Below are 72,089 nucleotides of genomic sequence, written 5' to 3'. Positions count from 1 at the left end.
CTTTATTTGAGTTTCTTCCAATATTTCAATGATATATTCATTTATCAGAAAAAATAATTTCATGTTTATAAAAATTAATTGGTCAAATATATAACATTTGTATGTATATCTTCATTTCAAAAATAAGCAAAGTCATCTTAATAATTTATTGCTAGGATTCATTTCATTTGTGTCGTGTCCTCAGCAAACGCATGATGTGTGATTACTGCTAGCATGCTAAATTGCTAACTAAATAGGTGTGAATAAGAGTTGGTTATGCTGGTGTGATACCGGCTAGCATGCTAACTAAATGGGTGCGAAGAGTTGATGCATCTAATAGTCAATGTTCGTAAAAAGCTTTCCAGCATAGATTTTTTCTTATGTGATATATTTTTAATTTTAAAATTTTACTTTTTGAAATTTTTTAAAATATAATTATTACTTAATTTTGTTTTTTGGATGGAAAAACAAACTCACACACACAGGAGGCTCGAACCCAGGACGTCTCCTGTGGGTTTGACCTTTACTTTTATTACTTTACTTAATAAAATAATTAAATATAATAAGGGACATGCCCTAAGTCACACAGAACGGGAGCGAAAGTGTGAAAGTCTAAAATTTTTGAAAGCGGGAGTGTCCTGAGAGCGTCTCTATATTAGGTTTAAATAAAATTATATCAGGTCATGACATATATATTTTATATATTTTTATTTAGAGAAATGATACTTTGTCTGATCAAATAGGCCTACTCCTAGTCTGAATCCTTCATGTAATTGTCACATAATTACCTAAATCGTTAATATTTTTTTGCACCCTAAAGATACCAAAAATAAATAAATAAAATAAAAATGGAAAGAAACTGAAGAGATTTGACGATCCCTCTTTGATTTCTCCATAGGGGTATCTTCGTTTTCATTCTCTCTCCCTGACTCACGGTTCTCTTTTCCACTTTACAAAATTGAAGGAAAAACAAAGGATTGAGAAGTTTATATATAAACGTACATGTTTGGTTGAAGAGAAAAAAATAAATCTTTATAAGATTGAAGGTATGTATTCATGTTTTTTTTTTTTTTTTTTTTTTCAATATATATTCTGGCTTCTGTATATTGTATCAGTTTTGGGGATTTGATTAGAAAAAAAAAAAAAAAAATTATGAGATGTAAATAATTATCAAATGATTTTATTTTATGTAAATGTACTTTATTTTTAATGCTTTTGCAGGGTCTTACACATTTGAAAATTTCATGTTTTTTATTTTATCTAAAAGTACTTTTTAAATGCTTTTGTAGGGTCTTACACATTTGAAAATTTCATGTTTTTTTTTGGATTCTCTTCGAAGTTCTTCCTGTAGCATTGAGATACCTCCACCAGTTGTTGTTTCTTCCTCCAATAGTTATTGTTTCTCTCTTCCTTTTTACTGTTATTTCTTCTTCGTTTTTTTCCCTTCCTTTTTTCTTTTGTACTAGTTTGTGGTGACAGATGTATTTTCTTAATCTTAAGTTAGTTATTTAAATCTTTTGAGACAGTTATAATATAACTGAGATTATGTCTATTTGAATTCTTGATCGGACATGATTGTGGCAACTGATGTACTTTCGTGATCTTAAAGTCCTTCGAAACTTTTGAGATACAAACTATAAATGATATTTTGTATTGAATTCGTGAGCTGAAAGCTTATTCATGGAGCCATTTGTGTGTCTCTTTTTTATACGTTTCCTTTCTTTTCCAATTGAATTCTTGTTGTTCTGTTTAGAGCCATGACATTAACTGTGTGACGGTCCTGAATTTCCAAACCCAGTGTGTCTTGTAATTACTCATAGATGGCTCATTAACAGATCCGAAATGCGAAAGTAAAAGATAAAACCAAGGTCTCTAGAGACGTACATTCATCCTTCAGACACAAAGGAGGCTTCTCGAGGACTCCCGAGACTTAACGGTAGCCAGAAGAAAACAAGGGTCTTGAAACCTTACAAGAAATGGACTAAGGGTAAAATAGTCATTTCATAGAGAAATGGATGCTACCAAGCATACCATTGGAAAGACAATGAAAAATTAACGAAGTTAGACTCAAGAATAGCCTGATTTGGAGTCCGGACAGAAAAGATACGAAAATAGGACAAAGTGGCATTCTTCGTTTAAAAGCTACCATGACCTTGTCTCACTAAAATTGTCATAATTCTTACTATGGTTGGATTTCTAGTATGTGGTTGGTACCATTGGAAAGCTAACTTTAAGCTCTTGAATTTAGACTCAAGAATTACCTGATTTGGATTTAAAACGAGTAAGATATGACCCTCTGAAGTTGGTATCAGAAAGTTGTCTAAGAAAAACTGAAAAGGGAAGGCTTCAGGGAGGATCAGCTAGCCGAAACTCAATCATCAGTCGGCTGATGGCAAGGATCAGCCGGCCAAAATGACCTTTTTCACTTGCAAATTAACTAGAATTGGTCTCGAGGAGCCATCAGCCGGCTGATATCTGCTGTCAGCCGACTGATGCACCTGATGGCAGTAGAAACTGCTGCTACAAGGTGTGGGGAAGGTGCTCAGTCCAACTCTAAGCTATACTTGTATCCTATATGCCCCAAAGCAAGTTTAAAAATATTCCCTAGCCTCGTACAAACATCTATAACATGCTAAATCAAAAGGAAACTTTAAATGATACCCCAATGCATGAATTTTGCATAAAAATTCATAAATCACCCAAAAATAGTTCCAAAGTCGAAACTTAAGGGCCCATCTGGTATGCGCTTTGTTTTAGGCATTTTGTTTTTGGCTAAAATAGAAACAGTGTTTTTGTTACAGGAGTGTTTTGGAAAAAAATCGAAAGCACGTTTGGGAACGATGTTCTACTGTGAAAATCTCATAAACAAAGACATACAAAACATGTTTGGTAGGTAATGCGTTTCAAGAATTTCAAAAACAAAACATGTTTGGTCACTCCAACTGAAATTGGTAGAGATAAAAATAGCCACAATTAAATAGGATTAGGTATGAGTAACTTTTATTTTCTCCACTATCCTTGGTTCTTCTTAGAGAACTCTTTTTCTTTGCTAATGTATTGATATTATTATGATTAGCAAATCCCAACATTTCTTTTGCTTTCTTTGGAGTACATAATCTTTCTGTGAACCTGTAGGCTATGTGCCATTGCCTACTGGTTTGACTTCATTGCTTCGAGATTTTTTAAAGAAAATTTTCAACCTATATAAGTTCTCTAAAAGAAAGAAAAAAAGAAAAAGAAAAAAGATAGCTAATTCAATTTAACTCAACAAAACCATCATTTCCATTGAAATACATTTGATAACACAATATACAACCTGTTGTGTATAATAATAAAAAATTCAACAATTTTGGAAAAAAAAATAATAATAAAATAATTCTTACAACACTTCAAGTGCTTTCTGAAACTGCATTGACACCATGAAAAACAACCAAATATGGCAGAGTGATCCCTTTTAAGTCCAGCATTACTGAAGGAAGCAAAGTCTAGTAGGTTCCAAATTTTGCCAACAGCAACATGGTCACAATTGGAAGTCTTCTATATAAAAGCACAATTCCAGTCCACTCCAAACAGCAACAAAGAACCATTATAGCACCAAACACACAGAGCATTATCCAAATAATACTTGAATATTCCAGTCATCATCAACATGAATTCCCTTAAAAATTAGAAACAAAAAGGCACATTAGTATAATGCAGTAACAACAAGAAAATTTATCAAAAGTAATTGAGCAAAAAAATGACGTCTTCACTATTTTTTTAATACTCAACAACCATATAGCACCAACACCTAACAATATCTTCCACCCTAAATTCCTCATTTTCCAATGATCATCAACATTAATACCCACAAAAATTTAGAAACAAAGACCGAATAATTATAGCCACTTTTTTTTAGGTAATTAGACTTTCATTAACAAAGTAAAACAAGTATTCAAGAGGCATTCTCCAGCATAGAAAAAGCTCCATTGCCACCAATCCATAATGAGAAGAGAAAATAAAACTTTCCCAAATTTTAAAAAAGAAAAAGAAAAAACATATGACAAACAAATTAAAGTCTTTTTTTTTTCTTTTTTTTTTTCAAGAAGCAAGCTTGATTTTTATTCCTAAATCACAAACTATGAGTACAACATTCAAGGAGTACCTCCTCTCCACCAACAAAACAACACAAAAACAATCAAACCTATAGCTAACAAAGACAATACTCAAAAGGCAGAGAAAAAAAAAATTCATCACCAACAAAAATAAACTCTCACAATAAACCTAATATCAAAAAGCTTTTAAACCTCAAACAAAACCAACTTAAAACTCTGTGTCAGCACAACACCAACTATTGCAGGCCCTTTCGTTGAAATAAACAATCTTTCTCTCAACCTAACAACAAAATTATAACAGGCCAACTAATAATGAAACCACAAAGGAGTCCAGCAAATGGTCCAGAGCAAAACTACCAAACTAATCTTATACAATCTGCAGTACCTACCATGTTCTGATAAGTATCAAGGAACCGAAACAAATACCAACCTAGACACAAGTGTCGAACTGAGCATAACCACCACATTACTTTAACTTCTTACTTAAAACTGATTCGGGTAAATTCCATTCCCTATTAACCCCTTAAGAGAATAAAATTGAGTCTGACAACCTCAATAATTTCTCTTTGGAGAATAGACATAACCCTGAAGTCATTTTTCAATAATATATTGTTCCTCTCCTTCTACAAAGTGAAAGTGTATACTGCAGCAGCCAAAACTACCATGTTTAAAGTAACAATCAAAGTATTTCTTTTAAGAGTAATCAGTTAATGAGATGGACCCAATCTCTAATAGGCCAAGACAAGAGAGACATTTGGAAGCAACTTGATTCATTCATAAACAACAATAAGCATGGTTTTGAAGAAAAATGAACCAAATCGAGCCTCAGAAAACTGGCATTTGTGGTCGTTTATCAGAAAAAATGAAAAAAAAAGAAAAAGAAAAAAGGGTTTCAAATCAATGAACTTAAATGTTTAAGAAAACCCTAAAATCATACAATATTTGACGATTATTAACCACAAAAGTCGAAGAAAGAACTGAGAAACATGAAATATGTTCAACATAGTGTAATAAACAGGCAAAAATTGCTCAAACCTGCCTTGTTCTTCGACGAAGACAACAAAATGGTAAAGATCGGTGATTAGATTGAGCAAAAACACCACTGAAAGCAAGGATCGGTCATCATTTGTAGCCAAACAACTATAGAGTTGTCACAAAATCGCCTCCGCTCAAGCTCTCTAGAAAACCCTACAAATTGATATGGTTTATATACATGTTGCAAGTTTGGTTAAAGCTACTTTCTCTGCTACAGTGTTCGACATAACTTACTTCCTCCACTACAGTGCTTTTATTGGGCTAACAGTATTGAAACAACAAAAAACACCATTTTGGTGTTTCACTTTTGGGTCCAAATTTTAACAATGTTTTAGTACTGTTTAAAACAAAACAATAGCTACCAAACATGTTTTGAGCCTGAAATGAAGCCCTGCAACAAAAATACCAAAAGTAAAACAGCTACCAAACAGGCCCAAAGAGTTTTGTGAAATGTGAACAAGCACGCATACTTAAAATGATAAAGTAGACGCGCTACAGTGGCCTACGGCCTCATGGCATGTCATATGCAAAATATGACCCATCAACCCTAAAAATCTCATAAATTCCATAAACAAACTATGAAAATAAATTAGCATACATGTCACATAAATGTCTTTGACCCTTGGCCTCATTACATACATATCCAAAGAGTATCAAAAGGTGAACTTAAGTGTACATTACATAGTTTGAACAATAAATACATGTTTTGACATAATAAACCAAAATGAAGCATGATATGCTAACAAGTGCATATTCTAGTATAACAAAAATACTCCAAGTAGTTAAGCAAGCCTAGGGGTGTTGTGCTCCCACAATAATATTTCTTTACTTGAAAAATAGCCTGATAACTTTGGGTTGAGTAAACAAGTTACTCGTAGGGAATGAGCATGCATAGACCTATCTTTTTACAAACTTTGCAATTTAATGTAAATCAATCCATGCGGTACATGCCCCTAACGTCTACGTTCCAAATGAGTCTAAGGGATCATCCTAGGCAACATTAGAACAAAAAGATTATGAATCATTATGTCCATAATGTTTAACCATCATTGAAACATCCAACACAACGCAATAAGATATAAACACACAAAGTTAACAACTTGGAATTTAAAGTGCGAAATCAAACAAAAGTGGATACTCGAACATCACGCTGGTTCAGACCGACAACGTGGTTACTTTAGGGTTACTAGCCCACGAGTAACCTCCCTATGTGCGCATTAGACTTGTAGGGGGACAATCCCCCGTACCAGAACCATGCCCTAGCTGTATTCATAACAACAACATCACAAGTTTTCAAAATCAACAAATTATGCAATAACGTATATATATATATATATATATATATTATAATACCCCTAATTTCAAAAGGATAGTCCTGGTATTTATTTTGTTGGTTAAATTGCATTTGTTTATTTCTTTGGTGTGGTTTAATTGTTTTAAATTATTTTAGTGCATTTAATTATTTACTTGCTTTAATTTAATTATTTAATTGGTTTAATTGTTTTGGTACTTGAATGTAATTGATGGGTTTAATTGTTTCTTTTTGGTGTAATTACTTATTTGAATTCTTTCACTGAGTTAAATTAAATTAATTGCTTATTATTATGTCATTTGTTTGTTTTACCTTAATTGGTTAACAAGGTTATTTAGTTATTCACGGTGTAGTTATTTTAGTTATCAGAATTTAAGGTTTTATGTTCTAGTTCAGCCGACGTTCTATAGGCCAAGTTATTTATGGATTATGATTAATGTTTAAGTCTATAAATACATACACGTAATGGGGTTTAGGGTTTTAGACAAACATAAAGTTACGTCTGTAAAACAAGGGGCTGCTAAGAAACAGAGCATGAACTTGGGGAATTGGCAAAGCAGTTCAAGGGAGAATATAGAGACGGTGAATTACAATTTCAAAATCTGAAACTACAGGCAAGTCCCTGTACTTCTCTCTCCCATTAATTCGTGTTCTGTGCATGCCTAGTTAAGACTCCAGGGATTAATCAAAGATTAAAAATAGATGAAAAAAATGTTATGATTCATCTAATATGCATGTTTAAATCAGTTTTTAGTTCCATTGAATTAATCTGTTTTAGTGTTGCTAAAAAGTGCTAACTGAAATCTTGTGCGGATTGTTTTTAAATCTTGGGTTAAATTCTTGTTGTGAATATATATTTATGTTTGAGGATTGGTCTGAGACGTTAAACGAACCCTTGAATACGTAATTAGCACAGTATTAAATTTCACCAAATTAATCTGTTGAGGGTTGCTTAAAATTTCAGACTATGGTTTTGTGATCGTTGCTTCTAAACCTATATTCCATGCATGCTATCATTGAATATCAGTGGTTAAATATATACCTAGGACTAAGAGTGAACCTAGACTAAGAATTAAAACATATTACAGAATTGGAGAAGACGAAGCTAGAACGGATAACGCCTGCTAAGGGAAAAGAGAGCAGGCACTCAAATTCCTTAGAGCCGGCTCCCAAAAACTTGGAGCTGGCTCCAAGTGTCTTTGAGCCGGCTCTAAGTGGTTTAGAGCCAGCTCTAAGAGAAAAATAGAGCAGGCTCCAAATTTTAGAGCCTGCTCCATCTTAAAATGTACAGAATTGAAGTTTTAGGAACTTTTTGGCTGAAATTGGATTTTCTAAAATTATTTAAAGGCTACTGGATGTTGTAATTTAATGTTTAAGACTTATAAAAATGTTGGGAAGCATGATTACAAGTAGGAATTGAGGACAGGATTAACCTAAGATTAAACAGTGAACCCGTGGGTGGATGATTTGAAAATTAATTTCTATTGTCTACTATTTTTGGAATTTTATTTCTCTGCATGACTTGGATTTATAAATCATGTTTTGCAGCTGTGTTTTAAGCATACTATTGTATAGTTATATGTATGCTTAGTTGGGATCAACTGGTGTTAAAATCTGTTTTACATTGTATCAGTTATGGTACTGTTTGGAGAGGTAGATTGTGTAACTCTACTTTATAAATTTAACAGACTGTAATTGGGATTCTAAATCTTATATTGAATGCATAAGTTGATTATATACATGTTAAACTATATTTGTGCTAATTCTGGAGTATGGTTAATAAATACTTATTCCTGTTTTTGTCAACTTCGTTAACTGGAGGATTGTATGTACCGGTATGGGACGGTGACATACTAGGTATGAACTTGTTCAAACACTAAGTTCTACCTAACTTGGATTAAGGTATGGATTAATCATATAGGTTAAGTCCAACACCTACTTGTGTCATATCAATTGAGAATTGAATAACCTACTATGGTTTCAGGATGAATTTGTTATACATATATCAGACCACTACACAGATGGATGGTATTTTGTATTAAGAGGAGTACGGACTTTGTATATATATTATATAGTGCCGTGGTATGAGCTTAAGTCTCATAACCATGGTTAGGGCGCGTATATTGCCTAGGATGGATAACTGGACATAGGTGTTGTTCCCTGGTAGGTTTAGGTACTCATGCCCACCTTAGCGTGCATATTTACATGTTGCCTTCTATTCAGGCTGAGACAGACCTACTGGACTAGCGAGCGTCCTATAGTGTGTACTATATACATATATGGACTACTCTAGCTATTGTTGAGTCTTCCTTGGATGTATCTACATATCAGATTACTGTTTGGATTGTAGTAGATCAGGACTTGCATGTGGGCCTGACCCACTCCTTTATTTTTTAGGTGTTCATCAGATCCAGGGTTAGAGCTTGGACGTGCAGAGTAGATACAGATATTCATTCCTCCGATTATGTAGGAATCTTTTTTATATTAGCTTTAGATTTTATTTCTATTATTTCAGTTTCAATTTGAGAATCTTTAATAAGGGGTCCAATAGATGGATTCCCAAGTTGTAAACATATGGAGTTTAGATTTAACAGATTTCAATAATTATATTAGTTTAAGGATTTTCAATTAGCATTCTTTCAGCTTATTATTTTTATTTCTTATTTTATCTTGTATTCTGTGTTCGCATTACATATTAATTGTTCGATATCCCTCGGGTTTGTCCTGGGCCTGATCAACCCGTGTCTCGGATCCGAGGGGTATCACAGTTGATATCAGAGCAGTCCAGGTTCAAGTGTCTCTAGAATTCTATCGTATAAGACTTCCGTGTAGCGTTTTCTCTTTATTAGAGCTTAAGTACTAAGATTCATTGTATTCTTTACGGTTCGGTTTAGTCGTACTGATGTCTATCTTTCTATGTTAACAGATGGCTAACGTAAGAGCCAGACGAAACAATCGGCAACGAGGGGATGCAGCCCGTAGGCAGCATCAGGAGGATGAAGTCAATTCTATGAGGAGTAGGAGGAAGTTCAAAAGACTCGAGATCAGGGAGGTGATCCAGAGTTTCCTCCTCACCTCAATGACCTTATTGCTCAGGCTATAAAAGCAGGGGTAATGGCTGCACTTCGGAATCAGTCTCAAGTACAGCCGGCATCGTTACCAGCACCGGTACCAGCACTAGTTGTTCAGACTGATACTTAGGAGAAGGCAATGAGTTCTTTCACAAAGGGGAGCCCACTTGAGTTCACAGGCTCCACCGATGCTAGAGCAGTTCACCAGTGGAAACAGGACATCGAGCGACATCTTCGCTTAGTTCAGTGCACAGAGGTTCAGAAGCAAATGCTTGCTACCTTCAAGCTAGTTGGGGATACACTACAGTGGTGGGAGTCATTTACCACCTTAGAGGAGAGGATGGCTTTGACTTATGACGAGCTCAGTGCACGCTTTGAAGAAAAGTATTTTCCTTAAGCAGTCAGGGCAGCCATGAAGATTGAGTTTCTCAATTTTCAACAGGGAAACATAACAATGGCAGAGTATAAGCAGCAGTTCACACGGTTGTCTCTCTTTGCACCGGAGGAAGTGGATACAGAGGAGAAGAAGCGCAATAGTTTCGTCAAGGGACTGATGTGGTCTATCAAGAGAGCTATTACAGGTAGTCCAGCCTATACTACCTATGCTCAGGTGGTAGATGCCGCTCTACAGCAGTACTAGTTGACTGTGGATATCAAACAGGCCAAGGGTGAGAAGTGGAATGACAGAGACTCTGCTAACCAGTCAGCTGAGAAGGGGAATGGGAATGGACATCGACAGAATGATAAGGGCAAATTCCAGGGACAGCAGCCTTGGAAAAAGCACAAGGGTGGTTTGAATGCTCCCAGGGATGTGGCACCTATTCAGCAACAACAGAATGGAGGACCACAGGCAGGACAGGGTCAGCCATAGGCTAACAGATAGAGGAGGCCATTTGGTACTTTCCAGGGTAATTGTTACACTTGTGGAGAGTATGGTCACACTTCCAGGCAGTGTCCTACAGCCAGACAGGGACAGAGACAGGGACAAGGACAGCATATGTAAAAGGGGCAGAGGGCGCCAGTGCCTTTACCAGCTCCACTGGTTCCTCGGATTCAGGGACAACCTTAGTCGTCTTTACCAGCACCGCCGCAGTCTCAGGGACAGGCACCGCAGCAGTTACATTATGGCAGGGTGTACAACCCCAAGCCACAGGATATGTAGGCACCTCAGGCTGTTGTGGGTAAGTTTCCTATACATGATTTTCATGGATGTGTTTTATTTGATACGGGTGCTACACACTCATTTGTAGCTAGAACTTTTGCTGTTTTATCTGGGATGAGGACGAGGGTATGCACTAGACCTCAGGGTATTTCTACACCATTAGGCGATACAGCTATTATACATGAGAGTGATGGGTCTGTGACACTAGATATTGGCAGACTCAGATTTCTAGCCAACCTATTGGTCCTGGACATGCACACTTATGATGTGATACTTGGGATGGATTGGTTGTCTCACTACCATGCCTAAGTTAATTGCTTTGATAGGTCAATTGTGTTTACCATACCTGGTCTGGACATGTATGTCGTCGCTATGCCACGTTCTAGCGGGGTCGGTAGCACCTATTTGTTCCATATGGAGGAGGAAACAGAGGAGGGGACTACTGTATCATTGGATAGCATATCGATTGTACAGTATTTCCCAGATGTATTTCAGGAGATTCCAGGGTTGCCACCTAGTCGCGAGATCGACTTTGTTATTGACTTGGCTCCAGGAACTACGCCTATTGCTAGGGCACTGTATAAGATGGCGCCAGTGAAGATAAGAGAGCTGAGGGATCAGATTCAGCAGTTACTCAGCCAGGGTTTTATTCGTAGGAGTACGTCACCCTAGGAAGCACCAGTTCTGTTTGTAAAAAAGAAGGATGGTTCACTTCACCTGTGTATCGATTACAGGGAATTCAACAAGGTTACTATTCGTAACAAGTATCCGCTACACAGGATCGATGATTTGTTTGGTCAGTTACGGAGAGCCACATACTTCTCCAAGATTGATCTACGTTCTGGGTATCATCAACTGAGGGTTAAGGAGCAGGATGTTCCTTAGACAGCATTTCTCATGAGATATGGTTCTTATAAGTTTCGTGTCATGCCATTCGGGACGACTAATGCACCTGCAGTGTTCATGGATTTAATGAACAGAGTCTTTCGGGCTTATTTGGATGAGTTTGTCATTGTCTTTATTGATAATATCTTGATCTATTCTAGGTCTGAGGATGACCATGCTAGACATCTTCGCACAGTCTTGCAGATGCTTCGTGAGCACCAGTTATATGCCAAGTTCGAGAAGTGTGAATTTTGGCAGCGGGAAGTGAAGTTTCTGGGTCACGTGGTGTCAGAAAAAGGAATAGAGGTGGATCCAGCCAAGGTTTCCGCAGTGGTTGAGTGGGGATAGCCTACATCACCTATCGAGATTCGGAGTTTTCTTGGTCTGGCAGGGTATTACAAGAGGTTCATCTAGGGGTTCTAAAAGATAGTAGGACCACTCACTCATCTGACCAAAAAAGGTGTACAGTTCGTGTGGGATGTGCACTGTCAACGAGCTTTTGATGAGCTCAAAAGGAAGTTGACTTCTGCACTAGTTTGGCTACTCCTCAGAGCGGGATCGAGTATCTTGTTTACATGGATGCTTCATTGCAGGGTCTTGGATATGTTTTGATGCAGGAGGAGCGACCGATTTCTTATGGATCTCGGAAGTTTAAGCCTCATGAGCTTAATTATCCAACACATGATTTGGAGTTGGCAGTTGTGGTCTTTGCTTTACGTACATGGAGGCATTATCTGTTGGGTGAGTCCTTCAGATTATTCAGCGATCACAAGAGTTTGCAGTACTTGTTCACTCAGCGGGAGCTGAATATGAGACAGCGCAGGTGGTTGGAGTTTGTAAAAGACTATCATTTTTCTATACAGTACCATCCAGGGAAAGCGAATGTGGTAGCGGATGCACTCAGTCGCCGACCTGTTGGTAGTCTTTCTGCCTTATTCACCACTGAATAGAATGCTTTGAAGAATGTAGATGAGTTGTCGGATGCTTTTATGGCTTGCATGGTGGTTACACCTTCCATCATTTGCAAGGTTTTACAAACACAACTCACCGATCAATAGTGTATCAACAAAGTTGTAGAGATAGCTTCTAGGGAGGTTCCATTTTATTATGTTGGGACTGACGGAGGTTTAAGGTACAAGGGACGTTAGGTGGTACCTTTTGCTGATGATTTGAGAAAGGATGTGATGACTGAGACTCACCATATCGAGTTCTCTGTTCATCCAGGCGGAGACAAGATGTACCAGGATATAAAGTGACAGTTTTGGTGGGCAGGTATGAAGAGGGACATTGCTCTATTTGTTTTTTAGTGTAGTACTTGTCAGATGGTTAAGATTGATCATCAGAGGCCGCCAGGAGCTCTGCAACCACTACCGATACCGGAGTGAAAATGGGAGAACATTTCTATAGACTTTGTGGAGGGATTGCCTACTTCTTTCAAGGGTCACAATTCCATTTGGGTCATCATCGATAGGTTGACCAAATTAGCTCATTTCCAACCTATTCACACTGACTTCACTTCGGAGCAGTTGGCAAGGCTTTACATTGCAGAGATTGTAAAGCTACATGGTATTCCGTTGTCTATTATATTGGACTGGGATTCGAGCTTTGTGTCTGGACTCTGGAAGAGTTTTCAGCAAGCCTTGGGTACAGAGTGGCACCTTAGTACTGTTTATTATCCTCAGACTGATGAACAGACTGAGCGGGTGAACCAGATTATGGAGGATATGCTTCGGTCGTGTGTTTTTTATTTCAATGGCCACTGGGAGGATTACTTATCGCTTGTGGCATTTGCTTATAACAATAGTTTTCAGAAGACTATTGGGATGGCACCATTTAAGGCGTTATATGGCCAACCGTGTCGATCACCTGTTTGTTGGATGGAGGTTGGCGAGAGTCGATTCTTGGGTCCTGAGTTCATTAAGGATACTTCTGAGAATATAGCTCTTATTAAGGATCGCATGCGTACTGCTCAGAGTAGGCAAAAGAGTTATGCTGATCAGCGTACTCGTGCTTTGGAGTTTAGGGTTGGAGAACAGGTTCTCCTCAAAGTGTCACCTATGAAAGGTGTCATGCGCTTTGGGAAAAAAAGGGAAATTATCTCCGCAATTTGTCGGTCCATTCATGATTACGGATCGTGTTGGAGCTGTTGCTTATCGGTTGGCACTTCCGGATAACTTGGATCGTGTCCATAATGTGTTCCATGTTTCCATGTTGCAGAAATTTTTGCGAGATGAGGATCGGTATCAGCATATTGACGTTGGGGAGATTGAGTTGCAGCCGGATGCAACTTATTTGGAGCCGCCGTGTTGTATTGTAGACCGACGTGATCAGATTCTTTGTCACAAGGTTATTCCTTTGGTAAGTGTTCTGTGGAGTCATCACAATGAGGCCGAGTCCACTTGGGAACGGGAGGACGTCATTCGCTCGTACTTTCCTGAAATTTTGGAAGAAGGTAAGAGCAAATTCTGGGGACGGAATTCCTTTTGTTAGGGGGGAAGAATGTAATACCCCTAATTTCAAAAGGATAGTCCTGGTATTTATTTTGTTGGTTAAATTGCATTTGTTTATTTCTTTGGTGTGGTTTAATTGTTTTAAATTGTTTTGTGCATTTAATTATTTACTTACTTTAATTTAATTATTTAATTGGTTTAATTGTTCTGGTACTTGAATGTAATTGATGGGTTTAATTGTTTCTTTTTGGTGTAATTACTTATTTGAATTCTTTCACTGATTTAAATTAAATTAATTGCTTATTATTATGTCATTTGTTTGTTTTACCTTAATTGGTTAACTAGGTTATTTAGTTATTCACGGTGTAATTATTTTATTTATCTGAATTTAGGGTTTTATATTCTAGTTCAGCCGACGTTCTATGAGCCAAGTTATTTATGGATTAGGATTAATGTTTAAGCCTATAAATACATACACGTAATGGGGTTTAGGGTTTTAGAAAAGCATAAAGTTACGTCTGTAAAACAAGGGGCTGCTAAGAAACAGAGCGTGAAATTGGGGAATTGGCAGAGCAGTTTAAAGGAGAATATAGAGACGGTGAATTACAGTTTCAAAATTTGAATCTACAGGCAAGTCTCTGTTCTTCTCTCTCCCGTTAATTCGTGTTCTGTGCATGCCTAGTTAAGACTCCAGGGATTAATCAAAGATTAAAAATAGATGAAACGAATGTTATGATTCATCTAATATGCATGTTTAAATCAGTTTTTAGTTCCATTGAATTAATTTGTTTTAGTGTTGCTTAAAAGTGGTAACTGAAATCTTGTTGTGGACTGTTTTTAAATCTTGGGTTAAATTCCTTTTGTGAATATATATTTATGTTTGAGGATTAATCTGAGACATTAAATGAACCCTTGAATCCGTAATTAACACAGTATTGAATTTCACCAAATTAATCTGTTGTGGGTTGTTTAAAATTTTAGACTATGGTTTTGTGATCGTTGCTTCTAAACCTATGTTCCATGCATGCTATCATTGTATATCAGTGGTTAAATCTATACCTAGGACTGAGATTGAACCTAGAGTAAGAATTAAAACATATTACAGAGGCTGTGGTAGTCACCGGAATTGGAGGAGATGAAGCTGGAACGGACAGCGGCTGCTAAGGGAAAAGAGAGCAGGCTCTCAAATTCCTTAGAGCCGGCTCCCAAAGACTTGGAGCTGACTCTAAGTGTCTTTGAGCCGGCTCTAACTGGTTTAGAGCCGGCTCCAAGGGAAAAATAGAGCAAGCTCCAAATTTTAGAGCCTGCTCCGTCTTAAAACGCACAGAATTGAAGTTTTAGAGACTTTTTGGCTGAAATTGGATTTTCTAAAATTATTTAAAGGCTACTGGATGTTGTAATTTAATGTTTAAGACTTATAAAAATGTTGGAAAGCATGATTATAAGTAGGAATTGAGGACAGGATTAACCTAAGATTAAACAGTGAACCAGTGGGTGGATGATTTGAAAATTAATTTCTATTGTCTACTATTTTTGGAATTTTATTTCTCTACATGACTTAGATTTATAAATCATGTTCTGCAACTGTGTTTTAAGCATACTATTGTATAGTTATATGTATGCTTAGTTGGGATCAACTAGTGTTAAAATCTGTTTTACATTGCATCAGTTATGGTACTGTTTGGAATGGTAGATTGTGTAACTCTAATTTATAAATTTAACAGACTATAATTGGGATTCTAAATCTTATATTGAATGTATAAGTTGGTTATATACATGTTAAACTATATTTATGCTAATTCTGGAGTATGGTTGATAAATACTTATTCCTGTTTTTGTCAACTTCGGTAACTAGAGGATTGTATGTACCGGTATGGGACGGTGACATACTAGGTATGGGCTTGCGTATGGATTAATCATATAGGTTAAGTCCATCACCTACTTATGTCATATCAATTGAGAATTGAATAACCTACTATGGTTTCAGGATGAATTTGTTATACATATATTAGACCACTACATAGATGGATGGTATTTTGTATTAGGAGGAGTACGGACTTTATATATATATTATATGGTGCCGTGGTATGAGCTTGAGTCTCATGACCATGGTTAGGGCATGTATATTGCCTAGGATGGATAACTGGACATAGGTGTTATTCCTTGGTAGGTCTAGGTACTCATGCCTCCCTTAGGGTGCATATTTGCATGTTGCCTTCTATTCAGGCTGAGACAAACCTACTGGACTAGCGAGCGTCCTATAGTGTGTACTATATACATATATGGACTACTCTAGCTATTGTTGAGTCTTCCTAGGATGTATCTGCATATCAGATTACTGTTTGGATTGTAGTAGATCAGGACTTGCATGTGGGCCTGACCCACTCCTTTATTTTTCAGGTGTTCGTCAGATCCAAGGTTAGAGCTTGGACGTGCAGAGCAGATACAGATATTCATTCCTCTGACTATGTAGGAATCTTCTTTATGTTAGCTTTAGATTTTATTTCTATTATTTCAGTTTCAGTTTGAGAATCTTTAATAAGGGGTCCAATGGATGGATTCCCGAGTTGTAAACCTATAGAGTTTAGATTTAACAGATTTCAATAATTATATTAGTTTAAGGATTTTCAATTAGCATTCTTTTAGCTTATTATTTTTATTTCTTATTTTATCTTGTATTCTGTGTTCGCGTTACATATTAATTATTCGATATCCCTCAGGTTTGGGCCTGGGCCTGATCAACTAGTATTTTGGATCCGAGGGGTATTACAGTTGGTATCAGAGCACTCCAGGTTCAAGTGTCTCTAGGATTCTATCGTATAAGACTTCCGCATAGCGTTTTCTCTTGATTAGAGCTTAAGTATTAAGATTCATTGTATTCTTTATGGTTTGGTTTAGTCGTGCTAATGTCTGTCTTTCTGTGTTGACAGAATGGCTAACGCAAGAACCAGATGGAACAATCGATAACGAAGGGAAGCGACCCGTAGGCAGCATCAGGAGGATGAAGGACAATTCTATGAGGAGAAGGAGGAAGTTCAGCAGACTCGGGATCAGGGAGGCAATCCAGAGTTTCCTCCTCACCTCAATAACCTTATTGCTTAGGCTATAGAAGCTGAGGTAACGGCTGCACTTCGAAATCAGCCTCAGGTACAGCCGGCACCGTTACCAGCACCGGTACCAGCACTAGTTGTTCAGACAGATACTCGGGAGAAGGCAAGGAGTTCTTTCATAAAGGGGGGCCCACCTGAGTTCACATGTTCCACCGATGCTAGAGCAGCTCACCAGTGGAAACAGGTCATCGAGCGACATCTTCACTTAGTTATGTGCACGGAGGTTTAGAAGCAAATGCTTGCTACCTTCAAGCTAGTTGGGGATGCACTACAGTGGTGGGAGTCAGTTACCACCTTAGAGGAGAGGATGGCTTTGACTTATGATGAGTTCAGTGCACGCCCTGAAGAAAAGTATTTTCCTTATGCAGTCAGGGCAGCCATGAAGACTGAGTTTCTCAATTTGCAACAGGGAAACATGACAGTGGTAGAGTATGAGCAGTAGTTCACACGGTTGTCTCTCTTTACACCGGAGGAAGTGGATACAAAGGAGAAAAAACACAACAGTTTCGTCAAGGGACTGATGTGGTCTATCAAGAGAGCTATTATTGGTAGTCCAGCCTATACTACCTATGCTCAGGTGGTAGACGCCACTCTACAGCAGTACTAGTTGACTGTGGATATCAGACAGGCCAAGGGTGAGAAGCGGAGTGACAGAGACTCTGCTAACCAGTCAGCTAAGAAGGGGAATGGGAATGGACATCGACAGAATGATAAGGGCAAATTCTAGGGACAGCTGCCTTGGAAAAAGCACAAGGGCAGTTTGAATGCTCCCAAGGATGTGGCACCTATTCAGCGACAACAGAATGGGAGACCACAGGTAGGACAAGGTCAGCCACTGGCTAACCGACAGATGAGGCCATTTGGTACTTTCCAGGGTAGTTGTTACACTTGTGGAGAGTATGGTTACACTTCTAGGCAATGTCCTATAGCCAGACAGGGACAGGGACAGCATGTGCAGTAGGGGCAGAGGGCGCCAGTTCCTTTACCAGCTCTACAGGTTCCTCGGATTCGGGGACAGGCTTATCCGGCTTTACCAGTGCCGCCGCAGCCTCAGGGACAGGCACCGCAGCAGTTTCATTATGGCAGGGTGTACAACCCCATGCCACAGGATATGCAGGCACCTCAGGCTGTTTAGGGTAAGTTTACTATACATAGTTTTCATGGACGTGTTTTATTTGATACGGGTGCTTCACACTCATTTGTAGTTAGGACTTTTGTTGTTTTATCTGGGATGAGGATGAGGGTATACACTAGACCTCAAGCTATTTCTACACCATTAGGTGATAAATGAGAGTGATGGGCCTGTGACACTAGATATTGGCAGACTCAGATTTCTAGCCAACCTATTGGTACTAGATATGCACACTTATGATGTGATACTTGGGATAGATTGGTTGTCTCACTACCATGCCCAAGTTAATTGCTTTGATAGGTCAATTGTGTTTACCATACCTGGTCAGGACATGTATGTCGTCGCTATGCCACGTTCTAGCGGGGTCGGTAGCACCTATTTGATCCATGTGGAGGAGGACACGGAGGAGGGGACTACTATATCATTGGATAGTATACCGATTGTACAGGATTTCCCAGATGTATTTCAGAAGATTCCAGGGTTGCCACCTAGTCACAAGATCGACTTTGTTATTGACTTGGCTCGAGGCACTATGCCTATTGCTAGGGCACAGTATAGGATAGCGCTATTGGAGATGAGAGAGCTGAGGGATCAGATTCAGCAGTTACTTAGCCAGGGGTTTTATTCGTAGGAGTACGTCACCCTAGGGAGCACCGGTTCTGTTTGTGAAAAAGAAGGATGGTTCACTTCACCTGTGTATCGATTACATAGAATTGAACAAGGTTACTATTCGTAACATGTATCCGCTACCCAGGATCGATGATTTGTTTGGTCAGTTACGGGGAGCCATATACTTCTCCAAGATTGATCTGTGTTCTAGGTATCAGCAACTGAGGGTTAGGGAGCAGGATGTTCCTAAGACAGTGTTTCTCACGAGATATGGTTCTTATGAGTTTCGTATCATGCCGTTTGGGATGACTAATGCTCCTGCAGTGTTCATGGATTTAATGAATAGAGTCTTTCGGGCTTATTTGGATGAGTTTTTCATTGTCTTTATTGATCTTATGTTGATCTATTCTAGGTCTGAGGACGACCATGCTAGACATCTTTGCATAGTCTTGCAAATGCTTCGGGTGCACCAGTTATGTGCCAAGTTCGAGAAGTGTGAATTTTGGCAACGGGAAGTGAAGTTTCTGGGTCACGTGGTGTCAGAAAAAGGAATAGCGATGGATCCAGCCAAGGTTTCCGCAGTGGTTGAGTAGGGACAGCCTACATCACCTACCGAGATTTGGAGTTTTCTTAGTCGGGCAGGGTATTACAGGAGATTCATCCAGGGGTTCTCAAAGATAGCAGAACCACTCACTCGTCTGACCAAGAAGGGTGTACAGTTCGTGTGGGATGAGCACTGTCAGCGAGCTTTTAATGAGTTCAAAAGGAGGTTGACTTTTGCACTGGTTCTGGCTACTCCTCAGAGCGGGATCGAGTATCTTATTTACACGGATACTTCATTGCAGGGTCTTGGATATGTTTTGATGCAGGAGAAGCGACTGATTTCTTATGGATCTCAGAAGTTTAAGCCTCATGAGCTTAATTATCCAACACATGATTTAGAGTTGGCAGTTGTGGTCTTTACTTTACGTATATGGAGGCATTATCTGTTAGGTGAGTCCTTTAGATTATTCAGCGATCACAAGAGTTTGCAGTACTTGTTCACTCAGGGGGAGCTGAATATGAGACAGTACAGGTGGTTGGAGTTTCTGAAAGACTATCATTTTTCTATACAGTACCATCCAGGGAAAACGAATGTGGTGGCGGATGCACTCAGTTGCTAACTTGTTTGGTAGTCTTTCTGCCTTATTCACCACTGAGTGGAATGCTTTGAAGAATGTAGATGAGTTATCGGATGCTTTTATAGCTTGCATGGTGATTACACCTTCCATCATTCGCAAGGTTTTACAAGCACAACTCACCGATCAATAGTGTATCGATAAAGTTGCAGAGATAGCTTCTGGGGAGGTTCCATTTTATCATGTTGGGTCTGACGGAGGTTTAAGGTACAAGGGACGTTGGGTGGTACCTTCTACTAATGATTTGAGGAAGGATGTGATGACTGAGACTCACCACTCTGAGTTCTCTATTCATCCAGGTGGAGACAAGAAATACCAGGATATGAAGTGGCAGTTTTGGTGGGCAGGTATAAAGAGGGACATTGCTCTATTTGTTTCTCAGTGTAGTACTTGTCAAATGGTTAAGATTGATCATCAGAGGCCGCCAAGAGCTCTACAACCACTACCAATACCGGAGTGGAAATGGGAGAGCATTTCTATGGATTTTGTGGAGGGATTGCCTACTTCTTTCAAGGGTCACAATTCCATTTGGGTCATCATGGATAGGTTGACCAAATCAGCTCATTTCCTACCTATTCGCACTGACTTCACTTCGGAGCAGTTGGCAAGGCTTTACATTGCAGAGATTGTAAAGCTACATGGTATTCCGTTGTCTATTATATCAGACCGAGATTTGTGCTTTGTGTCTGGATTCTGGAAGAGTTTTTAGCAGGCCTTGGGTACAGAGTTGCACCTTAGTACTGCTTATCATCCTCAGGCTGATGGACAGACTGAGTGGGTGAACCAGATTATGGAAGATATGCTTCGGTCGTGTGTTTTTGATTTCAAGGGCCACTGGGAGGATTACTTACCGCTTGTGGAGTTTGCTTATAATAATAGTTTCCAGAAGACTATTGGGATTGCACCATTTGAGGTGTTATACGGCCGACCGTGTCGATCGCCTGTTTGTTGGATGGAGGTTGGCGAGAGCCGATTCTTGGGTCCTGAGTTCATCAAGGATACTTCTGAGAAGATAGCTCTTATTAAGGATCGCATGCGTACTGCTCAAAGTAGGCAAAAGAGTTATGTTGATCGGCGTACTCATGCTTTGGAGTCTAAAGTTGGAGATCAGGTTCTCCTCAAAGTGTCACCTATGAAAGGTGTCATACGCTTTGGGAAGAAAGTGAAATTGTCTCCGCGGTTTGTCGGTCCAATCATGATTATGGATCGTGTTGGAGTTGTTGCTTATCGGTTGGCACTTCCGGATAACTTGGATCGTGTCCATAATGTGTTCCATGTTTCCATGTTGCGGAATTTTTGCGAGATGACGATCGATTTCAGGATATTGACGTTGGGGAGATTGAGTTGCAGCCGGATTCAACTTATTTGGAGCCGTCGTGTCGTATTGTAGACCGACGAGATCAGATTCTTCGTCAGAAGTTATTCCTTTGGTACGTGTTCAGTGGAGTCATCACAATGAGGCTGAGTCCACTTGGGAACAGGAGGACGTCATTCGCTCGCACTTTCCTGAAATTTTAGAAGAACGTAAGAGCGAATTCCGAGAACGGAATTCCTTTTGTTGGGGGGAAAAAATGTAATACCCCTAATTTCAAAAGGATAGTCCTGATATTTATTTTGTTGGTTAAATTGCATTTGTTTATTTCTTTGGTGTGGCTTAATTGTTTTAAATTATTTTAGTGCAGTTAATTATTTATTTGCTTTAATTTAATTATTTAATTAGTTTAATTGTTCTGGTACTTGAATGTAATTGATGCGTTTAATTGTTCGTTTTTGGTGTAATTACTTATTTGAATTCTTTCACTGAGTTAAATTAAATTAATTGCTTATTATTATGTCATTTGTTTGTTTTACCTTAATTGGTTAACTAGGTTATTTAGTTATTCATGGTGTAGTTATTTTATTTATCTGAATTTTGGGTTTTATGTTCTAGTTCAGCCGACGTTCTATGGGCCAAGTTATTTATGGATTAGGGTTAATCTTTAAGCCTATAAATACATACACGTAATGGGGTTTAGGGTTTTAGACTAACATAAAGTTACGCCTGTAAAACAAGGGGCTGCTAAGAAACAGAGCGTGAACTTGGGGAATTGGCAGAGCAATTCAAGGGAGAATATAGAGACGGTGAATTATAGTTTCAAAATCTAAAACTACAGGCAAGTCTCTATTCTTCTCTCTCCCATTAATTCGTGTTCTGTGCATGCCTAGTTAAGACTCCAGGGTTTAATCAAAGATTAAAAATAGATGAAACGAATGTTATGATTCATCTAATATACATGTTTAAATCAGTTTTTAGTTCCATTGAATTAATTTGTTTTAGTGTTGCTTAAAAGTGCTAACTGAAATCTTGTTGCGGATTGTTTTTAAATCTTGGGTTAAATTCCTGTTGTGAATATATATTTATGTTTGAGGATTGGTCTGAGATATTAAACGAACCCTTGAATACGTAATTAACACAGAATTGAATTTAACCAAATTAATCTGTTGTGGGTTGCTTAAAATTTCAGACTATGGTTTTGTGATCATTGCTTCTAAACCAACGTTCCTTGCATGCTATCATTGAATATCAGTGGTTAAATTTATACCTAGGACTGAGATTGAACCTAGAGTAAGAATTAAAACATATTACAGAGGCTCTGGTTGTCACCGGAATTGGAGAAGACGAAGCTGGAAAGGACAACGTCTGCTAATGGAAAAGAGAGCAGGCTCTCAAATTCCTTAGAGCCGGCTCCCAAAGACTTGGAGCCGGCTCCAAGTGTCTTTAAGCCGGCTCTAACTGGTTTAGAGCCGGCTCCAAGAGAAAAATAGAGCCGGCTCCAAATTTTAGAGCCTGCTCCATCTTAAAACGCACATAATTGAAGTTTTACGGACTTTTTGGCTGAAATTGGATTTTCTAAAATTATTTAAAGGCTAATGGATGTTGTAATTTAATGTTTAAGACTTATAAAACTGTTGGGAAGCATGATTACAAGTAGGAATTGAGGACAGGATTAACCTAAGATTAAACAGTGAACCTGTGGGTAAATGATTTGAAAATTAATTTTTATTGTTTACTATTTTTGGAATTTTATTTCTCTGCATGACTTGGATTTATAAATCATGTTTTGCAGCTGTGTTTTAAGCATACTGTTGTATAGTTATATGTATACTTAGTTGGGATCAACTAGTGTTAAAATCTGTTTTACATTGCATCAGTTAAGGTACTGTTTGGAGAGATAGATTGTGTAACTCTACCTTATAAATTTAACGGACTGTAATTGGGATTCTAAATCTTATATTGAATACATAAGTTGGTTATATACATATTAAACTATATTTATGCAATTCTGGAGTATGGTTGATAAATACTTATTCCTGTTTTTGTCAACTTCGTTAACTGGAGGATTGTATGTACCAGTATGGAGCGGTGACATACTAGGTATGGACTTGTTCAAACACTAAGTTCTACCTAACTTGGATTAAGGTATGGATTAATCATATAGGTTAAGTCTATCACCTACTTGTGTCATATCAATTGAGAATTGAATGACCTACTATGGTTTTAGGATGAATTTGTTATACATATATTAGACCACTACACAGATGGATGGTATTTTGTATTAGGAGGAGTACGGACTTTATATATATATTATATGGTGCCGTAGTATGAGTTTGAGTCTCATGAACATGGTTAGGGCACGTATATTGCCTAGGATAGATAACTGGACATAGGTGTTGTTCCCTGGTAGGTCTAGGTACTCATGCCCACCTTAGGGTGCGTATTTGCATGTTGCCTTCTATTCAGGCTGAGATAGACCTACTGGACTAGCAAGCGTCCTATAGTGTGTACTATATACATATATGGATTACTCTAGCTATTGTTGAGTCTTCCTAGGATGTATCTGCGTATCGAATTACTATTTGCATTGTAGTAGATCAGGACTTGCATGTGGGACTGACCCACTCCTTTATTTTTTAGGTGTTTGTCAGATCCAGGGTTAGAGCTTAGACATGCAGAGCAGATACAGATATTCATTCCTCCGACTATGTAGGAATCTTCTTTATGTTAGCTTTAGATTTTATTTCTATTATTTTAATTTCGGTTTAAGAATCTTTAATAAGGGGTCCAATGGATGGATTCCCGAGTTATAAACCTATGGAGTTTAGATTTAACAGATTTCAATAATTATATTAGTTTAAGGATTTTCAATTAGCATTCTTTCAGCTTATTATTTTTATTTCTTAATTTTTCTTGTATTCTGTGTTCGCATTACATATTAATTGTTCGATATCCCTCGGGTTTGGGCCTGGGCCTGATCAACCCGTGTCTCGGATCCGAAGGGTATCACATATAGACAAGGTAAAACTATCTACCTTGCATAAACCAATTTTGGAAACACAATACATGCTCTAAGTCCACAACTACTGTGGCATGAAAAATGTTGAATCGTCATTGTGCAACTCATTACACTCTATAACAAAATTATTCAATTTTAAGAACATAATCTCACAAATATGGTACAAATCTAAAATCATGATTTAAGCATGCAATCAACATAAAATAAATACTCAAATCATTAATACAACAAGGATGGAAATTAATTAAATAAAATAATTAATTTCTCTAGATTTCATTTCTCATCCAAATATTCTCAATTTAATATTTGTTAAAGAACCTATCATGATCATTACATAGATTGCTTCAAAACCTAATTTAAAATCATGGAAACATATAAATGAAAATTAATTAAATTAGTTAATTAATTTGTCAAGATTTCAAAATAACCCTAAATGACTCCAAGTTAATATAAGTTATGAATCAAGTCTTGGCCTTTCCAAAAATCATGTCTTAGCTTAATTTCATGCAATGTGCTATTTCTTACCACTTTATAATTTAGAATAAAGGCATGTATTCAATTCATACCAAGCTATAAAGTATATAAAACAATAAGAACGTAAACATAAATCTTCACAAGAGGATTGTTCCTCTTGAATCCAAGGGAAACAAAGGAATTCCAAGTTTTCCTTCTAGCGTTATGGTCAAAGGTGAGTGGAAGGAGACCAAAATGAAGCTTAAAGCTCTAAGCGAAGCATTGCTTCAATGGTGGCTTGGTTAGGGTTTGAGAGGAAAAAGATGAGATAAAATCAAAATGCAAACCCTAAACTAAATGTGGTGAAATCCTCCACTCAGTATGTGCTCTTACACTACCTCTCACACACACACTAATGCAAAACTTAATTTGGTGCCTACACTTGTCACTAATCTATGGCTCCTTCCTAGGCTTAATCCTAAGCCTACACTTGTCAACTATCCAAGCCAACAAGTATACCTATCCTAGGCCAACAAGTGGGTGAATCTCCACCCTCTATGTGTCATCATACTAAGCCCCCAAGTGATTCCACCACAATGTCAACAAGTGGCTCCATGGGAGTGTAACACTTGTCACATCTAAAAATTACAAAAAGGTCCTTTTCTAAAATATCTTCCAAATTAAATTATAAAATGGTCCCTAAGATGAAAAATAATTACTTTATTTAATTAAACAAAAACCCCAAAAGTCAAGAATATTTCTAAAGAAATTATGCATCCATACCCTTTTACAAGAAAAGTAAACACTTAGCATACTTTTCTACAAAAGTAAAAATACGTATGTCATGGAAATCAAATATCATGGATGCATGCAAACCCGGAATCAAATCCGAGCACAAAAAGTAAGGTTATGCAAGGAAAAATGGTAAACGGGAAAAAGACGAAATAGGGAAAAGACGAAAAAAGAATTTACCGAAAAAAAAAGGAAAGGAAAAAAAATGACCGAGTCACTACAACCTACCCTCATTAAAGGGATTTCGTCCTCGAAATCAAGTCTTACCTGAAAGAGAGAACAAATGGGGATATCGGAAGCGAACCTCCTACTCGAGCTCCCAAGTAGCCTTCTCAATGTCGTGGTGTCTCCATAAGACCTTGACCAATAAAATGGTCTTGGTTCGCAAGATCTGTTCCCTTGAATCAAGAATCTAGACCGGACCTTCCTTGTAGGTCACGTCCTCATCAACAACCATATCAGTCCACCGCAGAACATGCGATGGGTCTAGCTCGTACTTCCTCAATATAGAAATATGAAAGACGTCGTGAACCCTATCCAAGTCTAGTTGCAATGCCAAACGATAAGCAACTTCACCGACACGCTCCAAAATCTTAAATGGTCCAATGAACCTAGGAGACAACTTACCAGTCTATCGAAATCTCATAAGCCCCTTGCGCGGAGAAATCTTATGAAAGACATGGTCCCCTACCTCAAAAAACAAGGATCGTCTTCTCCTGTCAGCGTAACTCTTCTGTCTGCTCTGTGCGGTAGCCAACCGCTACCGAATCAACTTTATTTTCTTTGCAGTCTCAATGACAATGTCAAGACCCAAGGTAACGGTATCACCGACCTCAGTCTAACAAACTGGAGATCTGCAAGGTCTACCATACAACACCTCAAAAGGTGCCATGCCAATACTGGTGTGGTAACTGTTATTGTAGGCAAACTCAACCAAAGGTAAGTAATCCTCCAACTGCTCCCGAAATCCAAGATGCAAGCCCGTAACATATCCTCTAATATCCAAACGGTGCGCTCTGACTAACCATCAGTCTGGGGATGGAATATCCTGCTGAAATGAAGCCTCATATCAAGAGCCCCCTGAAAACTCTGCCAATAGTAAGACGTGAACCGCGGATCCCTATCCGAAAAAATGGATACAGGAACCCATGAAGCCTGACAATCTGCCTCACATACAATCCATTCAGTCTCTTAGCACTGTCTGTCACTGCCATGGGCAAAAAGTGAGCCGTCTTAGTCAACCTGTCAACTATGACCCAAATGGCATCATTCCCTGCCTGAGACCTCGAAAGTCCCGTTACGAAATCCATAATGATATGCTCCCATTTCCACTCAGCTACTGGTAATGGTTGCAACAATCCTGTCGGTCGCTGATGCTCTGCCTTCACTTGCTGACAAGTAAGGCATCGAGCCACAAACTGTAACACATCCCGTTTCATGCCCTGCCACCAAAATTGTCATCGCAGATTGTGATACATCTTCGTACCACCAGGATAAACTGCGAGCCGAGAGTGGTGAAAATCCTGAAGAACGTCTTCACGATAAGATAAGGGAACGAACATCATTTCCTTGTACCTGAGACCACTGTCTGAATGTAATGTCCAACCCTCTACATTCTCGCCACCTGAAATCCAAACATGGATGGCCTTCATCTCCCCATCCTCTAACTGAAGCCTCAATAACTCTACTAACAAGAGTCGGTTGAGCCACAAGGCTAAACAAAATAGCCAGTGAAACATCCTCATAAGACTATAAACCAAGATCTGCAAGATCTTCTAGCATCTTCCATCTGTGAACAGAAATGTTAGCAAGAGTCCCCCGTGACTTCCTACTCAATGCATCGGCCACCACATTAGCCTTACCCGGATGATACTGTAACTCAAAGTTGTAGTCGTCCATGAACTCAACCCATCTGCGTTGTCTGAAGTTCAAATCCTTCTGAGAGAAGAGATACTTGAGACTCTTGTGATCGGAAAAAACCTTTAACTTTTCCCCGTATAAATAGTGTCTCCACCCCTTCAGGACTAAGATAACTACTGCCAACTCCAAATCATGTGTCGGATAGTTCAACTCATGAATCTTCAACTATCAAGACCTATAGGCAACCACCCACTCTGTCTGTATCAAGATGCAACCCAAACCTTCTTGCGAAGCATCACAAAAGATTACATAACCCAAAACCCGTTCAAGAATGATCAAAACTGGAACCGATGTTAACCTAAACTTTAACTCCTGAAAAGCAAACTCACATGCCTCGTTCCATACGAACTTGACCCCCTTGCAGGTAAGTTGAGTCATAGGTGCCGCTAAACAAGAGAAATCCCGAACAAATCTCCGATAGTAATCGGCTAGGCCAAGGAAACTCCATATCTCAAACACTATCTTCGGACGCTCCCAATCCATTACCGATTCAATCTTCGATGGATCCACTGCAACATGGCCCCCTGACACAACATGTCCAAGGAACTTCACTTCCGATAGCCAAAATTCACATTTCTCGAACTTGGCGTACAACCGATTATCCCTAAAGATCTGCAACACTGTCCTCAAATGATACTCATATTCCTCTACCGAAGCTGAGTATATGAGAATGTCATCGACAAAAACCACAACGAACTGATCAAGATGGTCACTGAATACATGGTTCATCAAGTCTATAAAAGCTGCTGGAGCATTGGTCAAACCAAGTGGCATCACCAGAAACTTATAATGGCCATACCATGTGCGGAAAGTGGTCTTGGATATATCCTCATCCTTAACCCTCAACTAATAATAACCTAATCTCAAATCAATCTTTAAAAAACAAGTGGCTTCCTTCAACTAATCAAACAAGTCATCAATCCTAGGCAAATGATACCTTTTCTTGATCGTAACGTGGTTTAGCTTGCGATAATCGATGCAAAGTCTTAAAGACCCATCCTTCTTCTTCGCAAAAAGAACTGGTGCTCCCCAAGGTGAAACACTAAGACAAATAAAGCCTTTAGCTTTCAAGTCATCCAATTAAGCCTTCAGCTCATTAAGCTCTGTCGGTGCCATGCGGTACGGTGCCATTGAGATGGGTGCAGTACTGGGAATGACATCAATGGCAAAGACAACTTCTTAAAGAAGAGGAAGCTTCGTCAACTCCTCTAGAAAGACATCCAGAAACTCGTCTATAACTATCAAAAAAACACGGCCCAAGCTGTTGTCCTCCTCAACCAAAAGACTGGCCAAGTAAGACCTATGGCGACTCCAGTTACCAATACTAAAAACAATAGCTGGGTGGGAATCGCTCCAATCTCCAATAAAGTGAAAACAGTCTCCCTCAGGAGTACAAATAATCACTCTCCCGCGGAAGCAATCTATCGTAGCATGAAAGAAGGACAACCAATCCATCTCGAGAATGACATCAAAGCCCGTCATGTCAAAAACGACGAATTCGAACTCTAAAGTCCGCTCAGCTATCTCGATAGCGCAACCCCGACAAACATAGTCTAAAAACACTGGACCCCAATTGGTGTGTCAACACAAAGGAAACTACCTCGCTGTGTGACCTCCAGACCCAAAGAATGTGCAAATGAAGCAGAAATGAATGAATACGACGCACCCGTGTTAACAAGAACTCTAGCCCAAGAACTAAGACTAGAAAGATACCTCGAACTGTAGAAGTCCCAACAGAGGTATCAACATGTGGCAATGTGAAGACTCATCCCTGAGCCCCTGACTGCTGAGAACTGCCCTAGTGGCCTGACTGATGTCCAGAAGCAGTAGGCGTAAAACCTCTACTTGGATAAGAACCAACTGGTGGCGCCACTGGCTATGGTGCCTGAGGCACCCTGAAATCTGACTACACAACTGCTGACTATACCGGTGTGGCCTGTGAACCTGTGCCACTCTGTGTTCTGTTCTATAGGCGTGGACACTCCCTCTTGAAATGTCCGGGTTGTTTGCAGTAATTGTAAGCTCCCTGGAGCCCCTTCATCGAAGCTTAAGACTTACCCATATGAGAATGACTACCTTAAGGCTGCAACTATAGGTAGTGAGGCTTGATGTGCCCTGGCTACTGACAGTGGTGACAAATCAACTTCCCCGAGGAAACAGGATTTGTGGGTACAGACCGAGCCTGCTGTGACTGTCCCTGAACGCAAAAACTGTCCTTGGCCTTAGCCTTTTTTCACTGACCCCCAACAAATACTGATGAAGCCTCTCCACGAGACTGCTTCTATGAACCCTTGATCCTGAGCTGATCTCAGTTCTCTGCCTTAACCAACATAGCTTTCTGCACTACCTCCCTATAGGTCCTCAAATCCAATACTGAAATCCGTGGCCTAATATCAAGATGTAACCCATCCTGAAACTTCATTGTCCTGAGCTCATCGGTAGCTACCATCTCCGGTGCATAGCGAAAAAGATAAGTGAAGCGTGTCTCATACTCAATGACACTCATCATGCCCTGATAGAGACTTGTGAACTGCACTTTCATGTCCTGCCTCATAGCCCTCTAAAAGAAGCGGTCGAAGAACAATGTCTGGAACTCCTCCTAAGTCATCACCTCCACATCGTGGATATTGGTTATAGACCTCCAACAGATATCGGCATCTCCCATGAACATAGAGGCAGTCAATAAGATACTCAATCGGTCTGTAGGTACTGCCATGCTATCGAGCTTGTGTACCATGAGATCAAACAATGCCTCTAAAGTAAGCGGATCTATACTCCCCGCAAATTAGTCAATCTTAACCCGCTGTAACTTCATGAAGTAGTCTAATGCCTCATTAGCAACTGGTGCCGGTGCTGGTGCCGGTACCGAAATCTGCATCCCTATAATATACTGATAAAACATCTATTGAATGGACTCTGACATCCCCAGAGCCACTCCCTGTGCAATATGTTCCTCATAAATTGGCGCTCATGGTGGATTAGGATCCACGCCATGAGGTCGAGTCCTGGGCCTCCCTGGACCCCGTATGAGCCCGGTGTCTGCAAACTGCTCCTCAGTAGTATATACTCGAGGTGGATTAGCATCCACACCCCGAGGTGGAGCCCTGACCCTACTAGGAAAATCCCTAACAAGCTCTGTGTCCTCAACCTGCTCATCCACTCCAGCATGACGAGAAAACTCTCTGCGAGTCAAAACCATGGTGCTACACACATAAGAGACAAGGTCAACAACAACGCAAGTCGTTAAGACCTAACGCAACTCACTCTATGAATGTACGAAGCAAGTAGCACATAATAGAAGTAAGCAATGTATGCAACATACAGTCATGCTAAAATATACAAGCATATTCAACATGCTAACGCCAGACAAGCATATACACATGTTAAGGCCTACAAGCATATACAGCATTCTAAAATAGTTAAGGTAAATTCCTAGACATACTGTCACATAAGCACATAGACATATTATAATACCAAAACATGTTAACAAGTAGCATATAAACATATCCAAGCAAATCAACGAAAGCATGATATGCACCTAAAACCCATCGTCCAAGATTTTCAAACCTAGGAGCTCTTATACCACATGTGACGGCCCTGAATTTTCAAACCCAGTACGTCCTGTGATTACTCGTAGATGACCCGTTAACGGATCCGAAATGCAGAAACGAAAGATAAAACCAAGGTCTCTAGAGATGTACATCATCCCTAAGACACAAAGGAGGCTTTTTGAGTAGTCCCGAGACTTAACGGAAGCCAGAAGAAAACAAGGGTTTTGAAACCTTACAAGAAATGGACCAAGGGTAAAATAGTCATTTCATAGAGGAATAGATGCTACCAAGCAAACTATTGAAAATACAACAAAAAATTAACAAAGTTAGACTCAAGAATTACCTGATTCGGAGTCCGGACGGAAAAGATACGAAAATAGGACAAAGTGGCATTCTCCGTTTAAGAGATATCACGACCCTGTCTCACTAAAACTGTCATAAATATCATTACGGTTGGAGTTTTGGTGTGTGGTTGCTTCCATTGGAAATCTAACTTTAAGCTTTGGAATTTAGACTTAAGAATTACTTGATTTGGATTTAGAATGACTGAGATATGACCCTCTGAAGTTGGTGTAAGAAAGTTGTCCAAGAAAAACTGAAAAGGGAAGGCTTCAGGGAGGATCAATTGACCAACGGCAAGGATCAGCCGGTCAAAACTCAATCATCAGATGGCTAATGGCAAGGATCAGTAGGCCAAAATGACCTTTTTCACTTGCAAATTCACTGGAATTGGTCTCGAGGGGCTATCAGCTGGCTGATATCTGTTGTCAGCCGACCGATGCACCTGATGGCAGTAGAAACTGCTGCTGCAAGGTGTGGGGAAGGTGCTCGATCCAACTCTAAGCTATACTTGCATCCCATATGCCCCGAAACAAGTTTAAAAACATACCATAGTCTCGTACAAACATCTATAACATGCTAAATCAAAAGGAAACTTTAAATGATACCCCAATGCATGAATTTTGCATAGAAATTCATAAATCACCCAAAAATAGTTCCAAAGTTGAAACTTAAGAGTTTTATGAAATGTGAACATGCACGCATACGTAAAATGATAAAGTAGACGTGCTACAATGGCCTACGGCCTTATGACAGTCATATGCAAAATATGACCCATCAACCATAGAAATCTCATAAATTCCATAAACAAACTATGAAAATAAATTAGTATACATGTCACATAAATGTCTTTGGCCCTTGAACTCATTACATACACATTCAAAGAGTATCAAAAGGTGCACTTAAGTGCACATTACACAGTTTGAACAATAGATAGATGTTTTGACATAATAAACCAAAATGAAGCATGATATGCTAACAAGTGCATATTCTAGTATAACAAAAATACTCTAAGTAGTTAAGCAAGCCTAGGGGTGTTGTGACGGCCCAAGTTTTATATACCCAGTGTGTCAGTGATGACTAAAAGATGACCCAATAACAGATTCAAAATGTTGAAGCGAAAGATAATCAAAGAAAAAGAAAAGAAAGGTGTTGAGCACCAGTTCAACACTCATCAACACTGAGCACCCGTTTGGCACTCATACAAGGTCAGTCGTTCTAACCTACATGGTCAGGTATTCTGACGTTCTGACCTACATGGTCAAGCTTTCTGACCTACATGGTTAAGCGTTTTGAGCTTTCTGACCTACATGGTCAAGCGTTCTGACGTTCTGACTCACATGGTCAAGCATTCTGACAAAAGGTCCAAGCGTTCTACCAAAAGGTTCAAGCATTCAGACAAAAGGTTCAAGCATTCAGACGTTCTGACCTACATGGTCAGGCGTTCGGACAAAAGGTTCAAGCGTTCAAACGTTCTGACCTACATGGTCAGGCGTTCTGATAAAAGGTTCAAGCATTCAGACGTTCTGACTGCTGAACGACGAAATAGTAAACAAGTTTAAGGCAACCTTGAGGCTATACATGCATTCCCAATGATCCAAAACAAGTTTAAAAACATACTTGTGAACTTTTAAAACCAATGGCTCTTAGCCTCATGTTATACATACAAAACATGAATCAAAAAGTATACTTAGATACACATTACATATCAAGGAAGCCATCTTAGTTTCTAAAATACCATACATCTATGGTATGCAAAAATATAACATCAAAAGTAAGCATGCTAAACATTTGCATGTCAATACACAAAAATATTCCAAAGTGCTCAAAAGCCTCTAAGGATGATGAGCATCCGAGAACATTGTCTCCTTACCTGTAAAATAACCCAAACAACTAGAGTGAGTAATCAAGTTACTCGTAGGAAGAAGTATATGCGCATACCCTAAAGTTTCAATATCATTGCAAGATCAATATAGACAAATATAAGGGATTATTCCACTTAACGTCTATGTTCAAGGTGTTCTAAGGGATCATCTTAAACTAACATAAATGATTCTTTAACAACACAACATCAATATTGATGTACTTAACAATATCAAATCGCCAACAACCAAAATTACAAGTCACAATTAAGCATTGGTTGTCAACTTGGAATTGAATGCGAAACTAAATAGTGGAAAACTTGGACATCAAATCCTAGAGTAAACCAAGACCTAAATGATTATTCCGGGCATTAACCCACTGGGATTACCACCCTAGTGCGCACTATCTCAAATGGGGAGAACTCGTACCTCCCGCATTAGAGCCAAACTCTAGCCATAAAAATCGTAACAATGTCCTAAGAGAATCCACAATCATGATTAAGTTCAAAACTTATATACAACAATCAGGTGTTACGACCTGTCAGGCGTTCGGACGTTCTGACCTACATAGTCAGGCATTCTGATGTTATGATGTTCTGATGTTCTGACCTACATGGTCAGGCGTTCTAACGTTCTGACCTCCGAACGACAAAATAGAGAGCAAAAATCAGGACATGTAAATCACCTTCCATGCACAAGTAATTTGAAACCACACAAACCATGTCTTAGGGTTCTAACTTTAGAATGGCATAATAAATGACAAGTCCTCATTATGATATAATGTACAAAACAATACTACCAACTTATCAATTAAATCATGCTTCAACAATAAGCTTTATATGCTAAAAGAAATCAACAAGAATGTAGAATTATCATCACAATAAATATAGCAATTCAAGTCAATAAGAATTATACATAACATTAATAATTCTACACAATGCATATCATACATTCTTAAATTAATAAATTTCAAGTCACATGTGAGGATTTCCTATAATATGCAAGACTACAATATTAAAAGTATGTACACAATATATATTAAACCCCAAAGGATTATAAAACACTCAAAGTATAAACATACTACCACCTCTATGTCAATAGAGAATTGAATCTCTATAATCTAAGCAACCAAGCTTTAAAATGGAAAACAATTCTAGGGTTTTGTAGAGGAGAGTGAGAGGAAACTTTTACTTCCCAAGGTTTAAGATCTAAGGTGAGTGGAAGGAGACCAAAATGATGGAATAAGCTTTATGCCAAGCTTTTCCTTCAATGGAGGCTAGGTTCGGATTGAGAGCAAAGGGAATGAAGATGAGATAAAATGAAATGTGGTAGGTGGAGGATCTAGTATACCTTCACTCACTAGGTGTTCTTACACTACCTCTCACACACACACAATGCAAGACTCAATTTGGTGCCTACACTTGTCACCAATCTATGGCTCCTTCCTAGACTTAATCCTAAGCCTACACTTGTCAACCATCCAAGCCAACAAGTGCACCTATCCTAGGCCTACAAGTGGGTGAATCTCCACCCTCCAAATGTCAAGCGATTAAGCTACCAAGTCCCTCCACCCCAATGCCAACAAGTAGCACCATGAGAGTATGACACTTGTCACACTTTCCAAAAATTTCAAAAAGGACCTTTTCCAAAATATCTTTCAAATTAAATTGCCAAATGATCCCTAAGACGAAAAATAATTATTTTACATAATTACACTAAAACCCCAAAAATCAAGAATGTTTTCAAGAAGTTATGCATCCATACCTTGTATAAAAAAAGTAAGCAACTAGCATGATTCCCAACAAAAGTAAAAATACAAATACCTTGGAAATCAAATATTATGCATGCATGCAAAGCCAGAATCAAATCCGAGCACGAAAAGTGAGGTTATGCAAGGAAAAACAATAAACGGGAAAATGACAAAATATGGAAAACTATGAAAAAAAAAAAAAAGAAATTACCGAAAAAAAGAAAAGAAGGAAAATGACCGGGTCATTACAGGTGTTGTGCATCCCACAATAACGTTTTTTTACCTGAAAAACAACCCTATAACTTTGGGGTGAGTAAACAAGTTACTCGTAGGGAATGAGCATGCATAGACCTATCTTTTTACAAACTTTGCAATTCAATGTAAATAAATCCATGCGGTACATGCCCCTAACGTTTACATTCCAAATGAGTCTAAGGAATGATCCTAGGCTACATTAGAACAATAAAATTACAAATCATTATGTCCACAATGTTTAACGGACATTGGAACTTCCAACACAACGCAAAAAGATATAAACTCACAAAGTTATCAACTTGGAATTGAAAGTGCGAAATCAAACAAAAGTGAATACTAGGATATCACGCCGGTTCAAACCGATAACATGGTTACTTTAGGATTACTAGCCCACGGGTAACCTCCCTATGTGCACACTAGACTTGTAGGAGGACAATCCCCCATACTAAAACCATGCCTTAACTGTAGTTATAACAACGACGTCCCAAGTTTCCAAAATTAACAAATTGTGCAATAAAGTATATATATTAACATATACATATATAAATATATACAAGGTAAAACTATCTACCATGCATAAACCAATTTTGGAAACACAATACATGCTCTAAGTTCACAACTACTATGACATGAAAAATGTTGAATCGTCATTGTGCAACTCATTACACTCTATAACAAAATTATTCAATATTAAGAACATAATCTCACAAATATGGTACAAGTCTAAAATCATTATTTAAGCATGCAATCAATATAAAATACATACTCAAATCATTAATACAATAAGGATAGAAATTCATTAAATAAAATAATTAATTTCTCTAGATTTCATTTCTCATCCAAATATTCTCAATTTAATATATATTAAAGAACCTATCATGATCATTACATATATTGCTTCAAAAATTGATTTAAATCATGAAAACATATAAATGAAAATTAATTAAATTAGTTAATTAATTTCTCTAGATTTCAAAATAACCTTAAATGACTCCAAGTTAATATAAGTTATGAATCAAGTCTTGGCCTTTCCAAAAATTACGTCTTAGCTTAATTTCATGCAAGGTGCTATTTCTTTCCAACTTATAATTTAGAATAAAGGCATGTATTCAATTCATACCAAGCTATAAAGTATATAAAACAACAAGGACATAAAAATAAATCACCCCCTACCTCACAAGAGGATTGTTCCTCTTAAATGCAAGGGAAACAAAGGAATTCCAAGTTTTATGAAGAGGAAGGTGAGGCAAAGCTTTTGTACTCCAAGCTTTATGGTCAAAGGTGAGTGGAAGGAGACCAAAATGAAGCTTAAAGCTCTAAGCCAAGCTTTACTTCAATGGTGGCTAGGTTAGGGTTTGAGAGGAAAGAGATGAGATGAAATCAAAATGCAAACCCTAAACTAAATGTGGTGAAATCATCCACTCACTATGTACTCTTACACTACCTCTCACACACACACTAATGCAAGACTTAATTTGGTGCCTACACTTGTCACTAATCCATGGCTCCTTCCTAGACTTAATCCTAAGCCTACACTTGTCAATTATCCAAGCTAACAAGTGTACCTATCCTAGGCCAACAAATGGGTGAATCTCCACCCTCCATGTGTTATCATACTAAGCCCCCAAGTGGTTCCACCACAATGTCAACAAGTGGCTCCATGGGAGTGTGACACTTGTCACACTTTCTAAAAATTACAAAAAGGTCATTTTCTAAAATATCTTCCAAATTAAAGTACAAAATGGCCCCTAAGATGAAAAATAATTACTTTATTTAATTACACAAAACCCCAAAAGTTAAGAATGTTTCTGAATAAACTATGTATCCATATCTTTTACAAGAAAAGTAAACACTTATCATGCTTTTCTATAAAAGTAAAAATACGTATGTCATGGAAATCAAATATCATGGACGCATGCAAAGTCGGAATCAAATCCGAGCACAAAAAGTAAGGTTATGCAAGGAAAAATGGGAAACAGGAAAAAAACGAAATAAGGAAAAGACGAAAAAAGAATTTACCGAGAAAAAAAAAAAAAAAAAAAAAGGAAAGGAAGGAAAATGACCAGGTCACTATAAACTGAATCTTTGTATGTAGATAAGAGGACTTTAGAAATTCAGCATCATTATCAAATGAATAGTTGAAGAAGATTTTCTAGCTCAAATAGAGAATTGATGCAAGGTCAACTGTACAATTACACAAATTTTATCAGCACAATTCTGGCATTGCCAAACAATAATAAATGAACTTTCTACTTTATAATCCTTAAAGTGTGGATAAATGATATCTTTTCATACACTTCAAAACTAATACTACGATTTCATTGTTCTACTCTAAATAATCAAAATTGATATATCCAGCAAATACATAAGACCGAAACTGGAAACTGAAACAAGCAATAGAACATCATCCGAGTTCGCCTTAGCTTTGGGATCACAATGCACAATCTCAACTGGGCAGCTTGTAGCCCGAGCACATAGTTTGGCTGTGCCATTTATGTGTCACAGCACGATCGTTCACATAGTTGAAGACGTTACCACCATTTGCAGCAACTACATTCTTAAATTGATTCTGGATGTTACTCATGGCATCCTTGTTCTTGCAAATAGCTACTCTTGAACTGCTTTGCCGACAACTTCTTTCACAAAGCCTCAATTGAAAACTTAATCATCCCTAATTTCAGATCGACCCTTTCAATCATACGTTTATATGTATTTTCCCCTTTGATTTTATGAACCAATAGAAACTTCTTAATCCTTTGTTTTCCCTTTAATTTTTCAAAGTGGAAAAGATCGAGAATGTGAGTCAAAGAGAGAGAATGAAAACGAAGATACCACTGTGAAGAAATCAATTGATTTTATGAACCAACAGAGACTTCTCAATCCTTTGTTTTCCCTTCAATTTTCCAAAGTGGAAAAGAGAACCGTGAGTCAAAGAGAGAAAGAATGAAAATGAAGATACCACTCTGAAGAAATCAAAGAGAGATCGTCAAAACGTCTTCAGCTTCTTTCCATTTTTATTTTTTTATTTATTTTTGGTATATTTAGCGTGCAAAAAAATATTAACGATTTAGGTAATTATGTGGCAATTACACATAGGATTTGAACTAGGAGTAGGCCTATTTGATCGGACAGAGTTTCATTACTCTTTTACTTATTTAAATCATATATGTAATAAATAAGCTAACTTTTCTCACTAATAGATGCGTGATTTATTTGTAATATTCTCTAATTGAGAAGTTTTTTGGTAGTATATTTTCAAACATTTATAATTAATATATATATATATATATGGTAGTATAGCAACACAAAGTAATTAATGTATATATTGAGTAATAGTGTAAGTAATAAATGCATATATGGTAATATAGGTGTTCCATATCACTAGGACTCTAACAAATTTAGCTATATACAGTAAATTCGTATGGAAACAGTGAATTATAAAAACAAATTTGACCAATTACAAAAATTGAATTGTCAAATTTTATACGAATTCACTCCCAAATTGCAAATTCGCGTGCGGAGCATGAGAGCGGAGCGTCTTTGGACGAATTGTGTGACTAAGAACATACCTTATTTTTTGAATTTTAAATATAAAAAAGAGATAGTTTTTTTTTTGTTTTTTGTTATCAAATATAAAAAGAGATAATTTGGAGTTTTATTCTTTTTTTTAGTAATTTTGAAATTTTTTAGTTTAATTATTTACATATTTGAAATTTAAAGAAGTCACACATAATATTAGTAGTGTGTCACACCAGCTATTTAGATGAGCTTCAACAAATTTACAAGTTGAATAGGAATTTCAATACAGCCTTGGTCATAATATAGTCAAGCTGGGAAGAGAAAATAGAAAATAAATTTAACCTTTTACATTACTAAGAAAAGATTATTATTTTATATATTTTTTTCCCTATTGTTTTATACTCAAAGCATGTATTTTTGAAGTTATCAAGCTGACTTGTAGTCACAATTGCACCAAGTTTTTGATGCTGACTTAATAATATTGATAAATTAATTAAATTGTGCCACTGATTTTCCTAAAGTTAACATATAAATATAAATAATAGAACACATAAAATATTGCAATGTGTTTGATTCACATACATGATGAGTAGTGAATACATTGTGCTTGATTTTCATTTTATATTGTCATTATTTCATGATTATTTCCGCATCTTAGGTAATATGTAAGACATTCACTAAATTACTTTGTTGCAATTGAAACTTAAACCCACAACTTTCTATTAATTGATTAAAAATTAAAAATTACAAATTACTAAAAGAGTTGAGGTCTTACTATTAAACATATATGCATCAAAAATTAAAAGTGACCTTCATTTACCCCCAAAAAAAATATATATATTTTTTTTGAAAGTGAGCTAGCAACCTCTAATTCGTCAACAAGTCAATTTTTCGTAGCCAAGAAAAAATATTCAAAGTTCAGTCTATGAATCTAGCTCACACTATCCACATGTGCCAAGCAAAAAAATAAAATAAAACTTGTAATTCATAATTTAAATTTAAAATTAGTTTAAATGAAAGCAAAACAAATTTAGCTCATGATTAGAATTTCATATAATTATTGGGGTTTTGAATAAACTTTCTATTTTTTTTAACAGCGAAAAAAAAAATCAAGAGGCGAGAGACAATTGAAATTATGTCTTCAAATACGAAGATGCTCTGCGCCCATCATTATTTAGTTTTTTTTTTTTTTTCAAATTAAATATAAATTATTTCTTTATTCATATGATTGAGGGAAGGGATGGTGGATCAAGTCTGAAGTGAAAATCTTTCTAAACGGTAATACAAATTCGTTTATGATAATTATTACACATATATTTTATTGTTACATTTAAGCTGACTATATTGATTTTGAAGTGTTTGAGTGAATTTCAAAACTAATATTGAATTCATAAAACTTCATTTACTTTAATAATCACCTATCGTTTTCTATTGTTCACATCCATATGTCTAGGTTTAATTTTCTCTAATATTTCAATCATTTACTTAGAATAATTAATTACTTCATAAAAATAAAAAACAAAATCATATTATGCAGTGTTTTTATTAAACTATTAAACTTAACTGCTAAGGTTATTAATATACTACATACACACATAAGTCGGGAAATGTTTTAGTAATTGACGCGGAAAAAAATATATACCCATTAATATTTTTTAACGGCAAATATTTTATTGACATGGTTAAAAAATACTTGTAAAAATATTATAAAAGTTTGATAAATACCCATTAATATATATGGTACAAGAAAGAGAGCTTTTATGACGATCTTTCTTTTCAGTACTTTGAATCCTCGGATAAAAAACGATATGTTAAATATTTCGTTAATGTTTAGATATATATTAATGGGTATTTATCAAACTTTTATAATATTTTAACAAGTATTTTTTAACCATGTCAATAAAATGTTTGCCGTTAAAAAATATTAATGGGTATATTTTTTTCCGAGTTAATTACTAAAACATTTCCCGCCCACAAATTTCCCACTCCCGCCCCTTAGCCAAAACCAAACTCTGTAAATAAATGAATATTAAAAAAAAATTGCCCTAAAAAATTGCACCCACAATCTCTCCAATCTCTCCAGAAAGCCTCGCTCTCACTCATGCCCTAAAAAAGGGTAATTTATACAGACCTACTCTATAGTTTGTCATAATTACAGGCAGCATCTTTCCTGTTTCAGAAATTACTCGGACCTCCCCTACTTTTGAAAATATCCTACACGGACCTCCCTTCCGTTACGGTCAACGCCAGTCAACAACGGAAAATGATGACGTCATATACTATTTTTTCTAAAATTCCTAAAATACCCTTGTTTATATAATTTTATATTATATTTAAAAAATATATATATATAAAATATCTAATATTTTATATATATGTGTGTGTGTGTATATATATATATATGCATATATAACCTTATTTCATCAGAGGATGGATCATGGTTTCATCAGAGGATGGATCTTCAATAATCATATCTGAATTGGGTTTATTTTCTTCTCCCAAAACCACACCAAATTTATCATCTATGATCATATCTTCATCACCTCCCAATTCTTTCAATCCAGAGTTAGACACAAAAACAGACCAATCCTCCTCTGCCTCCACTTCTTTAACATCAAAACCACTATTGACCTCAGAAACCCTTATTTGATCATCATTCTTGTTTTCAATCTCACATCCATTCACCACCCAATCTGATAGTCGAGTGCACCCACATCAGACATTAATGGGAATACATGCTTTCCTATAGAAGTCAACAAAAGAGACCCCCATCAAATTCCTGAATGTTGGAAAAATTAGAATAAACTTGACTTTGCATAGTACTACTCCAAAAGAAAATATAACCCTAAATATATTTAGGAAGAATATGTAAAAGCCCCTTCTATGGAAGTCAACAATGTGAGATATATTTTTGTAAATTGGCATATTTCGGTAACAGAACAAGTCTTAGTCGAGTTGTAATTTCAGTTACCATATCAGACTTGACATCGACTGCGGAATTCAGAGGTTGAAGGAAGAGGAAAGTTTTGTTGATCATTGAAAAGGCAAAAAGGACGATTTAGACATCGTTTCCCATTTAGGACACAATTACCTACATGGTATATGGTCAGAGTTACCAAAATACAGACAATCCAATTTCAGCCTAAAGTCTGTAAAGTGGGAACTGGTTCAAGATTTGGGAATCGGTTCCAGGAGCTACATCTCGAAGATAACTCTCTGCCAAGTGGGAACCGGTTCCACAAGTCCTGAGTGCAACAGGTTTACAAGTTACCTTGTTCTGCTGAATCCCTTTTTGATTCCACTTTCCTTATAAAGTCCTATGCACGAGATTTCCTTTATTTTATGAAGGAATAGGATTTTGCAAACCTCTATATAAACCATGTCATACACAAGGTTTAAAGGACGTCTTTTATTATACAGATTCAATATTTTTAAAGCCTTAGGAAGTTAATCCCTTTTAGAAAATCAAAGTTGATTTTTCTGTAGTCTTCCTAGAACATACACATATTTACCTAATTAGGTTAAAGTTGTGGAGTTCGAATCTTGATCGTGATCATACAGTTGTATCAACATCGATCAGACGAAGCAGATCTTCTTCTATATCATTCAGACGATTAAAGAATAGAGGTAAACACAATCACACTTTTGAAAGGGTTAGAGCATTCGTGGAGTGTTGTCTGATCTACCTACTACTCTTCTACAAATATCAAGTGTCAGTCTGAGATTAAGTTGCTATTGGACGAGGAGTCGCAAAGCCAGAGGATCGTCAGCGATTGGTGTGGTGTAGAACAATAGGGTGTGAGCCAGAATCAAAGTTCGGTATACTTTATTTCAAGCATAGTGGATTGATTTACTTTGGACTGCACAGTCTACGAGGTTTTTCCCACAACAGTTGACGTATTTTATCAACTGGGGTTTCCTCGCTAAAATATACTTTGCATTATTTTATCTACATGTGATTAACTGTTTACTTGTTAAAACATAAAATAAGCCAAGTTAAGGACAAAGATCTCTTATTATAAAACAAACAAAAACTTTCTAAGTAATTTCCGCTCCGTACAACTCACAAACAAAAGAGATCCCCAATCAAATCCCTGAATATTGGAAAAATGAGAATAAAACGACTCCGCATACTGCTCCAGAAGAAAATATTAGGGCTAGAAATAAAGATTTCTTCAATATAGCGATGATGATCACCATCATCATCTTCATCATCCCCTGCTTCTGCAATCAAATTCCCTTTCTGGGTATAATCCAAAGCACCCCAAGAAGGCTTGATCACAATACAAGGAGGGTAAAATTTTCTCTCCAACCAAACACCACAGCAAGAACACTTTAAACCCACCTCACCGCCATTCTCAACCACCTTCTCTCCTTCTCTCCGAACCACTCCAATCTGCTTCACCAATGGAAAGAAAGCATAATTCCCTGATGACTCGTCACGGAACTCTAGCCGCAAAGATGAGCAGTGAGAGAGTCACAAGCATTTGATTTAATTTTCTTGAGTTTTGAGAAAGTTCTAAGCAACCAATTTTTTTATTTTTTTTTAATAATCATCAACTAATACATTTCCAGTTTGTTAGATTCTGAGTCCATGGCTGCCTAGAGAGAGAAAAAGTGAAAATAGAGAGAGTGAGGCGATAGTGTATAAAAAGCTGATGTCATGCCTACTCAATAATTTATGGAGGTAGTTTAGTAATTTTAGATGTCAAGGAGAGGGTATGTCAGTAATTTTGACAACTCCGTTAGTGTATTTAATGGTCCGTTATTCATAAGGGAGGTTCGTGTAAGATATTTTTAAAAGTAGAGAAGATTTGCGTAATTTTCAAAACAAAAAAGTGTTCCATGTAATTATGACAAATCACAGGGAGTTCGGTCTAAATTACCCCTTAAAAAATTTCTCTTGTGGCTGATGAAGAGTAAGCCACACCGTACTCGGTATATTTCTCATGCTCGATTACTCCCTAATTGCGGCAAGCAAAGAAACCCACAATTTGTTTCAGGGAAGGTTGACATTAACGGTGCCCTCTTTCACTTCCGGCAACCCAAGGTCAGTTTCAAGGTCCCTTTTATGAAGAAACCAACAATCTGTTTTCAAGACAGTAGAGAAACCCTCTGGTCCGCAGAAACTGCTCTCAAATTCCCCATATACTGATTTATATTCTCTACCAAAACCCTAATCCTTAATCTTTGAGGATAATTTTGGCTTATTTCTTTGTCTCTTAGGGTTTTATCTGCTCTTATTGAGTCAAATCCTCTACCAAATCGATATATATATATATATAAAACTATGCTTATAACTACAACATATTTCCTTTTCCTGTTTTTTTCGTCTTTGAATAAGATCTTTTGGTCAATTGGTGAACATGATCTATATATGAGGTGTTATTGATTGTTGGTTTCAAGTTCTATATAAGGTGGTATATGATTAACTTCTGTATAGCTTTTAATTGTTTCTGTAGTTTCGATCCAGTGAACTGTTACTTGGTGTTAGTTAGTTCACTGTTTAATGTTCATATAATGATGTTCATTCATTTTTTTATTACAATTCAGATATTTTTTATTGACAAAAATGATGTGTCTATTACCCATTCATATATATATGTATAGGGTGATATGTGATTAATTTCTGTATGCCTTCAGTTTTTAGGTATACTAGTTCTAAATTTTCTCTGGTTTTGATGGTGTCGTTACTTATTAATTAGTTCTGTGTTTAGTGTTCATATAATGAAAATTTATTTTTTCCTTTTTGTTCATGAAAAATTCTTTATCTTGAACAAAAAGCAGGGTTGATGAAATAAATAGGAAATTTCATCTGCAAGTCTAAGTTGTTTTCTGGTTCTTGTGAAATCAAAATCTGTAATTGACTAGGATAATGACATAAACACATGAAGTTATACTTAATGTAGTTACTTTTTACATAATGGAACACTTTCTTCCTTTTTTTCTTTTTTTTTTTTCTTTTTTGTTTTGTTTTGTTTTGTTTTTTTTTTTTTCTGAACATCTGTAATCGTTCTATATCTTTTTGTTTCTTTGAATGCTGCGAAGGTTTGTAAAAACCCACTGCTGGCAGCCCTCTTCAATAAGTTTAGTTTATTACTTTTTTTTCTTATGCTTAGTTTCTTTGATTGTGAATTTGGTTTTTGAACTATAATAAATTTGTGTTATTCACTTATGCAGTTTCATAAGTACCAGGTTGTAGAAAAAGCTCTCGCTACCGAAACTCAGGACCACCAACGAGTTCGGATCTAGGTCCAAGTTTTGGTATGTACAGATTTGTGTTTTTATATATGTATAAATTTGATGATTTTGGCATTTTCTTCCATATGCTTTATACGAATTGGTGAGGATTTACTTTCTAACAATGAAAAAGAAGCGATGCATGAATTGGTTAACGGTGTTGTGTTGAGTTTTTTTATATCTGGTAACTTATTGATCAATGGTATTTGGATATATATATATATATATATATATATTGTATGTTTTGTGATAGACTTAATTAATTAATAATTGAAATAGGCTTGTTTGATGAATGCATCTAAAGATAAAAAGACAAGACTAACAAATTTAGGTTATATTTTTTTAGGATTTCTCAGCAACCAATGTAGCATTAATCATATCTATAAAATTGGTTTTTAGGTTGTAAGTTGTTTATTTTGTTGTTGATGTATAGCTTGGGTTGGTGGGTTCCTTTTTATGCTTGGGTTTGGCGGTGGTTGTCCAGCTAGAGATGGGGTTGGTTTGTGAAGATTTGGTATGAGCATTTTATTGGGAAGGCGATGCATACTCTCTGGTGTTGTGGGTGAGTCTTCTTAATTATGGGCTTTGCCTCGTGGCTGTTGTTCTTGAAAATTTGGAGGCGGCAACATATTTGTCATCCCATAAGTGGTGCTACTTGAGTGCCAATCCTGTTTGGTTGTGCTTATTTTTTGTGTATTGGACTTTGGCTTCTTGTTTTCTTTTGTACTCATTGTATTTGGGTTTTTGGATTTGGTTTCTTTTGCCTTAATGGGTTTGGGGTTTCCATGACTTTTGTATCCCCTATTATATAATTTTGGCTTTGCCATTTTAGTTTTAATAAAATAACTCAATGCCTACCTCGAAAGAAAAAGGAAAAAAGAAAAAACTAACTATTTCAGATCTTTACGTTTTAATTTGTCTTTTTCTTTTTACCTTTCATGTTCCTTTTCGTCTCTGAATCAGATTTGCTGGGTAAACATGTGAACATGATCTATCATGTATAGAGCTTATTGTGATTTATATCTAGAACATAAATTCTAAGTTACTCACAGTTTACTGCTTTAAGGTGATTTGATTTCTGTTAATTTTTTTAATTATATATAGGGTAAAGTGCAAAAAACCCCCTCAACTATGTCTAAATTTGTAAATAACCCCCTAAACTATGTTTTGTGCATAAAACCCCCTAAACTATCACATTTAGTTGCAAAATGCCACATTGTCTTACCTATTTTTCATTAAATGACCATAATATCCTTTCTTATTGAATTACACTTGATATATTTTTCTTATTAAAATAAATTATAAAAAAAATTCATATTAATTTGATGAAATATTCTCCATTAAATTTGTATAAGTTTGCCTTTAATTTTTAAAATTAATTATTTAAATAAAAATCTTAAATGGAAAATTTTGAAACAATTTAAGTAATTTCTTAATTTTCATGAATATATTGCATTAAAAAGAAGATATTTTTTATTTACGTAATTTATTAATTTTTCATGAATATTGTTTGAAAAAGAAAATATTTTTTTATACTAATTTTTTTTTTTAAAGTGAGTATACTAGGGTTAATTATAATAAGTTAATCATTTTAGAAAATGATAGCTACAATTTTTTTTTTTTTTTTTCTAATCAATTGATACTAATTATAAAATTAAGGTAAATGATATAATTAATATTTAAATAAGAGAAAATATAATAAAAAACAATTTAATAAGAAATGACAAATTTAATAACAAAGGGTAAAATAGGCTTTTGTGATGGGTTTGTCCTTAATTGCAACAAATCAATAGTTTAAGGGGGCAATCTTTAGTTCAGGGGGGTTAGTTGCAAAAAGCCAATAATTCAAGGGTTTTTTTTTGCACTTTACCCATATATATATATATATATATATATATAATTAGTACAAATGTTTTTAATATCATTATCCCATGTAGGATCACCTGTAGGTCTTTTGAATCTAGTTGTAAGATAGCATCTACAATAGCATGATAGTATGAGAAAGCTAATACTTCATTTTTATTTTTTATTCAAGGGTTCTTGTAGTGAACAAGCATGAATGCATGAAATTAAAATCAGAAATTACAGACTTTAAATTAAACACTTTAAGTACATAAAATTAGTGATGATTCACTTTTAATTTCGCAATAAGTTATCGTAAGCCTGTTGAGCAACTAGTTGATGGCCATAAGTTAATTTTGCTTTGGTCATCAACATGCTTAGGATAAAGCAAAATTAACTTATTATTCTGATTCTGCTTTGATTAGTAAAACATCTTTCCCTAAACAGTATCTTTATGTTATCTGAATGTCTAATTATTTAATACTAATTTATTTGTAGACAATTCTTAAACAATCCCTCCCTTTGAATATAATTGAGGGGGACTATTTATTTGTACCAGTAGAGAATCAATGATACTACCTCAAATGCTACCTAAAAAATTATTTATTTGATACCAATAATTTACTTTTTTTGTGACAGGTTCCTATAGAATTTTTGGGCAGATAGTGATGGATAAAGAATGGATGCACATCTATAACATGTTTTTATATATAGTAGATTGTGAAATGGTAAGCGGTACTAACTTGTTATTTTTAAACAATTTTTTTTTTATTAGTGGATGAAATGGTAAGTAGTACAATATGTTGTCACCAAACTAACTAGGTTATTCAGGAAATGCTATGATGGTCTGTTTTATATGCTGTTTGTTTGACTCTATTTTTTGTTCGATTCATTATTATGAATGCACTGACTTTCTGGTTTTAGAACTGAAATTTATGAATTGTTATCCTTAAATGAGATTTTGGGACATGGAAATACATTTGTTTAATGAGTTTACAGGATTTTGTTTGGCTCCAATTGAGTGAGTTTTGAATTTATTATGAATTTTCGAAGTCGATGATAACATGTTGTAAAGTCTGTTTCGTGAGTAGAATTTTTCCTATCTTTTCTTTCGAACCTGATTTAATTGGTAAGGAATTTTGTTGACATAAATGGATAGCATCAAAATATAGTCTTTAAGCTTCCAATTCGCTTTAGTTTCATAAAAATTGATCGAGAATTGAATTTTTAAACATTATGCTGGAAAAAGAGTTTTTGAATAGAATTTTGGCTCCTGCTTTCATTAAAACTGTACCAATGGGTCAATATGATTATTTTTAATAAAATGTATGCATGAAAGTCCAATAAGTTAGCTTTCAAATGGTTTTGGATTCATGTCATTTGGATTAAAATTCTAGTTTTAGTGAATTTTCAATCATGAGTGTTCTGTTGGAGGTGGCAGCTTGCAAATTGGTTATGAAAAATGTTCTAAAATGACTCATCTAGTGTGTAAGAGGGTGGTCTGATTGCCTCTACCACCTGTATTAGTCATTCTATAGGAAACTCATCTCTTTTGCATCATCATGTTTTTGGCAATGAGTGTATAAGTTTTAATTTATTATCTGTACACAAATATTGTTCTTGTGTAGAAAAAAAAAAAAAACCTAAGGCGCCCGACTCTATAACAAGAGTTGATGTATGGATTGAAGGTCACCTGAGGAAGAGTGGGGAACCTTTGAATGATGCAATAGGACGAGCAGTGGTAGTATATCTTTCCTACTTATTTTATTATTATTTTTTTGTATTCCATTTACAAACATACTTAACTCATGGAATTTCATAAACAAATGAAAGAGTACACTAAAACCCAACCCAAAGGCACAAGCTCTCTTCGAGATGATGGAGTCACTCATGTACTTGGTTCAGAACATTGAGGGCGGGTTAGAGGCCTTGGTTTTGGAGCAACAATTTCTAAACTTGAGGCAAATGGATATAAGATGGTGCAAGCAAAAAGAGTGGATGAAATATTTCAAGAAAGAGTGGAATAAATCAAATCTGAAATGAAGAGTGAGATGAGAGCTGAGCTGATGAATGAGATTTAAAGGTTACCAATGTAAGCTGTTACACTAGAATGGACAAGGTGTAGTTGGTGCCAATGCTGAGATTGCATCAACGGATCTGAATGCGTTATCAGATGATCATGTTCCAATTGGTCCAGATTGTTGGAAAGTTTGGGCTGATGATGTCATTGCCAGGGATTGTCCTTTTTACCGAGCAACCCTAGCTGGAAGGTGTTGTCTTTGTGATGCTCAACAAGCACAGTTGTATGGCCTAGCAAATATGTGAAAATTGTAGAGGTCAATTGATCATTTATTTCCTTCTTTTTTTATTTTTTATTTTTATTATTATCTTTTAAAGCGTTCATTAACATACTATCTGATTTTTATTTTTTTTATATTGATTGGCAATACATTTTTTTAAATATATTTTTTTTGTGTCAGGATCCGGTATCTCCAATTCGCTAGGAGAACTATTAGAATCTCAATGATTCTAGTCTATACAACATGACAACTTTGCCCTAGACTAATTATAGGTGAGGTGAAATTTATAAATGATATAATATATATATATGCCATCCAATATTGTGTAATCTTTAAGGATCTTCCATTGAATCAGAACTTAGTTATACATGTGCAATTTGGATATGGACAATATCTGTGATTTGATAACTTTGTTATGCATGTGTAATTATTAATTGCTCTTTTCAACCCCCTAAGATCGGATAATCATCTACTCTCACTACACTAAAAAGAAATATATGTAGCTATTTGTATATTTCGATTGTGAAAAAATAGGTAGTAGTTGAAGAAGGTATCAAAATTATTCACGTCAAAGTTTACTTCAGTGTATAAGATCAGCATGAGTTCTGCCTTTTTATCTAGAAGTTTGTTGCTTTCTGCCATAGTAACTTCATGTTATATCTTCATCCTGAAAAAAAAAAAATTAAAGAAATATTGCAAATGGGATTTGCCTTTTTGTGTTTCTGCTTAAATTTCAAAGTAGCATTTCTTGTATTGTTGCAATCTACACTGCAGTGAGCTCTTCTTCTTGTACCAATATCTTCTCTATCTAGTTAAGGCGTTCTCATTTATCTTTGTTTGAATATGTACTATAAATATAGTTTTGCAAATGAGTAGAGTCCAATAGACAATTACATTAATCAAATGAATGAGTTAAACTTTGAGAAATCTACTTACGTGACCTAGCTGATCGATCATATGATTAATGTAAATCCCAATAAAGTGGCTTTAGATATGTAATTATACATTTTAATGACACTGAAAACAGTGAATTCATGATCCCGTTTAGGGTTTGGTCTCGGTATATATTAACAAATTGGACAAGGATTTTTAACTCTATTTTCCCTTTCTATAAGGTTAATTAATCATCCCTTTAATTAAATGTTTGGTACTTGTAAAACTAGCCTATCTTGAAGTGTTACAGAACCATCAAGTGCTACAAAGGAAGATTTGAATTGATGATGGAGTCAGAGAACCAAAAGCATGGGCTACCTTATCACAGACTTTAGGCACCCAAGATAGAAAAAACCATCAAATTAAAGTGTTGTTTTTGTATGGAATCAGTCTATAAATAGCCGCTGCCAGATAATGCATCAAATATTATTGTGTATTTGGGTTTCTGCCTTCTCGTGTGGATCAATCTTTTTTTTTTAACCAAATTTGTTTATGGCTGTATTTTGAGAATACTAGTAGAAAGTCAGCATTCAATGGCTGATGTCTTTGAGGATATTACTTAAAATTAGTCTTCAGCACCATATGCAGGTACATTGTGGAGGGTGTATGTGCTTCAATGACAGTAGCATCCAAACCTAAGTGAATGGTTCTTTCAAAGTGATCTATACTTTTGTGTGATAAAATTGCTTAATAATCTTTAATCCTGCTTTGTTCTTTGACATGATATATAGTTGATGGCAAAGAGTGGTACTCTAAATCTTCAACATCTATAGGGAAAATTACACCGACCTCTCTGAGGTTTCGTCAATATACACTAACTTCCCCTCTTGTTTGTCAAATTACACCAACCTCCCCTGTTATAGATGTCATGTGAATGGTGTTAACTGTTCAAGTAAAATTACATATATGTCCTCATTATATTTATTGTATTTTATTTACGAAAGGATGAACATTGAAAAGACAAAATTATCCATATGTCAAAGAGAAACAATTTGGAATGAGATATATATATATATATATATATATATATATATATATATATTTGTTTGATGAGAAACAATTTGAGAGGAGAGAAAGAGAGAGACAGAGAGAGAGGATATATTTGTTTGATTTGGTGTATATATATTTTGGGTTTGATTGGTGACGACAACGAGGGTATAAGAAGGCAGAAACCCAGATTTGGTGCTGAAACTCAAACACACCAAATAATTAATTGGATTATTTATAATTGGAGGTTTGGTTGTAGTAGATCTCTCCACCTTCCATTTATAATTAATCTAATTGCATTTGGTTACAAAAGAAGTCTAAAACCAAGACACTTAGAAAATTTATTTTTCCGTGGCGTTGATATTAGATGATTCTTATACTTTACTCTACATAATAAGGAACACATGAAATGAAGTAACTCAATGGTGAGTTTAAAAGAGAGAGAGAGAGAGAGAGAGAGAGAAAAAAAAAAAAAAAAAAAAAAAAGGCAATTGCTTATTATGTAGAGTGGAGTACAAGAATCATCCAATAAAAATTACTTAGCGGAGAGAGGTTTTTCTTTTTGAAAGGTCGAGTGGAGAGAGCTTGTACCGGTGGCTCCAATGGATTCTAGTAAATTGCATAGAACCCAAAAGGCTCATATGTAATGGCAACCATGGAGGGTTTTTAAGTAATTTTACTTCAGTAAGTAAGGTCAAATTTGTCTTCATAATAACTAAAAGGGTACTTTAGTAACTTTAAACTTACATCAGCAACTATTAACATTGACTAGGCATTTACCTTTAACGGTAGTTAATGGAGGGGTATTCTTTGTTATGAAGATTTAAACTTAAAGGGAGGTCAGTGTAACTTGACTGAACCTCAAGGGAGGTCAATGTAATTTACCCATATTTATATCACATAGTATTTAAGTTTTTTTCTTTTCTTTTTCACTTCAGGTTTTAAAGATTATTAGCTTTCTGAAATCCAGCATTGTGTGATGCAGGTACTTGTTTAGTTTTTGTATCTTGGATAATGAGGTGGTATTTTCGACTAGTGCTGATTGAATCTCAAATGCTAGGAAATTGTGTTTTTGACAAGTACTTACTGAATCTCAAATGCTAGGAAATGGTGTTTTTAATAAGGGCTTACTGAATCTCAAGTGCTAGGGAATTGATAGAATTCATGGTGTTTTTAACAAACTGGCTTCAATTTCTATTTTTGCACATTGAATAATGATGAATTTTAGAATTGTGAAAATATTTTTAGTCTTTTGATATGTTAATTTGATGGTGCATTTCAATGGATTGTTTTGGTTATTGTTATTAACTAAGAAATGTTACCATTATATAATGTATTTAATTGAAATTGTTGTTAATTACAGGTTTTGTGGAATATTAAGTAGCATTTATAGGTGGTGTAAAAAATAAATACAAAAAAGAATAAAAGATGAGATATGTTATCTACGGGGAGCTTGAAACCTCGTAAATAAGCTCATATTTACTTACCCGCATAGCACAACTTCAACCTCGTAAAAAGTTTACATTATTTACGAAAAGCAAAGATCCCGTAAAAATTCAAGTAGAATTAGTTTATACATGATGCGTTGGTGTATATTAAGGAACAAATATGTATACTATAAATAAGTTTATTACAGAGGTTTGGCTCCTCGTAAAAGGCCTTTTCTATTGTAGTATATAATTGATTTTGAACTATTTGAGTGAATTTTAGTAGTAATATTAAATTGATAAAACTTTATAACAAGCTACTACTTTAATAATCATAAATTTACAATACAAATTCTTTTATGATAATTATTACACATATATTTTATTGTTACATTTTGGACTATATTGATTTTGAGGTGTTCGAGTGAATTTTAGTAGTAATATTAAATTGATAAAACTTCATAAGAAGATACTACTTTAATAATGATAACTTCTAAATGTAAGAAATGGGTTGAGAAAATGACATTTCGTCAACCAACTCCTAAAATGAGTAGACAAATCTCATATGAATTCCGTCTCTCCACATTCATATGTCTAGGTTTAATTTCCTCCAATACTTCAATCATTTACTTAGAATAGTTAATTCATTTATAAAAATGAAAAACAAAATCATATTATATAGTGTTCTTATTAAACTTGGCTGCTAAGGTTATTAGTATACTACCGACACATAGATAAGACATGAGTACTATTAGCATGCATATTGTATTTAAGTAAACTAATTATTTTATGAGATAAAATTTGTATGAATTGTGAACCGAATGTGAGAGCATAGATATCTTTGTTGTTATCATCTAATTGTCATTAGACCTTCTATTATAGTTGTTGGGTATGTTTGTTTTTTTTTTTTTTTTGGGAACAAAAAAAAAAATTTAATGATTCCTTTCTCGGTGACAGACATGTGTTGAGTTTAGGAATGAAACAAAGATGAAGAAAAAAAAAAAAAAAAAAAAACACAAAAGTCATTACTAGGAAAAATAAGAAAATCATTTCGAACGGCTAATTAGAGCTTCATGTTGGGACACTCTGGTTGGTTCGTCAGAACGTTGGAGGGATGAGAAGAGGAATGTGGAAGTGATGAAAACAAATATACTATGTTTGTTCTTTACTCTAGTACTTTGGAAATCACTGACAACACTAATCCGACTCAACATAATCACCTTAAAGTGGTCCGCTCCTTAGAGTATTCATATTTTTTTTTTGGGTAAGTAAAAATGTAACGACCCGGAAATTTCCCTTCCTTTTCTTTTTCCTGAAATTTTACGGATAAATTTTTTTCCGTTTAATTTTCATTTCTGAACTCTGTTTCTTGTCGCTTAGTGTCATCTCGAGTGCTTGGAAATGATTTCCGAGACTCTTTTCCATGAATTGACAACTTCCTTTGAGGATCGAGTCATTTTCACATTTTTCGTTTTTCAACACTATGCACTATTTCGTCATTTTCCCTATTCTGTCTTTTCCCCATTTGTCAGTTTTTGGCATAACCTCACTTTTCATGCTCGGAGTTAGTTTTTGACTTCACATATCTTGATCTTGCGTGGTTTCCACGAAATACGTATCTTCACTTTTTCAAGAAAGTGCTCTGGTTGCTCTAAGTATCCATAAGGACATGGATGCACAATTCTTTGGAATTATCTTCTTTTCTTGGGCTGTTTTTCATAAATATCTTTTGAAGATATTTTATTTCAGGGGTATCTAAGAAAATATCTTTTGGAAGATATTTTCATTCTGGGGCAGTTTTGCAGTTAACACTTTTTGTAGAGGCCATTGTGCAATTAACGAAAGTTATTGCAAAATATCTTGTCTGGTGCCTGGATCCTCGTACGGGATTCATTGTTACATTTTGTTGAGTCGTGTACTCATAGAATTTTGTCCTGATCGTTTTTCTTCAGTTTCAAAGTTTCTGGACCGGTTGCTGTAGAACTTTGTTTGGGGCATATCTCTCTGCTCGGGACTCGATTTTTGACGTCGTTTCTTCTGTTGTTCATATTTTCTCATTTTGAATCTTTTTTATTCACAGAGTTTTTCCGTTTGAGTGCGTTTGCTCAAACTCCACTTTTCCATACCCAGCGGGGCCCTTTCGGGGCACTTTTTGAGATTTTCTATAAATAGGGTCACTTAAGAGAAAATATGAGATTTCTTTCTCTTCTTCCCCTCTCTTGGCCGGAATCCATGGCAGCCATGGCTGCCACCTTTTTTCTCTTCTTTTGGTCCACTTTTCCTTGGTAGAAATCCTTCTGCCTTAACGTTTATTATTCCCCTCGACGTGTTCTACCTTATGCCCTTATTAAAACTCATTTATGACGATTTCTTGAGTTTGGGTTTGAGGTCAAGTTGAGATTTTCATGGGGCTTCTTGCGGATTCTTGTTCACGGTGTTGTCCCGACAAAACCTCTCAGTATCGTCGAATTCGGAGTACTTTTATTTCGGTGGGCCTTTGAGGTTTTCATCTCAAATTGAGGTAAGAGATGTTCTAGGTTTAATTTTTGTTATATAGCATGATATTGATGCTTATACAACTTGATTACATACTTAAATATGAAATTTAGAGATTTTATTATTTATTTTTCTTGTACGGGATCTGATTTTCCAGGTTGCTCATGACTTGGTTTAAACATGTAGCATGATATTATATTACCCCCTGACATGCTCATTGTCGTGTATTAAAATTGGAACATTTGAATAAGTATTAAAACTTTTATTTAATATTTATCCTAAGTGAAAAATTAATTCACATGGCCTTAACTAGCTTGAAATCAATGTATGTTAGCATATTAAATTAGGCCCTAGCATGCTCTTCAACATAGATTAAATTGAGAGTAATCGGAATTGTTTTGAAATCTAGTAATATTTAATTAATTTGATTAATTAATTTATTCCGAGTGTACTATTCACTCCATTAGAATTCCGACTTGACATTCTTGATATGCATGCTATATGGTTTCACATATATTAAATCTAGAATATTTGATTAGGTTTTGAAACCTTTCATTTATTTATTTTCTAGTATTAAAGTTTAATATTCGTGGTTTTCTCTTGCATGGAATTCACTTGTGTCGTGTTTTGAAATTAAGTCTTGGCATGTTGTATAACATATATTAATTTGAGATCATTTAGATGAATTTCAAAACCTAGAGATTTTAATTAAATGAAGTAATTAAAATCCATTTCATAGTTCATTGGTCTTGATTCAGTTTCTAACCTTGTATTCATGATTTTCTAGACAAGTTCATTCACGTGTATCAAATCGAGAATAATCGGATAAGTTTTGAAACTTATATTTAATTAATTCCTTTGTATGGAACTTAATTCACATGGTTGTATCTTGCTTAGAATAAACTTGTAACTTGACATTAGACTTGCCTTGTGTAATGATTTGCACACTTCGCATTAAACACCCTTCATGCATAGCGTGTAACGAATTGCACACTGAAGATTCGACATTCATCATATCATATTAATGCGAACTTAGGGCATGACTTGTATGTTTCAAAATCTTGGTTGTGCATGAGACGTGGTTAATATGTTTCTAGTATTTTGATACAATCTTGACTTGCACAACTTATTGATTTTGGGACTTGGGATATCAATCAAGAATAGGGGAAGGTATCCTTGGGTTGATAATCCCTAAAGTGATCCCAAGAATAGGGGAAGGTACCCTTGGGTTGATAATCCCTAAAGTGATCCTAAGACTAGGGGAAGGTACCATTGGGCTGGTAACCCTAAAGTGATCCGAAGAGTACAGTTTTAATCCGGGCGATATCCAAGTTTCCATATTGGTTTATTTCACTCTTTAAATTTCAAGTTGCTATTCCTTGAAGATTTCAAACTTGTTATATTATTTGAAATGCTCCAATCTTGTTAATTGCATTGATATTATGCTTCATTCGTGATTTCAAGTATACTTCTTGTCATGTTAATTGGTGTAGTCCAATCATGTAAATTGCATTGATAATGTAAATCTTGTCATCTTATATCCAAGTATACTTATTGTCATGTTATATGGAATATTCCATCCTTGTTTACCTGCATAGATAGTATGCCTTGTCCTTGATTCCATATATTACCTCTTGACGTGTTTTATGAAATGCACAAACCTTGTTAATCGCATAGATATTATGCCTTGTTCTTGATTTCGTGTATAACTCTTGTCTTGCTAATTGGATTATCCCAATCTTGTTATTTGCATAGATTTTATGCCTAGTTCTTGATTCCGAGTATGCTTCTTGTCATGTTCTTGGGTTGTCCTAAATCTTGACTTGTTTCATATGAGTATATATCATGATTCTTGTTGTTAGTACTCTAGGGTAGCTTAGGATGCTTCCTGAGTCTCATTGTGTCATAGACGTTAGGTGGTATGAGCCCTTTAACATGTTTCACCTTAAGGTGATATAGATTGTAAAATGCTAGGTCGATGTATGCTCATCTCCTACGAGTAGCTTTATATTACTCACCCCTACGTTACTGGAGCATATTTCAGGTACAGGACTCAAGACTTGAAGATTTCATTGCTTGGGTGATTTGTGGCTTCACATGACAAAACTTGTATTCTTGATTCTATGTATGTAAAGTGTACATAAGTACACTCTTTTTAATGTATTTGACATGTATGACATGAGGCCAAGGGCCACGAACCTTTAAGTTCACATGTATGTAATTTAAATTTCAAGTTTTGTCATTAAAATGTATTTTGTCAACTTTTGTGGTTTGACATGTCAAATTTTGTAAGTGGGATGTAATGAGGCCATAGGCCATTGTAACAAGTTTAAATATCCATATTACATTTGCGTGCATGTTCACATCATCACACACTAGCATATTTTGTGAATTGAACATGCCATAGGGGATTCCAAGTAGACTTTCAGCCTTGAGTGCATAACATGAAAGTTTTGCACTTTCTCGAGTCATTTCGGTCAACCGAAATGCCATTTTGGTCGACCGAAGCCTTTTGGGTTTTGTTTGAACCTTGAAACTTCACCTTCCAGTAGCCAAAGTCAGCATTTAGGGTCATTTCGGTCGACCGATGACTCATTTCGGTCGACCGATGGTTCCTTTTGGTGTATCAAACCAACCGAGCCTTAAAAAATTGTTATTAGCAGAGATTTAAGTCATTTCGGTCGTCCAATGGGTTATTTCGGTCGACCGAAATAGCTTGATCCCGAGAGTTGCTTCAGTTCAGTTTCAACACTGTTGTTCCGACTTCAAACGGCCATAACTTTTTCATTTCTAACCCAAATGGGGTGATTATTAAGCCTAAATTCATGAGCTTGAATTCAGCTTTCCAATAACACCAACCATGCATTAAAAATCCAATTGTGGTGAGAGTTATTCATATTTTAGTGAGAGGGTGTCAGTTTTTACTTCAACCGGGAAGGGGCATTTCGTGGGATTCTTGTCCAAAGTTCTTAGAACCTTTTGGAATGTTGTGAAATGATTGGATTAGGTTGTGTGGACCTCATTTGACTTGTTTAGAGTCAAATCTCCCTTTTAATTACAAATTGACCACTTTACCCTTGATTAAAGGGTTTTGCTTGCTTCTCTTCATCTTGTTGTTTCTCATTCGTTCGGACTCCAAATCATGCAATTCTTGAGTCCATCTTGATTAGTTTTTCATTGTCTTTCCAGTGGTGTGCTCGATGACGCCTGAATTCATACTTTCAGAAATGACTACCTTGGCCCTGGGGGCTTAATTGTCATTCTTCTGGTCCTTTGCTTCCGCACCTTGTTTCTTTGAGTTCCGTGATCTCATGGAGGGTCATCTTAGGGTCTTAGAGGTGTGTTATGCCTTGGGAGACCTTTGACTTGCTTCTTGCTTCCGCATCAGGATCCTTTATCGGGTCAAACTTCGGTTCATCACTGTAGTACCGGGTTGAATCCAAACACGGGTCGTTACAAGTGGTATCAGAGCGTCCGGGTTCGAATACCTTAGACGATGGGTCTTGGGAGCATATCATGCTTGTGTTGCTATGTTCTATATGTTTAAATACTTCATGATAACATGTCTTGTGTGATAACATGTTTACCTGTTCAGGTGTTTGAGACACCTATTATTTGTTAAGCATACCTTACGTTTTTCATTCACGTGTGTTATCATACCATGTACCTACATGCTTTTTGATAACATGTTTGATTTGATAACATGCCTATTTGCTTATGTGGCAACTTGTTTACTACTTGTGTGGCATGCTACTTGTTTACTTTATGTCAGGTTTTGGCATTGTCTCTTAGGATCTGTCGTATCCCTTGGATGCGTTCTTGTTTCATAAGTTTCTTCCTTGGATAGGAGAAATTCATTCTGTAAGGACCCATGTCGGGAACCTTCTTGTTTGTTTTCTTGGTTGGGTGTTTCGAGACCTTAGTCCGTCGGTTGATGCGAGAAAGCTCATGTGAGCGTAGAATCGTAATCCTTGTCTGGTGGAGTGAGACGTGTGCCAGGGAGGCACCGTTTCATTTCCTTTTCCTTCGTGGCTTCTAGATTCAAGGCCTTAAGCATAATGGTGCTAGTGTCATTGTTGTTTGAGTTTTGGGATTAGCTACCCCAATTCTCACAGATGCCTGGTTCCCGTGTTGCTTTTGGTAATGATCATTTCTGACATTGATGCCATTGGTATCGATGGGTTTCTCAGAGTTGACCTGGTTTGGGGCATGTTATGGACTAGTGCCTTATACTGTCATGTTACCTTGCTGACGAGTTAGTGTGGGCGGGTTTTGGTTATTGTTCGTACTGCCTTGTCACTCTTTTTTTCTATCATGTTCCAACGTTTTGTTGTCTTGGGATTCTCTCAGTGGTTGACGTTAAGTTAACGCGCTGATTGGTATGAGGTGTTGTCTCAGTTCGTGGTCTCACATTCCTTCAGTTGATCTTGAGACTTCTGTAGTTATCCTTCGGTGCTTTATAAGCTGTCCTTTGGTTCGACCTTTTGTTCGGTCCTTGTTCTGTTCTCTTCCAGTATGTTCCAAATTTCGAGACGAAATTTCTTTAAGGAGGGTAGGTTGTAACGACCCGGAAATTTTCCTTCCTTTTCTTTTTCCTGAAATTTTACGGATAAATTTTTTTCCGTTTAATTTTCCTTTCTGAACTCTGTTTCTTGTCACTTAGTGTCATCTCGAGTGCTTGGAAATGATTTTCGAGACTCTTTTTCATGGATTGACAACTTCTTTTGAGGATCGAGTCATTTCCACATTTTTCGTTTTTCGACACTATGCACTATTTTGTCATTTTCCCTATTCTGTCTTTTCCCCGTTTGTCAGTTTTTGGCATAACCTCACTTTTCATGCTCGGAGTTAGTTTTTGAATTCACATATCTTGATCTTGCGTGGTTTCCACGAAATACGTATCTTCACTTTTTCAAGAAAGTACTCTGGTTGCTCCCGGTGTCCATAGGGGCATGAATGCACAGTTATTTGGAATTATCTTCTTTTCTTGGGGTGTTTTTCATAAATATCTTTTGAAGATATTTTATTTCAGGGGTATCTAAGAAAATACCTTTTGGAAGATATTTTCATTCTGGGGCAGTTTTGCAGTTAACACTTTTTGTAGGGGCCATTGTGCAATTAACGAAAGTTATTGCAAAATATCTTGTCTGGTGCCTGAATCCTTGTACGGGATTCATTTTAACATTTTGTTGAGTCGTGTACCCATAGAATTTCGTCCTGGTCGTTTTTCTCCAGTTTCAGAGTTTCTGGACCAAGTTGCCGCCGAACTTGTTTGGGGCATATCTCTCTGCTCGGGACTCAGTTTTTGACGCTGTTTCTTCCGTTGTTCATATTTTCTCATTTTGAATCTTTTTCGTTATTGGAGTTTTGCCGTTTGAGCCCGTCTGCTCAAATTCCACTTTTCCAGACCTGGCGGGGCCCTTTCGGGGCACTTTTTGTGATTTTCTATAAATAGGGTCACTTAAGAGAAAATACGAGATTTCTCTATCTTCTTCCCCTCTCTTGGCCGGAATCCATGGCAGCCATGGCTTCCACCTTCTCTCTCTTCTTTTGGTCCACTTTTCCTTGGTAGAAATCCTTCGGCCTTAACGTTTATTGTTCCCCTCGACGTGTTCTACCTTATGCCCTTATTAGAACTCATTTCTGACGATTTCTTGAGTTCAGGTTTGAGGTCAAGTTGAGATTTTCATGGGGCTTCTTGCGAATTCTTGTTCACGGTGTTGGCCCCGACAAAACCTCTCGGTATCGTCGAATTCGGAACACTTTTATTTCGGTGGGCCTTTGAGGTTTTCATCTCAAATTTAGGTAGGGGATGTTTTAGATTTAATTTTTGTTATATAGCATGATATTGATGCTTATACAACTTGATTACATACTTAAATATGAAATCTAGAGATTTTATTATTTATTTTTCTTGTACGAGATCTGATTTTCCAGGTTGCTCATGACTTGGTTTAAACATCTAGCATGATATTATATTGCCCCTTGATATGGTCATTGTCGTGTATTAAAATTGGAACATTTGAATAAGTATTAAAACTTTTATTTAATATTTATCCTAAGTGAAAAATTAATTCACATGGCCTTGACTAGCTTGAAATCAATGTATGTTAGCATATTAAATTAGGCCCTAGCATGCTCTTCAACATAGATTAAATTGAGAGTAATCAGAGTTGTTTTGAAATCTAGTAATATTTAATTAATTTGATTAATTAATTTATTCCGAGTGTACGATTCACTCCATTGGAATTCCGACTTGACATTCTTGATATGCATACTATATGGTTTCACATATATTAAATCTAGAATATTTGATTAGGTTTTGAAACCTGTCATTTATTTATTTTCTAGTATTAAAGTTTAATACTCGTGGTCTTCTTTTGAATGGAATTCACTTGTGTCGTGTTTTTAAATCAAGTCTTAGCATGTTGTATAACATAAATTAATTTGAGATCATTTAGATGAATTTCAAAACCTAGAGATTTTAATTAAATGAAGTAATTAAAATCCATTTCATGGTTCATTGGTCTTGATTCAGTTTTAACCTTGTATTCATGATTTTCTAGACAAGTTCATTCACGTGTATCAAATCGAGAATAATCGGATAAGTTTTGAAACTTATATTTAATGAATTCCTTTGTATGGAGCTTAATTCACATGGTTGTATCTTGCTTAGAATGAACTTGTAACTTGACATTGGACTTGCCTTGTGTAATGATTTGCATACTTCGTATTAAACATCCTTCATGCATAGCGTGTAACGAATCGCACACTGAAGATTCGACATTCATCATATCATATTAATGCGAACTTAGGGCATGACTTGTATGTTTCAAAATCTTGGTTGTGCATGAGACGTGGTTAATGTGTTTATAGTATTTTGATACAATCTTGACTTGCACAACTTGTTGATTTTAGGACTTGGGATATCAATCAAGAATAGGGGAAGGTACCCTTGGGTTGATAATCCCTAAAGTGATCCCATGAATAGGGGAAGGTACCCTTGGGTTGATAATCCCTAAAGTGATCCCAAGACTAGGGGAAGGTACCCTCGGGCTGGTAACCCTAAAGTGATCCCAAGAGTACGGTTTTAATCCGGGCGATATCCAAGTTTCTACATTGGTTGATTTCACTCTTTAAATTTTAAGTTGCTATTCCTTGAAGATTTCAAACTTGTTGTATTATGCGGAATGCTCCAATCTTGTTAATTGCATAGATATTATGCTCCATTCGTGATTTCAAGTATACTTCTTGTCATGTTAATTGGTGTAGTCCAATCATGTAAATTGCATTGATAATGTAAATCTTGTCATCTTATATCCAAGTATACTTATTGTCATGTTATATGGAATGTTCCATCCTTGTTTACCTGCATAGATAGTATGCCTTTTCCTTAATTCCATATGTTACCTCTTGACGTGTTTTTTGAAATGCACAAACCTGGTTAATCGCATAGATATTTTGCCTTGTTCCTAATTTCGTGTATAACTCTTGTCTTGCTAATTGGATTATCCCAATCTTATTATTTTCATAGATTTTATGCCTAGTTCTTGATTCTGAGTATGCTTCTTGTCGTGTTCTTGGGTTGTCCTAAATCTTGACTTGTTTCATATGAGTATATATCATGATTCTTGTTGTTAGTACTCTAGGGTAGCTTAGGATACTCCCCGAGTCTCATTGTGACATAGACATTAGGTGGCATGAGTAATTTAACATGTTTCACCTTTAGGTGATATAAATTGTAAAATGTTAGGTCGATGCACGCTCATCTCCTACGGGTAGCTTTATGTTACTCATCCCTACGTTACTGGGGCATATTTCAGGTACATGACTCAAGACTTGAAGATTTCATTGCTTGGGTGATTTGTGGCTTCACATGACAAAACTTGTATTCTTGATTCTATGTATGTAAAGTGTGCATAAGTACACTCTTTTTAATGTATTTAACATGTATGACATGAGGCCAAGGGCCACGAACCTTTAAGTACACATGTATGTAATTTAAACTTCAAGTTTTGTCATTAAAATGTATTTTGTCAACTTTTGAGGTTTGACATGTCAAATTTTGTAAATGGGATGTAATGAGGCCATAGGCCATTGTAACAGGTTTAAATATCCATATTACACTTGCGTGTATGTTCACATCATCACACACTGGCATATTTTGTGAATTGAACATGCCATAGGGGATTCCAAGTAGACTTTCAGCCTTGAGTGCATAACATGAAATTTTTGCACTTTCTCGAGTCATTTCGGTCGACTGAAATGCCATTTCAGTCGACCGAAGCCTTTTGGGTTTTGTTTGAACTTTGAAACTTCACCTTCCAGTAGCTAAAGTCAGCATTTAGGGTCATTTCGGTCGACCGATGACTCATTTCGGTCGACCGATGGTTCCTTTTGGTGTATCAAACCAACCAAGCCTTAAAAACTTGTTTTTAGCAGAGATTTAAGTAATTTTAGTCATCCAATGGGTTATTTCGGTCGACCAAAATAGCCTGATCCTGAGAGTTGCTTCAGTTTAGTTTTAACACTGTTGTTCCGACTTCAAATGGCCATAACTTTTTCATTTCTAACCCAAATGGGGTGATTCTTGAGCCTAAATTCATGAGCTTGAAATCAGATTTCCAATGAAACCAACCATGCATTAAAAATCCAATTGTGGTGAGAGTTATTCATATTTTAGTTAGAGGGTGTCAGTTTTTTCTTCAATCGGGAAGGGGCATTTCGTGGGATTCTTGTCCAAAATTCTTAGAACCATTTGGAATATTGTGAAATGATTGGATTGGGTTGTGTGGACCTCATTTGACTTGTTTAGAGTCAAATCGCCCTTTTTAATTACAAATTGACCACTTCGCCCTTGATTAAAGTGTTTTGCTCGCTTCTCTTCATCTTGTTGTTTCTCATTCGTCTGGACTCCGAATCATGCAATTCTTGAGTCCATCTTGATTAGTTTTTCATTGTCTTTCCAGTGGTGTGCTCGATGACACCTGAATTCATACTTTTAGAAATGACTACCTTGCCCCTGGGGGCTTAATTGTCATTCTTCTGGTCCTTTGCTTCCGCACCTTATTTCTTTGAGTTCCGTGATCTCATGGAGGGTCATCTTAGGGTCTTAGAGGTGTGTTATGTCTTAGGAGACCATTGTCTTGCTTCTTGCTTCCGCATCTGGATCTTTGTCGGGTCAAACTTCGGTTCATCACTGTAGTACCGGGTTGAATCCAAACCCGAGTCATTACAAAAAACATTTCCTTATAGTATTCATTTTATTATTATGTTTTTAGGATTAATTACAATAATGTGCCATAATGACAACTATATATAAATTAATTTTTTTTTAAACAATGACACTCCCTGTCAAAATTTTCAACCAAACAAGTCATTAAAAGGTTGGAAAATATGATATTGCCTTTTAACATATAATTCATTTTAATAATAAAAATAAAAAAAGTATCTAAACTTGTAAAATGACAACATTGTCCACACTTATTAGGGTTTTCAAGCCCAGTTATCCACCCCTTCTCTTCCCCTCTCTCCGTCGCCACTATTATATGTCTCTCTCACCCAACCCACGGCCACCATCTCGTCGAATTACTTTACCTCTTACCACCACTACTCATCATAGCCACTAGCACAATATCTAGGAAAAAGTTCTCCTTTCATTATTGTTGAATTAATGGCTTAAATTCTGTCATCTTATCATGCAATTTCATCACCCACGCCATCATCTTCTTGGCCTCCAAGTTTGTGTGTTCAACAAGCATTTTTCGTGGTCTCCAATTTCACAAACAGTGTGATATTTTATCTATAAATAGTTTGGCCTTCTCATGGTTTTTTCATCCAAAAATTGAGTGAGTTTGCTTAGTAAAGTAAAGCAAAGTGTGTGAGAGTTTTGGGTGTAATTGAGTTTTGGGTGTGAGCTACTTAAGCATTGTCTCTCTTTATTTCCTTAGTGAAATATTGTTCTGTCTTCTCCCCGTGGATGTAGGTATAGTCAAGCCACGGAAATCCTTATCTCGTTTGTGTGTGTGCCTATTTTATTTTTCTTGTCATTATTTTCTCTTGTTCTCATAAACTCTTATTCCGTCCTTATTTCGTAACAAACTGGTATTAGAGCTCGGTTCATGTATTGTGTATAAATATTGTTCACTTGTATGGTGCTATTCACAGATACTATTTTGGGTGCTGTTCACAAATACAGTACTATTCACCAAGAAATTTTTTTGGGAATTTTTTGAAAGGTCGACCAGATATGAAATTGAGAAATTTGATGGCAAGATTAGTTTCAGTCTTTGGGCCATCAAGATGCAGGCCCGGCTGACTCAACAAGGTCTAAAGAAGGTGTTGTTCGAGAAGGACAAGTTGCCAGAAACTATGTCCAATGAAGACAAAGGTGAGATCGATGAAAAGACGCGCAGTGCGATTCTCCTAAATCTAGCCGATGAGGTGCTGCGTGAAGTTATTGATGAAGACACGGCGGCAAAGTTGTGGCTGAAATTGGAGAGTCTATACATGACGAAGTCTCTCACTAATAGACTTTACCTGAAACAGAGACTCTACACCCTCCGTATAAAGGAAGGTATGCCTCTTAAGGAACAGTTGATAATTTTAATTCTATTGTTATGGATTTGAAAAATACTTGTAATGACCCAGTCATTTTCTTTCATTTTCTTTTCTCAGATTTTCACGGTTTTCTTTTTTTTTTTTTTTTTTTTTTTTTTTTTTTTTTTTCTAGTTGATCTTTTCCTTTCTGAGTTTGGTTTCTTGCCACTTAATGTCATCTTGAGTGCTCGGGGATGGTTTTCGAGACTCTTTTCCTTGGATTGACGACTTCCTTTGAGGACCGAGTCATTTTCACGTTTTCACTTTTGTGACACTATTCACTTTTCGTCTTTTTTTTTGTTGTCACTTTATTGGAATAACCTCAATTTTCGTGTTCGGATTTGATTCCGGTTTTTCATGCATCCACGATATTTAAATTCCATGCTATGTGTATTTTTACTTTTGTAGAAAAGCGTGCTGGTTGCAGTCTTTCTTCCTTAGGGGTGTGGATGCACACTTCTTTGTAATTTCTCTTTCTTTTGGGGTCATTTGTGTAATTACTGTAAAGTAATTATTTTTCATCTTAGGGACCATTTTACAATTTAATTTAGAAGATATTTTCAAAACGGACCTTTTTACAATTTTCAAAAAGTGTGACAAGTGTCACACTCTCATTGGTCCACTTGTTGACATTTGTGTGGAAACACTTTGATGCCTTGGATGATGACATGTGGAGGGTGGAGATTTAACCACTTGTTGGCTTAGGATTGGTGCACTTGTTGGCTTGGATGGTTGATAAGTGTAGGCTTGAGATTAAGCCAAGGATGGAGCCTTAGATGAGTGACAAGTGTATGCTCTAAATTAAGTTTTGCAATTAATTTTTGGGCCACTTTGGAATTATGTTGTTAAGAGGGGTTTTTGTGCAATTGACCAAAACTTGTGTGTGTTGACCTTGGTGTAAGACCACATAGTGAGTGGAGGATTTCTATTTCCTCCACTCACATTCTTTCACACTTAATTTCTATCTCTTTCCTCTTTTATAAAGAAAACCTTAGCCTCCATGGATGGAGCTTGAAACCTTAGGTCTTGACCTTGATTTTTGATGGCCTTCCACTCACCTTAGACCTTAAAGCTTGGAACACTTTTTGTTCCCCTCATCCTCCTCTACATAACCCTAGAAGGGTTTGCCATTTTGTGTTGATTTGCCTTGGATTCTAGAGAGACTCTTCTCTAGTGAGGTAGGGGATGTTATAGGGTTATATTTTTGTTTCTTGCATGCTATTGATACTTTTATAAGTTGTATGCATGTCTTTTGTTAATTTGAGAAATTAGTGATTTATTATATCTTGCATATAACTCATTTTAGACTTGGTAAATGGCATGGCCATGAGTTGATCTTTGATATATATTAATTTGGGATGATTTAGATGAATTTTCAAATCTAGAGATTAAATGGATTTAATTTAATTTAAATTCTAGTAAATTGTATTTTACTTGTATTCCATTTTAGACTTGAGATATGGTATGACCATGATTTGGTGCTTGATATATATTAATTAGGGATCATTTGAATAACTTTTGAAATCTAGAGATTTGATTAATTTAAATTAATTAAATTCTATATGATGCTATCTTGCTCATTTGACACTTTTGATTTGATCTATGTAATGAGCATGCTATATTGTTTAACATATATTAATTTGAAATTATTCGAATTTGATTTGAAATCTAGAGAATTTGATTATCTTATTTAATTAAATTCTATCTAATGGCTCCATGGATCTATTGGTATTTTAGAAGTTGTTTCTATATTCAAATCATGGACTTGAACTTGTTATGTATTCACTTTGTTGTGTTTTGAGCATTGGATAACTTTGTTGTTATATTTATATTCATGAGAACATGTTTTCTTTATGGAATATATTGATGTCATGTGTAATGAATTGCACACTTTGTGATTGACATTATATATGCCATTTTAGAATTGAAACTCTAAGGCATGGATTGTGTGGTTTCAACCTACTTTTGCATGGAAGGTGGTTTTCGTGTATTATATAAATTACGTATAAGTTGTGAACTTATTTGATTATTTTGGAGTCTTGGGACATTATTACAAGTGACATGGCTAGAGTTTGGCTCTAGTGCAGGAGGTATGAGTTCTTCTCAATTGAGATAGTGCGCACTAGGGTGGTCTTCCCAGCGGGTTAATGCCCGGAATAGCCATTTAGTTCTCAGCGGAAATCCGAGATGTGATGTCCAAGTCTTCCACTATTTGATTTCGCATTCAATTCTAAGTTGACAATCATGTTTAATTGTGACTTGTGGTTTTGGCTATTGGCGATTGATGTTGTTAAGTACATCCATACTAAATTGTTATATTTAGTTGTTTTCACACTTTTAGATTTCAAGTTGATAACTTAGAGAATTTATGTCTTGAAGTGTGGTATTTGAAATTTTAATTGTTCTAAATTGTTATATTTAGTTGTTATTGCATTTTAGATTTCAAGATGGTAACCTTGAGAATCTATATCTTGATACTTGTGTAGCATGCTTTTATGTTAGTTAATTGCGTAGATATTGTGATTTGTGCTTTATTGTTCAAATATGACTTTGGAATGATCCTATAGATTCATTTGGAACATAGACCTTAGGTGGCATGATCCACTATAATTGTTTTAGCATTTTAGATTTCAAGTTAGTGACGTTGAGAATCTACATCTTGTTGCTTTGTATAGCATGCTCCCATGTTACTTGAATTGCACAAATGATGTGATTTGTGCTAGAAATGATCTTAGGTAGCTTAGGATGCTCCCTGAGTCACATTTTGACATAGACGTTAGGTGGCATGAGCCCCTTTAACATGCTTCACCTTAAGGTGATAAAATTGTAAAAAGTTAGGTTGATGCATGCTCATCTCCTACGAGTAGCTTTATATTACTCACCTACGTTGTGGGGACATTTTTCAGGTACAGGAATTAAAGTTGAGATTCTCATTATGCTTGGATGGTTTGTGGACTTGGAGGTTTCCATCTTTGTGAAGGTTGGCTTGGAATGCCATTTGTAACCTTATTTGTCAAAATGTGTATATTTGATTCCATATATGTAGTGTGTACATGAGTGCATTCCTTGCAATGTATTCAACATGTATAAGATGAGACCGGAGGCCAATGTCATGTATTTTGTATCCTATGTAATTTATTACTTCATGAAATATATGAGAATATTAAAAAATGCCAAGTTATAGTTTCACTATGTTTGCATCAGGTGTGGGAATTCTAATTTTTATTCTTTCATAGGGTCTCATTAATCATGTACGAAGTGTGGCCAAGGGCCAAATGGTCATTTAAAGTCAGTTGTTGATTTTGGTTTTCAAAGTTTCCATTTTAAGTTCAATTTCGTCTTTTTGGCCATCGGGGGGTCGGATTTTGACTCGGTCATTTTCGGGAGCCGCGGACCATTCCCGCGCGCTCAAAATCATTATTCACATTTGCGTGAATGATCGTTTTCATGAAAACCCCTTTCGTTTGTGTTTTGAGCCTCCTATGGACTCATTTCACATTTTTGTTGAAAAATTCAGCTTAAGGGCATTTTGGAAATTTTTTTTGGGAAATAAATTTCGTTCTTGACTCCATCACATAGAAAATGTGATTTTAGGGGAAGTTTCTTCACGACATTTTTCCGAAAAATGTCATCTTGACCTCGAAAACCATGTCGCAAACTCATTTTTCTGCTAAAACACTGTTTCTGCTGCATTTTGGGTGTTCTGTTCAAGTTGAACCGGTTCAAGAATCATTGAACCGTTTCAAGGTGTGATTTTGGTTCAGCTTGGGCATACTTCCAATGTTGAATCGGTTTAAGAATGTTGAACCAGTTCAAGTCTTCCAGAGTTTTCAGTTTTGGACTTCCAACTTCAAACTAATGCAACTTCTTCGTTTCAACTCCGAATTGGTCCATTCTTGAGTCTAAACTGACCGCATCGAAATAAGCTATCCAATGGTATGAATTTTAGTTTTAGATTATTTTCCTAACTCATGATATCCTCGTTTTAGTGAGAGGGTGTCGGATTTGGTTCGAACCGGGATAGGTTCTTCTGGGATTTCATTTCCTTTAGCCTTGAGACTTCATGTGAAGTTACCAAAGGATGTTTTTGATCTCATTTGACTTGTTGGGATGCAAATTCCTTTCTCTTAGGGTAAAATGACCATTTTACCCTTGGTCCTTCCTTTGGTAGGGTTTTGATACCCTTGTCTTTATTTTGCTTCCGCTGTGTCTCAAAATTCCTTAAAGGGCCATTCTTGTGCCTTAGGGATGATGTACATCTCTAAGGACTTGGTTTCGTTTTGCTTCCGTATTTTGGATCCGTTTCGGGTCATCACAGGACACACTAGGTTGAAAAATCCAGGGTCGTCACAATACTGATATTAAAATTGATGAAGAAGATCAAGCCCTTATTTTGTTGTGTTCTTTGCCTCCTTCCTATGAGTATTTTGTTACTACATGCTCTATGGAAAAGACACAATTAGTATGGAGGATGTTAAATCCTCACTGAACTCTCAAGAATTGAGAAAAAAAGTGTCTAGAAATAATGGAGATGATTAGGCCGAGGGTCTGGTTGTGAGAGGAAGAAGTGAGAAAAAGGTATCTGGTAGTAGGGGAAAATCGAGATCTAAATCTAGGTCTCATAAAGATATTGAATGTTATTATTGTCACCAAAAAAGGCACATTAAGTGGAATTGTCCAAAATTGAAAAATAAGAAGAAAGATAAAAAGGATAAAAATGAGTCTAAGAATAAATCCACTAGTAATTCTTCTGATGGTTCTGGGGTTGCTAAGGAAAGTTCCTCGGATGTCAAAAATGTTCTTTCAATTTCTGACAGTGATTGTCACTCCAGTAGTGAATGGGTTCTTGATTTTGGTTGTTCCTATCATATGTGTCTCAATAGGGACTGGTTTTTTACTTACTATTCTGTTGATGGTGGTCCTGTCTTAATGGGGAACGACAATCCCTGTAAGACTGTTGGCATAGGCACAATCCAAATTAAGATGCATGATGGTATTGTTAGAACTTTAACTGATGTTCGTCATGTTCCAAATTTAAAAAAGAATTTGATTTCTCTTACTACTCTTGACTCTAATGGTTACAAGTTTTCAGCTAAAGGTGGAGTTTTGAGAGTTTCTAAAGGTGCTCTTACTATGCTTAAGGGAAAACAGAGAAAATGCCTCTATTTTTTGCAGGGCAGTTGTAACGACCCAGGTTTTTCAACCCGGTGCGTCAGTGATGACCGTTAAGTTAATCCAGTAACGAATCCGTATGCGGAAGTAAAAGATAAATCAAGGTCTCTAGAGTTAGAAGTCTTCCCTAAGACATTGGTGTGACCTTCCATGAAGTCATGGAAGTTAAAGAGAACAAAAAAAAAAAAAAGAATAGGAGTCAAAACGGGCAAAATTCGTCAATCAAGGGCAAAATGGTCAATTTACAATTGAGAAGGGAAATTTGACTCTAAAAAAGTCAAATAAGGTCTACACAACCTAAACAAATCATTACACAACATTCCAAGAGGTTCTAAGAACTTTGGACAAAAACTTCATAAAATACCCTTTCCCGGTTTAAGTGAAAACTGACACCCTCCCACTAAAACCTGAATAACTCCCACTGTGATTTGAATCTGAGAATGAAATTGATATCATTGGAAAGAAGACTCAAAATACTTGAGTTTAGGCTTAAGAATCACCCTATTTGGGTTAGAAACAAAGAAGTTATGGCCATTTGAAGTCGGAACTTCAGTGCTGAAGAAAAATATGGAAGACAGGTGTATGAGGGGAGTTTCGGTCGACCGAAATAAAGTTTCGGATGACCGAACTGGACAGAATACTTTCTGAAGACATGTTTTTAAAGGTTGGTTGGTCCGGTAGACCGATTTGAGGCCATCGGTCGATCGAAATAGAGTTTCGGTTGACCGAAACTCCTCGAAAAGCTGTTGTAAGCCCAAGGTGTTAAGTTTCAACCTATACTTTGATTCCCATGATGATTTGGTTCAAAATTGAATGTTTAAAACTGATTTCTAATGAGATATGGATGTGTAGACATGCCAATAACCTTAATATGAATTGTTTATACGTAAAACAACGGCTCATGGCCCTATACACATCATTTACAAAAATCTCACATGCTAAACCTCCAAAGTTTGTTTAAATACATTCTTAAAGCAAAAGATGGTACCAAATGACTACAAGTGCTAAATTAAACATGCTTGGCCCTTGGCCTCAATACATACATGTTATTTAAGCATTAAAAAGTGTACTTAGGTACACATTACATATTTCAAAACAAAAATAACATTTTACACCAAAATGATACTACATGCTAACACTTACATGTTTTCAAAAATACAACAAACTACATTAAGACTTTAAAGCAACTTAAGGATGTGATGCATCCCAAAACAAAGTTTCTTTGCCTGAAAAATAACCCAAACAATTAGGGTGAGTAATCAAGTTACTCGTAGGATGTGGTGTATGCGCATACCCTATAG

General features: G+C 36.2%; 1 long non-coding RNA gene across 4 annotated transcripts; it reads left to right on the top strand.

The window, feature by feature from the left end:
• The first annotated feature begins 43,712 nt into the window (after window positions 1–43,712).
• LOC132273583 (uncharacterized) lies at window positions 43,713–53,542 on the top strand. 4 transcript variants are annotated; one of them, XR_009470172.1, is made up of 6 exons: window positions 43,713–43,842; window positions 44,973–45,056; window positions 47,514–47,602; window positions 48,503–49,210; window positions 49,355–49,446; window positions 52,080–53,542. It is a non-coding gene; the product is annotated as an uncharacterized LOC132273583 (long non-coding RNA). The 4 variants fall into 4 exon arrangements; XR_009470173.1 differs by lacking the exon at window positions 52,080–53,542 and adding an exon at window positions 50,338–51,541; XR_009470171.1 differs by lacking the exon at window positions 52,080–53,542 and having other exon boundaries at window positions 49,355–51,541.
• The last annotated feature ends 18,547 nt before the right edge of the window (window positions 53,543–72,089 follow it).

Source organism: Cornus florida, unplaced genomic scaffold (assembly GCF_030987335.1).
Source record: "Cornus florida cultivar Cherokee Brave unplaced genomic scaffold, ASM3098733v1 CherokeeBrave_3.0.0_Hap2_Chr09, whole genome shotgun sequence".
Lineage (NCBI taxonomy): Eukaryota > Viridiplantae > Streptophyta > Magnoliopsida > Cornales > Cornaceae > Cornus > Cornus florida.
Note: the sequence above shows the minus strand (reverse complement) of the source record. Positions and strands in the feature narration are given on the sequence as shown.